Source organism: Mastigoproctus giganteus, chromosome 5 (assembly GCF_048544385.1).
Source record: "Mastigoproctus giganteus isolate SK-2022 chromosome 5, ASM4854438v1, whole genome shotgun sequence".
In the NCBI taxonomy this organism is placed as follows: Eukaryota; Metazoa; Arthropoda; class Arachnida; order Uropygi; family Thelyphonidae; genus Mastigoproctus; species Mastigoproctus giganteus.
In genome coordinates, this window is record NC_143579.1 from 132,063,149 (window position 1) to 132,135,237 (window position 72,089).

Below are 72,089 nucleotides of genomic sequence, written 5' to 3' on the forward strand. Positions count from 1 at the left end.
GAATAGCGAAGACGTGGTGTCACACTCAGACATACGTGATACTGAATATGAGGTGTATAATGTACAGAGGAAGGAGAGACAGGACAGGAGAGGTGGAGGATTATGCTCTCAGTTAAAAAGAATATTAAATCTAAGGCATTGGCATCCAATTAACTTGGGTGACGAATGAAATGTTGAGTAAGTTTGTTGTGATATAAGCACTGGCAAAACAAAATTGAGAGTAGGAGTGTGTTATAGGCCTAATGAGTATACTAAACAGCTATACAAGGAAGTAGTGTGCCAGCATATCTCAATGGGGATTTTAACTTTCCAGATACTGACTGGAATTTGTGGATTGGTCAGTCACGCACTAGCAAGACTTTTGTGGATTTCTTGAATGACTGTTTCCTAAAGCAGCATGTTAGAAAGGCAACAAGAGGAAGCGCTACGCTTGATCTGGTTATCAGCAGTGATTCTTCACGCATTAAGAATCTGCAGATAAAAGACTGACTGGGTGGCAGTGATCACAGTGTACTAGTGTGGATTTTATTTAAATACATAACTACTGTCAAGAGTAAAGGGAAGGGCTTTTGCTTTCGTAAGGGTGATTAAAGAGGTCTCAGACAGTTTTTAAATTGTGTGCAGTGGAACCAAATGATGATGTTACCAAGAGAAAATTCTAAATATGAAGAATTCAGGAAAGTAATCAAAGAAGCCACTAGGCTTTACATGAAACAAAGAAATACTATTCAAGGCATAGACCTAAATGTATGTCAGATGAACTATTGAGACACACGTGGCAGAGGAGAAAAGTGCATGGGATGCATATAAATTATCAGGTTATACAGAAGCCTATGGGAGATGCAAATTAGTCTGTAATCAAGTCACAAAGGAGGTTAGGCAAGCGAAAGCAGATTATGAGAAGTCTCTGGAAAAGACAAGGAAAAACAACAGAAACAACTATTCTATGCTTATATTAACAGTAGAAGGAAGGGGTTGAATCACATTAGGCCACTTGATGTCTATTGGTTAACTGCTGATGACCCTGCTCAGGTTGCGGACAAATTGAATAGACATTTCGTATCTACATTCATGCATGGGGAATTTTTTAGGGAAGGGGGTTGCCAGAAGTTTATCAAACTAAGCTCAATGATTGTGATAAATGAAAGGAAAGTGGAGGAGAAATTCTTGAGTAATCCGCATCTGCATGGTGGACATAAAAAAGATACCCAGGGCGGATTAAATCTATCAAATTATAATAAGGGAGGCAACAACGGAGTTAAGCAAACCGTTCGCCACAATTATGGGAGCATACTTGAATTTAGCGGAGACCTCTATGGACTGCAAATGTGCGGATATATCCCCAATTCATAAAGTGTGATCAAAAGGCGACATGAGTAATTACCTGTTGGCTTAACGTCTGTTCCAGGGGGAAAATGGAATCACTGTTTAAAGAAGTAATGCAGGACCATTCAGACAGCCATGCAATAATTCTGCAATCACAGCATGGATTTGTCAAGGGGCTGTCTTGTGTAACCAATCTGATAGGTTACTACGATGCAGTGAGCAAGGAACTAGATGCAAAAAATAATTTTGACATCATAAACTTGGATTTCGGGAAGGGTTTTGATACTGTTGTACAAACTGGAGCAATGTGGCATTAAGGGCAAATTACCGCTATGTATAACGGGACGGTAAGTGGAAGAAGATAGAGTGTGGTTATCAATGGGCACTACTGTTCGTGAACTAATGTTATTAGTGGAGTTTCCCACGGTTCAGTGTTCTGAGTCCATTGTTGTGTTGTTTTCAATATTTATCAATGATATTGATTAAGGTATATCAGGCTTAATGTCTAATTTTGCAGATGATACAAAGGTTGGCAGGGTGGTTACCGACAGTCATCAGGGTGAGCTACTGCAACAAGATCTAGTAAAATTGGGTCCATCGTCTGAGAAATGGCAGTTGAAGTTTAACATTGCATTTCTTAAAGTACTGGACACGGGTGGCAATAATCCCAGAGTAACTTATTTATCAAATGTGTGGCACTATACTCAGGATAGTAGAGAACGAAAAAGACTTCGGGTAATTATTCAGTCAGACATGAACTTCTCTGAGCAGTGCAGATATCCTGCCAGGTTATCTCATGGGGGTTTATCAATTATATTCAGAAACTTTCTACCAGTGATAAGGAGGTAATTATCCATTTGTATAAGGCTATGGTTAGGCTGCACCTTGAGTACTGTATACAGGCAGACTCACTTTAGAAGGACGTAGATCTCCTGGTGCAGATGCAGAGAACCGTAAGCAGATTGATGAAATGAACAAAAGGGTGCTATTATCTATAGAGGCTTCACTTCTGCCAAATTTGGCGTTTGGAGACTAAGCACTTGCGGGGTGATCTGATTGAGGTGCTTAAGGCATTGAATGGATTGAGTAAGCTGAATGTGAATGGTATTCTTCCACTTGCTGAGACTGTGCACATCAGCTAGCTGGTTGGAACAGGCTTCCATCTGTTGCTGTCGAAGTAGATGGGTTGAAATTTTTGGAGGGTACGGGCGAATTGTGCTTTTGTTTTTTTTTTTTTTTTTGGCTGATGCTTTATAAGCTTGCTTACTTGCATAATTTGCCGTTACTGCTATTTTAACAACATCCAAGAGAGAAAATTTGGAGTTTCATAAGAAGTTTAGTGTGCTGATCTCATTCTCTTGTACAAATCGTGGTGGGTTTAATATAATTATTCAATTACCTATCGTACAAAACGTCCGTAAGCTTCTAAGGTTAACCTATGTTTTTTACCTAAATACATTACAGATTTACTACATTTAAAATTGTGAGGCATCCTTTTTCTAATGTCATTAATGTAATTAAAAAATAAAGTGGATTTAGTTAATAGAAATGGTAGATTAGAAAAAATTATAAGGGGAAAAAATGTATTTTTTTTCCCCTTCATTCAATAAAAATCGACTACAGAATACATAAAATTTACATACAAGATTTGATATCTTTCATCGTATTTAGGAGGTTTCTAAATTTTTGGATATTTCTTCTTGTACTCATCGTTAAGGTAGCTGTAAAAGTTGAAATGAAACTATTATTTTCGTTAAATAATTGTATTTCAGCACATTATAAAATACACTGTGCTGCCAGTTTATTAGGTACACTCCTGCTGTGCACACAAATGGTTTGTCCCACAACGTTGCAGATCACATGACCACAGTTGTGGATATAAATGCAGCAGAACAATCTTTCTAGTATCGATTAAGCGTACAAACCGTAGCAAGAATGGGGAAAAGGAGTGATCTAACGGGCTTCGAACGTGGCATGGTAGTAGGTGCAAGACGTAATGGACAAAGCATCTCTGAAACGACAGTTCTGAACTTTTCACGCACCACAGTTTCAAGAGTGTATCGAGAATGGTGCAACGAACAGAAAACATCCTCTCAACGGCACTCTTGTGGAAAAAAATCGCTTGTTGATGAGAGGTCAAAGGAGAATGGCTAGAATTGTGCAAGCAAACAGACGGGCCACAATGTCGCACATCACGTCAGAATACAACCTTCGTGCGCAGAACAAATATCGCAACTGACCACTAGTCGCACTTTGTCGCGAATGGGCTACAATAGCCGACGGCCACATCGCGTACCTTTGTTATCAATGAAGAACAAGAGAGTACGCCTCCTGTGGGCGTGCAACATCAGCACTGGACTATCGAGAAATGGAAAACAGTTGCTTGGTCTGACGAGTCGAAGTTCCTGGTGTATCGTGTTGATGGAAGGCTCAGAATTTGCGAAAACAACATGAATCCATGGACACGTCATGTCTGATTACTACTGTGCAAGGTGTGGGGGTAGTGTTGTGTTATGGTATGGGGAATATTTTCTTGGCACACGTTGGGTCCATTAATACCCATAGATTCACGTCTGAATGCTACATCGTACCTAAACATCGTTGTTGACCAACTGCATCCGTTCATGTTGACAGTTTATCCTCAGTCAGTTGGTTACTTCCAGCAGAATAATGCGCCGGTGCTCAAAGCCCGTATCACTATTGAATGGTTCCAGGAACATGACAATGACATTTCTTTGCTGCAGTGGCCCGCTCAGTCCCTGGCTCTCAATACTATTGAACATCTTTGGGATGAGCTGGAAAAGGCTGTCCGTCGATTCTCAAGGAACTGCGTGGCACTCCATTCTTGCACAACGTTTTCAGCATCTTGTTCAATCCATGCCTAGGCGAGCGAATTCAGGCTGTTTTGAAATCTCAACACGCTACTAGGTAGGTGTACTAATAAAGTGGCAGCACAGTGTATAGGTAATCTATTTTTAGTATTATCTTTTAGGGTCATGAAACTCCGGAAAGCCTATGTTTTAAACTATGCTAAAATTGACTAAAATTTTAATAATAAAAATATTTATCCAATAATTCGCTTCTTTCTTTTTATTACTTGTAATCTGGTTCTAAAAGGTAAAATGACTAATCACGCGTTTTGGAAAGAATACGTGAATATTTAAGTTTAAATATTAATGAATTCAACGGAAGTCTTATAAAACGTTTGTGACCAAGTTTTCACAACAATTCTCTTAGTTCAAATGCTAGTGATATCTATGCATCGTCCCTTTAAATGTAATATTCAGAATGAAGTCGAATGATTAAAAAAATTATTATTGAAAATAACAATCGTCTGAAACTCCCTGTTTTATGAGAACATAAATTGAAACTGTAAAAAAAAAAAAAAAAAAAAAAAAAAAAAAAAAGCTTATTTCTCTTTTTCCAAATAAAATGTTTAAGCTTTCAATTTTTTAGGGTTTAAAAGCTTGTTCTTAAGGTTCTAAAAATTTATACCTACAGTTAATTTTATAACTTTAAACAGGATGATTTCATGATATTAACTGATCCATTTTGTGATCTCTTTCGTCATCTCAGCTCATGAATCACTCTGGATATTTTCCGTTGGTTCCTGTAGTTTCCTCTCCTAACGAATTTTTTTTTAATGCTTCACTACAGAAACAGGAGACGATAGTTAATATTTAGATATAATCTTACTAATATATAGCAATAATTGGCTATATTGTTATACATTAGTAAGCTTTTAAGCTTACTAATATATAGCTACACTAAAATTGTTTTGCCAAACGTGCTGACCACGATAGCGAGAGGATTTTAAAACAGTATCGTTATATAGCGTATTGTTCCTAGAGTATTTGTAAGCAGTTCTTCCAATCTACTGAGGCTTCGGTATGGCATCGATTCCCTACGCTGTATTGAAACCTCTATTTATGAACTGGCTTAGAGAATAATGCGACATAATCTACTGCTTCGCGCTAGTCCTGGAGACCTACCATAGGACATGCATCGCGACAGAGAACTTAAACAACATCTGCAGTCTTCCCCCTCACGAATCTGCAGTAGGGATTATCGGATATGATGATTCCATGATTATTCTTTTATAAGGAAGAGATTTCCAATGATTTTCGATTTCTTTAATCCACTGCAGCTGTTCACAAGTCTATTTGAAGCAATGATTCCAATTCTTACCTTCTACAGCTTATAAAATTGCTTTCTAACTCTAAAACAGCTCTATTCAGATCTTTGGTTTCGAGAATAGCACATAGGGCACGAAATATATTTGCATTACTTAACAAAAGTAAATTAGTGGATATTTATTTTAAATAATAATTATGTTTCGACTTTCATGTATGTATGTATTGAGTAAGTTTGAATGAATAGCAGGCTGCGAGTTTGGCTTGTAATAAATATGAAAACTAGCACCAACTAATAAATTAACGATTAATTACAATTTAATATTATTCCTTTTTTCAATTACATAGTTTCCCAAGCGTTAGTTTTATTTTAATATCAATTAAATATTCAATTCGTACACAACAGTAAAGTAATTAAAGGAAAAACATTGATTCAAAATAAGGAAATTTACCATTCCCAAACAGTGATGAATGCTGATTACCAATTACAGCTTTATCGAAACTGAGATCAGTTCTTGTACCTTATCGTTGGTCATATTCAAGCAGGTTAGTAGCGAGATCTGCGCATACAATTTCAATTCCACAGGAATCATTTAAGTGATGACATTTGAAAATAACCCTGTACAGAAATTACTTTTCCCAAAAGTGGGTGCAATAATATTGATATATCGGAGGCTCACGTAAATAAGACACTGATAATAGCGAGTGATAGTGTCACTAATATAGGTTTCTGTAATACTGTTCAAAGAACAAGAACGGAGGACTGCTCTAGGACATATAACAGCATGAAGAGAGTACTATATATCCTTCCATGACTGACAAGTGCATTGCAAATAGACTCGTATTTCTGCTATTGACCGATGCAGAATTAAGACCATTCAAGTTATCGTTTAAGAAAGACCAAGCGTCTACAAGTGTGATCCTGAGGTTCACAAGTTCTTTTATAAGGAAGAGATTTCCAATGATTTTCGATTTCTTTAATCCACTGCAGCTGTTCACAAGTCTATCTGAAGCAATGATTCCAATTCTTACATTCCACAGCTTATTTACATTCCAAAGTTCAAGAAGTATGAACTTTGACCGTGAATAGGAAATGCGAATTATAGTTCTTAATGAGAACTATAAGACCATTGTTCCCTCTCGTGATTAGAATTAGTTTGTTATTAATAATATCTCCCCCAAATTGCAGGTACTCATTTTTGTTCCCTATTTAAGGGAGAATTCAAATTCAGAATGGAAGTTTCAGAATCAACTGGCACAGTAGGGTCATAAACTGCAGATAGGATTTTAAATTATATCTGTATCAAATATAGGCCTAAAATATCCTTAACATTGCTATTTTTACATTTATTATTTTCTTAAAAAATACTTAAGATCACTTTATGATTATGTATGAAGCTTAAATACCCTTCCCCCCTCCCTTCAAGGGCGCCTCCTTAGCTAGGTGGGCAGGAGCAGCAGTGCGTAGCACACGCTTCTTGATTAGACCGGGGTTCGAGCCCGTGACCACCAAATACAGAGGATGAGGGAATGACCACCGCATATCCCCGGAGCAATATCGCCTTAGTTGCTAAAGCTCCTAAAAACCAAATAACAACAACCCCCTCCCTTCAGTATTGAGAATTCCGGAAAAGCGCTAATATCTTCAAGACAATCAACAAATAAATAAATATGTACAAGTAGCTTTCCTACAATAACAAGAAGTATGAACTTTGATTTTCAACTTGTGCTTAATCCAAATGGTATCAAGAACACTGGATTTTCGTCCTAAATGGTATTACAAGTTATATAATAGGTATTACCAGGAACAACAGTTACTTAAACTCACTGCATATTTTCGAATTAGCTATTAAAGCCATTGAAAATAAAATCAACATAATTTTTAATGAAAACTCCAAACACAAAAGGAATTATGTAACCTATAGTAGTTAGTATAGCGCATGAATTCGAGGTTGAGAATGATATTAGACTTATTTTCAGGAAGTACGTGTAAAGGGAGGAAGTTGAAGGAAAAAATGATGAAGATGAAAATTTAGTTCTGTGAGTTTGAAGTTTGAGTTTGGACATTAAAATGATGCCGACTGCTTACGGCATGTGTTCGGACTGGTTTAGAAGGAAAAAGAGGAAATTCTACATTCAGAAGAGTGCCTATGAAAGTATCTACAGAAAGGTCATGTAGCAGAAATAAAGTCTATGAGACAGAGTGGAGAGACTTCGTTACAGATGACTGATTAATAAAAAAGAAAGATAGAAAGGTTAGAAATATAAGGATTAGAAGCAAGTCCAATGGGACGATAGTTGGAAGGGAGGGATTTGTCACGCTTTTCAGGAACTGGCTGGGTATGGGCAAATTTCCAAGCAGAAGGGAAAATACTTTTGGAATAAGAAAGTGATAAAAGGCGACATAGAACAGGAGTATGCTCAGCAACACAGGTTTTGAAAAAAAAGTCCAAAAATAACATCAGGACCTGGAGCTTTCCAACCAACGAAAAAACAAAATAGAAAGCTGTGGTCAACCAGTTTTACATTCTTCTAATACCAAACACGAAGTGGAAAATGGCCACGAGAGAAACGTTAAATTGGAAAAAGAGACATTCTGATCTGAGGCGCCGAGGGAACCACTCACCTCGAACATGTACTTGAATGGGTTGTTCCTGAGAAAAAGATCAAGACAGTTGGCTGTGTGGTTGGTTAAGCCTGTCTGGAAATACGGTGGTGTAAGTAAACAATCTGATAGCGTTCATCTAGTAATTGCAAAAGCTTTAGCATTTCGACCAGCTGGTTCCGTATGACTAGAAAATCGAAGCCAAGCTGGAGTTGTGAACATTAAAATCACCTCACTGTTAGGAAAGTTGGAGTGGAGAAAGGTAACTTTTAAAGAAACGTCAAATAGTTCCAAATGATCAGTGGAGTTTGGAGAACGATAGTGGTAACAGATGAATTTGACAAAACAGGGTATACAGAGATTTTTTAGCAAAAGAAGATCAAAAAAAGAGGAGTTTCCAAATTACTAACTATCTGAAAAGGAATCTCAGAGTGGACATATGCTCAAATATCACCTTTCAAGCAACCTTTTTCTTGAATCAGACAGCAAATAATTAGAACAACTGATATGAGCAGTGATTGAATCAAACGATACTTGAGATTCTATTAGAAAAAAAGTAAGTGGGGCTTAGCAGACTGTAAAAGGAAATCATTCAGGTTGGAACTGAAGTCACGTGTATTTGTGAAATGAAGGAGAATGTGTATGGGAGGTTTAAACCTTTTCGTAGATAAGTTTGTTCTATTAGTTTGACTGTTCTTGATATGTTTTATTAAGTAATCTAACGTTCACACGGCAAGAATATATCCAGCTCCCTGACATAATGTGGTGGCGACAATGCTCCCACATTCTCGGATTTCCTCCATTCACTATCTGGCAGAATAGAAATAGCCAGAATATAAAATAGCTGATCCTGATGCTTCCTAGAGTGTTATCGATACATTCGGTCGGGTAGATTATCAAGAAGCCAACCTGCGAACACCGATTTTGAGCTGTGCCTTTGAATACGATGACCATCACATCCTCAAAAAACTCTTGCTACCCCCTGTCTTCCACAATTGGTGTCTTTTGAACTCATATTTAAGATGGTAAATATGGGTTTCACCATTTCAAGTCTTTAGTAAGCAAAGTGGTGCTACTGCACCGGTTGATCAGTGTCATATACTATCGTAGTATTACCTGGTAACGAGGGACGGCATTCTTCTGTGTGGTGTAGACGCCACGCCTCGATCACTGTTTTCATTAGTTAATACCTAGGTGATCACCACCACTACACCAAGTACCATATTTCAGGATCTTTCCATGGGGGTTATACACATTGTTACTAATAGACCAGCCATCATGAAGTTGCAAACAGAGGTTTTGGTTGTCACAGAACGACCGGACTTCGCCAAAATTCGGTCGATTTGACACAAGTATCACCTGAATATGAGGTCCAATAGCGTTTTAGACTCCTGGTTAGCAAACCCAGCTTGTCATATCTGAGAGCATGCATGTGGATCAAGTGTGAAGAATTAATGAATACATTTTAATATCTATGAAAAGAAAAGTAAGTAAAATGGTGTTCATTGATCAAAGTATTTAATATTTATCAATTTATTTGCCGACTATATTAATATTTAATACACTTGCACTGCCTCCAGTGACTGTAGGTAACTGTCGTTGTTTTCGGAGCATTAGTGACTAAGGCCATACTGCTCCGTGTATATTGTCTGTAAATTGCATGTATTCTGAGGTAGATTTTCTGTTTACTGGACGAAAAACCAGAGTTTTCAGGAGAAAAAACCATGCTAACCGCACCTGAATCCACTGACTCAGCTACGTTGTGAAAAAGGCCCGAAAAATTCCTCACGTCATCGACGGGCAATGTCCGAACTCAGGTCTTTTCCACCCATTGTACGGAGGACGGCGATCCCACCAAGTGTGCCACCCACGAGAGCACTGGAGCTGGTGCAGGTTTAGCAACACAAAGAAATTTAAGAAGACGATCATTTATCTACAGTAAATTAGCACCAACACCTTGGATTAATCCAGTTCCCTTACATAATGTGGTGGCGACAATGCTCCCACATACTCGGATTTCCTCCATTCACTTTTCAAGCCACCTTTTTTCTTGAATCAGACAGCAAATAATTAGAACAACTGATATGAGCAGTGGTCAAATCAAACGATACTTGAGATTCTATCAGAAAAAAGTAAGTGGGGTTTAGCAGACTGTAAAAGGAAATCTGTACTTCAAATATTTCAGAAAAGGTATATTACAAAAAGATTCGATATATTTAGTATAATATATCAATAATCATGTAATAAATACGGTGGCTCTATTGTGTGATACGCCATTCCCTGCAAATAAATAATCGAAGGTACTGTGTCAGTGTGAAGGCATGTGTCAGTGTCGGATATCTTACATTTGTTTACGGTACATTTGGACAAAAATAGGGTGAGCGAGTAATGGTGTCACTTAAACCAGTTACAATAGCATTTCCACTAACATTCGATCAAGTATTTATCATTTATGTCATTGCTATGAATATTCAGTACAACCAACGTGGTCGACAACTGGAAATCACCAGCTGTGTAAAACAAAAAAGGTAGTCAAGGACTGTGTGGATTCTCAGATAAGCAACGCTATTGCAAATAACATCTTTTTACAACTTCGCAAACAGTTATTATGAAGCTCATTCGTCAGACATTGCCCGTTCCAAGACAAAACAGCAAAAGACTGCGGCATAATACTTGAGAACAGACTCACCGACCCATGTGTGTTATGTCGTTAAATTGCATGTGCTTTCTAGTCGATTTGACTTTTCCTGAACGAAAGATTTCCGGACTCTGCATTGAATAAAGCAAAATTTTTTCAGTGGTCCAGCACTAACCTAAATGACCACAAGACCAGCATGAAGTAAGCATTGTATTAAGATTATTACGATAGTTAAATATAACTCATATACCACGTAGAATTAATAACACAGAGGGTGATTCGAAAGTCATTTTTTTATGTTTTTAGGTACCCTTCTAAAATGCCTTTGTCTCATTCTCATGGTCGGATCAGGAAGCTGTCTCAAGGTTGCAATGGAATTATCAGGAGACATGGCGCGCACATCACACACGACACGATTGTCAAACTTATTGAGAAGTTCAGAAAGACTACAAGTGTTACTGCGCAACCAAGAGAAGTGGTCGTTCACCAATGAAGACATAACCGACATGGTGCTGGCAGCTTTCGCAAAGCGTCCCCAAAAAAGCACACGACGGTTGTCTGACAATCGAGTATCGTCCGCATGATGAAAAAGCACAAATGACATCAATATAAAATGCAAATGTTGCAGCATCTTAGTGAAGACGACCCGGATAGGTGGATGGAATTTTGCGAATTGACAGTAAACTTCTCATCTAGGATCTTGTTTACTGATGAAACCAATTTTTACGTTAATGGCGATGGTAATCGTCAAAACCTACGTTATTAAGAGCGATGTCAACCTGCAAGGGATGAGTCCCTGAAAGATGCAAGGAGCAGGAAAACTGGTGGTGTTGTGCGGGACCTGTTTTCTTTGACACACTTCTGAATTCTGAAATGTACCTAAACATGCTGCAAGACACGATCATGCCGTCCCTGCTAAACGAGGGTGCAGAATTTCCGGCGTATTTTTCCGGCGATCAGCAGTTTGCGGGTTCCCGGATTAGTCGCAGTGGTTCCGTGGAGTGGCCTCCGATGTCCTCAGATCTCAGCCGGCTAGATTTTTTTCTTGTGGGGACACTTGAAGGCCATGGTGTACCAGAAAAAAGATACGAAACATCAATCACCTAAAGGAACGTATTCGAAAAGCAATAATGCGCACAACACCAGATGTGATAACGGGAGTTCACCATAAGTGAAAGAGACGCATCCGTATGTGTTTTCAAAGGAATAACAACCATGTAGATCATGTTTTCTGAATAAAGCGATCATTTTTCTTATGTATGGAGACGTTCGAATCACCCGGTAATTGATTAAGCAAGCACCTAAAGCCTCATACATTAAGGCGGCGTTTTAGGCATCTTGCCGATACTCATCATTACAGCATGCTGCTGAAAGGCTTCTACTTGCCGATGCTGGCAAATATTTCATGTGCATCCAGTATTGGCAAGACGCCTGAAACGTCACCTTAATGTAAGCGGTTTAGGCAATTGCGTAATAAACTATATTATTAATTTCATCACATGGTTTATGAGTGGTATTAAATATAGTAATAGTCTTAATGGAAAATAACCACGTAACGTCCTTCCCTAACTATATTAAAACCATTGCAGGTAGCTGAGTGAAGCATAACCCAAGGCATGTTTGCTAAGGGTATATTGGAACAGATATCCTTGGGTGTATCCATGCACTGTACCAACGTTGAATTATAAATGGGAAGCTGTCAGGGACTTAATTTTGGAGGCTACTAGGCTTTTCATTCCAACTAAGAAATACTGTTCAAGGTTTAGGCCTAAATGGACGTCAGCTGAATTAATGAGGCTCGTAGCACAGAAGAATGTATGGGATGCATATAAAGTATCAGGTGACACAGAAGCCTATGGCAGGTATAAACTAGTCTGTAATCAAGTCACAAAGGAAGTTAGGCAGGCGAAGGCAGATTATGAGAAATCTTTGGCAAGGGATGCAAAGAAAAACAGCAAAGAGTTCTTTACTTATGTAAATTCTAGAAGGAAAGGGATGAATCAGATTGGACCATTTAACATAGATCGGTTGACTATTGATGATAATGCTCAGGTAGCTGATAAACTGAATGAGTATTTTGCATCTATATTCACACATGAGGAGTCATTCATGAGGGAAGTTCCAGAAGTTTATCAAACGCTAACAGGGAGCTAAGTGATTTTGTAATAACTGAGAGCAAAGTGGAGGAGAATATGTTGAAGTTGAACATAAGGAAGGCACCTGGGATGGACGGGATCTATCCAGTTATATTAAAGAAGGCAGCAAAGGAAGTAAGCAAACCCTCGGCCATAATTATGAGAGCTTTCTTGGACTCAGGGGAGGTCCCCATAGACTGGAGGTGTGGAAATAAATCACCAATTCACAAAGGGGGTTCAAAAGGTGACAAGTAATTACAGACCTGTTAGTTTAACTTGTGTTGCAGGTAAAATAATGGGATCACTGGTTAAAGAAGCATTGTAAGATCATCTAGACAAGACTACAGTAATAGTTAAGTCACAGCATGGGTTTGTTAACGGGAGGTCTTGTCTGACCAATTTGATTGGATACTATGATGTGGTCACAAAGGAACTGAATGCCAAAAATAATTTTGATATCACATACTTGGAATTCAGGAAAGCTTTTGATACTGTTGCATATGGCAGACTGCTTTACAGATTGGAGAGGTATGGCATTAAGGGTCAGTTGCTACAATGGATAAAGGGATGGTTGAGTGAGAGACGACAGACAGTGGTAATTAATGGACACTGCTCTTCGTGGACAAATGTTATTAATGGAGTTTCTCAGGGTTCGGTGCTGGGCCCATTATTGTTTTGTATATTTATCAATGATATTTATGAAGGTATATCAGGCTTAAATGTCCAAGTTTGCAGATGATACAAAGGTTGGCAGGGTTGTTACCGACAGCAAAGACAGTATGCTGCTCGAAGTGGATCTAGATAAGTTGGAAAATGGGCTGAGAAGTGGCAACGGAAGTTTAACATTGACAAATGCAAAGTACTGCATATGGGTAGCAATAACCGAAGAGAAACGTATCAGCTGTGTGGAACTACACTCAGGGAAGTGGAAAAGACCTGGGGATAATTGTGCAATCAAATATGAAGTTCGCTGAGTAGTGCAGACGGGTTGCCAGGGCAGGTCGTGGAGTCTTGTCAATGATATATAGGAATTTTGCTAGCAGGAACACAGAGGTGATTATCCCGTTATAAAAAGCAGTGGTCAGGCCTGAAGGCCTCATTTTAAGAAGGATGTAGAGATTCTAGAACGAATACAAAGAAGGGCAACAAGATTGGTGAGGGGGAACAAAGGGGTGCTCTTACGAAGAAAGGCTTAAGTTCTGCAATTTGTAGCGCTTGGAGAGTAGGCACTTGCGAGGTGATCGGATTGAGGTGTGTAAGGCCTTGAATGGGTTGAGCAAGCTGAATGCTGATCGGATTCTTTCTCTTACTCAGATTAAGAACCTGAGAGGGCAGAGTTTCAAATTGAGGAAAGACAGTTGTAAAATAGAGGTGCGGAAATTTGACTTTAGCCAGAGGGTAGTTGAATCGTGGAACAGGCTTCCATCTTTTGTTGTGGAATAGCCTAAATAAATTTAAAGCTGAGCTAGATAGGCATTTGGAACGAATGGAGGAGTGAAATGGGAGGGGGTTTTTTTCCGCTGATGCTGCATAAGTTTGCTTTATTGCATCGTATGCCTCTACTAATGCTAATTTGAGAAACACTGTCCAGTATACAGGGGGGGAAAGGACACCGCCGTCTTGGGCTAGCCCATGCCTAGATAAATCAAGGTCCAACCAACAAACTAGGATGATATTCCATTATTTTCTCGCCGAGTAGAAGATTTAAGTAAGGCGCATTTAGAAAAAAGTCTTCGAAATTTATCTGCGATATTTTAATGAATTTTCTGGAGAAAAACTCGCGTTTCGTGCTTTCCTGTGCCCAAAGTGAAAAACGTGCTGTATACGCTAAATTTTATTTTATAAATAACAAGATACACGACAGGTAACCATTAACAGTGTATCTGAGAGCAGAACAATGAACACAACTTATAACAAAAATATGAAATACAACAGGAAGATTAACATTGATATAGATTTAAAATCATACAAAAGAGGATTGCATTAAGTTAAATTACCGGTAAAACAAATAATAAATTAATTAGTCAGAAAATAGAAAAATAATAAAACAAATAATAAACTACAATGATTAGATGAGAGATAATCACTTTGCAGTTTAAGAGAAGAGGCAAAATTGTGGATGGAGTTCGTCAGTGATTGTGAGTTGTCAAAGAAGTCAATGAGAGAGAGAGTCATATGCTGATTTGCAGATTCTGTTCAGTGGACTGAACTTCATAAAGTCCGTGGTGGCAGAGTCAAGACGAAACGGTATAAGGTTCCTGACTTGTCTACAAGGAGCACTGAAGTTGATTTTATTGAGGATATCAGATGCTTCGTAAGTTCCAGTGATTACTTTGGCTATAAGGGTGATGTCAGCAGTAACTCTTCTAGTGTACAGAGGCCTCAGAAGAAAGTAATCAAACAGCGATTCATAGTACACCGTGTGATAAAACAGAGGATTACGGAACGTAAGGTAACGGGCAAATTTTTTTTAGACTGCTTCAATTTTGTTAGATTCCAGATTGGTGAGCTGAATTCCAGAATTGGGAGAACTATAGTTTTATATAGGATGATAGCATATCTGTAGTTTTTGAACTTGTAGGTGTTCCGTTTGATAAATCCCAGTGAGCCGACCGGGCTAGCCGAGTGGGTAAAGTACCTGCCTGGCAACCCAAAGGTCGCGGGTTCGATTCCCGCCTAGGGCTTGGATCAAAGTACTGCAAAAACCTTGGGAGGTGCAATATGGCCACAGAAGCCGATGCGCCAACAACTACCAAATCAAAAAAAAAAAAAAAAAAAAATCCCAGTGTTTTGAATGAATTGCTGGTGATTTTAAGGGCATGGGCATCAAATTTAGCACTGCGGGAGAAGAGAATCCCCAAGTCGTTAACTTGGTCACGCCTTTTGATGATTTTTTTTTTTTTATTTGGTAGTTGTTGGCGCATCGGCTTCTGTGGCCATAATGCACCTCCCAAGGTTTTTGCAGTACTTTGATCCAAGCCCGAGGCGGGATTCGAACCCGCGACCTTTGGGTTGCTAGGCAGGCACTTTACCCACCCGGCTTTCGATGATCACAGAGTTAGTGTACTCCGTATTTATTAGTTGTGGAGATCTGCAAGATGAGAAAGAGATTACTTTGCGTTTCGAGGGGTTAGCAGACAATCCATTCAGAGATAGCCACAGAGAGAATTTATTGAGGGCGCATTGAAGCTGTTGAGAATCGGTAATCTCCTTCACTGCTGAGTAGATCTTAAGATTATCTGCATAGAGAGCAACTTGAATATTGGAGGTGCATATGAAAGAAGGAAGATCATTTATGAAAACAATGAAAAGAAGAGGACCTAGGGGAGAGCCTTGAGGTACTCTCCTTAGTGGTATAAAACGGTCTGAGTTCACTTGATTGATGATAACGCTCAAGGAACGATGCGTAATATAGCTGCGTAGCCATGAGAGCAAAGGGTCACGGATACCATATTGCTTAAGTTTTTCGTGCGGGACTTTATCAAATGCCTTAGATATATCTGTGTAGACTGCGTCAACTTGAAGGTGATTATCAAGCACTTCAGAGGTATATTGCCAGAATGGAAGCAAATTTGTGACTACAGACTTGCCACTGCAGAAACCATGTTGGTTCTGATCAATGAAAGGCCTGAAGAATTCGAAGAGATGTTTGTGTACTGCTGTGTCGAAGAGTTTAGCCAGACTGTTTTGCAAAGATATGGGTCTGTAATCAGTTACATCATTTTTATCACCTTTCTTGAAAATTGTAACTATATTGACCTGCTTAAAGTGCTTAGGATACTTCACCTGCCTGAAAGACAAGTTGAATATCCGCAGTATGAGGGGTTTTAAGGAAGCGACAGTCATTTTCCAAAATAATCTGTACCTCTAATATAGTCATTTCTCGTGCATTTTAATGCTGAATTTAAATCTTCATCTGTGATAAAGATGTTGATGAGAATATCGTCTTTAACAGGTGTGAAGTTAGGAAATGAGGCAGGTCTCAATTTATAGTTTGTTTGGATTCTGGAAAAATGTTTGGCAAACTCCTGAGAAATACTGAATTCGTACGATAAGGGAATTCCATCTGCGTTATGGAGTTGTAATTTTCTAATGGTTATATTCTTATTCTTCATGAAATTCCAGAATGGTTTAATATCTCTGTGAGTAAGTAGACTATCCGGAATTGATTCTGTATACATATTGTAAGATTTTAATATGAGGGTTTTCACTTCTTTGCAGAATTGGCTGAATATACCGTAGTATCGACTGTCACCTGATTGCTTATACTTGTTTCTATAGAATTCTTTGGATTTAATTTTATGTATTAATTCGCTGTTATACCAGTGCAGGTAGGTAGAACGTGCCGTCAAATGGGATAGAGGAAGAATGTCAGATATAACTGAGTGGACACATTTGATCAGATTATTGGTGAGCACATCGATGTCATCAACAGCATCAAAGAGCTGCTTGTCCATATTGCTCAGAGCTAGGTTGAGCAGAGGCCAGTCAGCCATTCTGAAATTGAATCGTGGAGAACGAGGGCTGCATTTGAAGTTATGAGAGGTCACAGTGATGTCAAAAGTAATTGGCAAATGATCCGAGCGGAATATAGGATTGTCTTTGCGAACCTCAATATCAGTAGAGGAGAATATTAGGTTAAGATATGCATTTTCTCTGGTTGGAAAATTACAAACTTGTTCAAGACCATAGCTGTGAAGCATATTAAAGAGAGCTTTAGTCTGCAGTGATGGAGAGGAAGATCCTAAATTGGCCAGTTGACAGTTAAAGTCACCCAAAACCATTGCTATGTCAGTAATATAAAATAATATGTCCGTAAACTGCATGTGTTCTGTGGTCTATTTGCTGTTTGTTGGACAAAAATCCAAATTTTCGCGAGAAAAAAAAAACACATCCTTGCCTGAGACTGGCTTACTCAGCTACGTTGTGAAAAAGAACCATAAAAATTCCTCGCGTCAGTGACGTGATTCAAACTCGGGTGTTTTTCACCGTTTGTGGAAGCCGGTGATAATCTCAACTGTGCTACACGCGAGGGCTTATCTAGAAGTGTTTAGTTATTATAACTAATAGTATATAAATAAGTTAAATAATACCTTAAATATGAGCATCTTCGAATTATTTTAAATAAATACTCGCCATATTTATTATAAATTACATTTCAGGCGTTAAGCAATATATTCATAATCCATGTTTAATTAGCTTGACGACGAAGAAATGTTTAGCGTGAAAGAAAATACAAAAAATAAATAAATAAAATAATAAACTTCACAACTTTTGCAATTAATAGCTCGATTTCGTGCATTAATTGCAAAAAACAGTATATTAAGTAATACAGCTGGGCGCTTTCGATATTTTGCTGCTTAACATGAATTGATCTACTGCTCTTTTTCTCCCGACAATAAAAAACTAAAAAGAATGAGGAAAACTGAAACAACCGAACGTGGTCTCCAGAGGAATACAGACTGAAAAATTAAAATGCATACAACCCTCCACACTTAAAATTAGCAATTAAGTTATGTAAATTTAGCAACTGATCCAAAATTAGTTATTTTTAATAAAGTGATGTAAATGTAGTTCAATTCGAACCACATTCGCATTCTACGTCTAAAAAGATCGACGTTGATCTACACTTTGATTTTGAACTGTTCTAACCTCAGAAAACCAACTTACTGCATATACTGATTCGAAATTTAAATAGAGAACGTGATCATTTACATGCCGCAATAACTTCTGGAAATGAATTCGACATGATTAAATGCGTTTTAAATTTATCGAACGTGGTGCTCTTTCAGACTTCGTCTAAAATTAAGACTGTTTCATGAATTGCGAATAACGCAGATTTAGAACAAAACGAGTATGAAAATAATTAAATAGCAATCGTATCCCCATAACTGTGTCGAAATGCTGTTTGTGCTCACTGAAATATTATTTATGGTTATGCAATTAATATTAGAAGGTACATTCGCTTGCTAAGTTTCACCTCGCTCTACATTTAGCATCAAGGGGTAGAAATCTGTCCACATAGTGTGGATACTGCTAATTATGTTAACTGTATTCAAGTGGTTTTGCTGTCCCAAGCTAATTAAATATTTAATGCGAGATCAAATTTGCTCATCATTACTCAAGGTTTCGTACTTGGAAAATGCCATGATATGTCATCATTTATTCATTCATTCATTCATAATACACTGAGCTTTCATTATCAATAACTTAAGTTTCGCAAGTGACCTTTTGTTAGATATTTATAATCCGACATCACTTAATGTTAAGAAGCACTCATCATTACCATTTTATTCCAAATTATTAGATAACTATCAAGGATTCCTGAATAGTGAAATACTTCAACACGTTCAGCAATACTAATAATTGGTTTCAAACAACACTGAAAGAGTAGGGCTCCAGGTGCGTTTAAATACGGAATTTCTGCAAAAACCTTACCTAAAACTAAAATCGATAACCTTTAATAATATCTTGTCGTACCTTCGATATTCTTCATTTATTTTTACCCATAAAGGTTTGAAATTTGCACGTTTTTATGACAGGAAATAAAAGGAAAATCATTGTATTATTATTATAATTACTACTACTGTTTGGGGAAATTTTTTCGATTCTGTCACTGGTACTGGGCGATCGTTATGCCTGGCTATAAGTTTTTATTAGTCGAGGAACTGACAATCCTGCATGTGTTGAAGACTGCAACTTTTTGGAGTTCCTTGTAGATGTTCTCTGGAAAGCTTATTGTACTAGATTCTTGTACAGAATTTTAGCGCTATGGCGATAGTTGACATAGTAATAGGGTTGGTCGTTACTTGTTCCCTATGCCACCTCTTTTACCTCCTGTATGTATTTGTATTTCTTGATCTTTTCCTCGTAGGTTTTCTGGAGGTTTCCAGTGTTGAACATGCATAGCTATATCGGTCAGATAAGTAGTCTTTCCCTTCTTGTTGAAGAGGGTTATGTCCAGTATGTTGTGCGGGATCGTCTTATCCGTTGTTATGACGCGTTCCAGGTACAGCTTGTGGATTGTAATCTCTAGTACAGACTGGGGTTCATACTTGTAATGCTGTACACTTTTTTTTAATCAACTGATATTTCGCTGTCTTCTGATGTATTGTATTTGTTCATTGTCTTAGTAGTAAGGTTTTAGGAGCATCAGCGACCAAGGCTATATTGCTTCGTGTATATTGTCTGTACACTGCACGTGTTCTGAGATCGATTTTCTGTTTGATGTAAGAAAAATCCGAGTTTAACGAGAGAAAAAAAAAACCATGCTAACCTCGCCTGAAACCGACCAAGTCATTCGCGTTGTGAAAAAGGCCCGTAAAAATTCCTCCTCATCGACGGGACTCGAACTCAGGTCTTTTTCACTTGGTGTGGGAAAGATGGCGAGCATGCCAACTTTGCTACCCATGAGGGCGACCTGTTCTTGCTTATGATGCACGGCAATCACCGTCTGGGTGATTACCGTGCATCATGCGGTGAAGTGCTGGATCGTTTTTGAGGCCAGGTTGCATCATCGACGTGTGTCATCTGTCACTCCGTGTTCGTTAGCGATGTATTTGTTGTACTTACGTGTTCTTGGATAGCGAGAATGAATCCTTCAGTGTCAGGTAAGAGGGTCTCGCACGTGAACCATGCTTTGGAAGCCTCCTTATCTATGTGGTCTTTATGGATGTCCTTCCTTGCCTATTTTTTTTATCTTCGTTTCCTTCGTCTGGGAGAGAAGGATCTCCGCGCTTAGCAGTAGTGTATGCTGCTTGTCTATCTTCCGCATGAGCTAATAGAGTGGTGTCGTGTTTTTTGTGAAACCAATCCTTCTGGTTCTCAACAGCTTTCTTCTGTTGTTCGATGAAATCGTTCAATCCCCTTCCTTCTTCGGGCTGCAGACAAACTCTCCACGGCCAACTTTAGGTGGTGTTGGCAGCTCTTGGTCATCATTGTTCTTCCCTATATCATGATCTCCTCTAGCTTGGTGTTCATTCATTCTATAATTCTGAAAGAGTATGTTAGCAGTGGGACTGCATAGGTACTTATGGCTTTAATTGTGTTTCCTCTGTTTAGCTTTGCCTTAAGCAGGATCTCCTTGTACAATAACTGCTGAGGCTACACCATCCTCAGGTCTCTTCCCTGTCATGGCTCGTTGCCAGTTTGCAGCTGGTAGTTTCGGTTTGATTAATTTCCCCTAATGCAATTCATGGGGCTTGCATTTACCCAGTTCAAATAACATCCTGATATCACTGCTAAATTCTTCGGTGATCCTGAGTAGTTGCTGGAGTTCCTTTTCGGTTGCCAAGTAGAGATTGATGTTATCCATGTACATCAGGTGGGAGAGGATGTGTACAGGTTGTTCCTTGCTCTTTGTATATCCGTACTTGCTGTTGTTGAGCATGGCGGATAGTGGTTTGACTTCAAGTGAAAAGTACTGTTGGCTCAAGGGTAACTCCCTAAAATTTTCATATCCTGATGAGGATCTAGTTATGTTTTTGCTGGGTCAGTTGTATGTCCGAGACAGGTCCTCAAGGACCTGTCTCGGACATACAACTGACCCAGCAAATAACCGCACCGCTGAAAAGAAGAGACTCTACGCTCACCTGCTGCAGGTGTGGCAAGAGAGATGGACAAACTCCCATACAGGGGAGATAACCAGAAAGTTTATACCTGACGTCGGCAGGGTCTACCCTAAGTTCCCAACGTGGTTCTCACCTGGAGTCCATGCAGCATACCTTCTCACCGGACATGGCGCTATCAATGCCATACTTTGCCTTTTGGGAATTGAAGAGGACCCTACCTGTGTTTGTGGTGGTCTAGAGAGCTTGCAACATCTAATGTATGATTGCCAGCTTTATGACGACCTCCGCAACATCTTAATAACAAAGATCCTATATTGTCCTAGAGGACAGGAACACAACATACTGGAAACAAAACAGAGTACCTGGCTTTCTCCTGCTACGCCCAAGAGCTCTTCGCAAGAAGACGAGTGCTCGCTGCAATGGAGCAGAACTTAACCCTATACATGACAACCAGGAATAACAACTGAACCTACTTAATAAAGGACAAGAACTGACTTGACTAAACTGGATGGGACCTTGTCCCATGAGTGATATCCCAAATGGGAACACCAATGCCACTGAAGACCAACTGCAGCTTGCTGCTCGCCATCTTGGCTCTCAAACCATGCTCCCTTGCATGGTCCTATCTTTGCCTCTCTCCCCCGGCAGGGGGAGGGGACGGTATCTTCCGTCCCCTCACCTCCTTGCCACTCTCCTCTTCGCCTGGTGGGGCATGGGCCTGCCCCGCCGATTATCTGGGGTCGCCTTCTCTATCGTCCCCGTATTTCTGTCTTTTTCCCCCCAGCCTTCAGTCTCCCCCCACCTCTACCTAATACGCAAGTGTAAAATTTAATAATGACTAAATTTAATTGCGTACACACTGAACTCATTTGGCCTTTCTACACAATTTTCTTAACCCCCACTGAGCGAAAATTTCATTTTATTATATATATATATATATATATATATATATTTTTTTTTTTTTTTTTTTTAAGGTCCTAGCCACTGAAATCTCAGGAAATTAGGTGGCAGGACCTGCCAAGGTAAATATTTCAATACTAGTGTACCTGGTCTGCCTCCACGAGGCATAGTGTGGACAACGTTGGGCCCCAGCAGGGGACTAGCGGCTAAATGGCCAGAAGAACAACAATACACAACACTACACTCATACAATATCCATACACTTTTAAATCTCTGGCCTTTACAGTGAACTGTTACACCCACAATGAAAGCAACGCGGAGATGAGGGAAACCCCTGGTGCCGTTAGACACGAACACACTATGTTTTCGATTCCATTTCGCCATGGTTGCTTCTAGGAAGTTTGTCATTGTCAGGTTGACAATGCAGATCTTTAGCATCTGTTAGCCAGCAATGAAGCACGGAGTGGAAGGCCCTGCATTAGTCGATGTAGGCCGTGTACAGGTTACTGTGCTTCTTGTAGGCGTGCTCCATAATTATCTTATCGATGGTCAATTGCTCCTTGTATCCTTTGCTCATCTGCTTAGATCTTTTCTGCTGCTCGGCCATGATGTTCTGTTTTTACAATGGTCTTCTTGGTTATGAAGTTGGTCAAAACCTTGTACATTTTTGGTGGAAAGAGATGATAGGCCTGTATTTCACCAGGTTTTTTGTATCTACATCTTTTGCCTTCTGATTGAAACTCTGGGATTGTCCCTGTGTGACTTAACTGGGTGAACTGCTCCATAGATGCTTTTTTGTTTTCAAGTGAACTTGTTGTACTAGTAATTGTGGATGTTATCTGTAGTTCGCCAGTAGCGAGAGTTCTTGATCGCCTGTTCTCCTTCCTCATGAAAATCACTCTGTTATTCTTGCTGTTGTTGTTATTATTATAATAATACTATTATTATTCAAATTAGCTTATTGACCGGTAAAATACGGTATTTATCCCTTTCACGGTCATTAAGCCAGTAATGCGATTGTCTTACAGTAAATTATGTCTTATTATGGAATCAGGGTTTTACATACAGTAAATCAAGCTCAATTGACAAGGACAGAATGGAATCTCGAAATTTTCCGCTAGTTGGATGCCTTGTGTTCTTTTCCCTGGATAACGGATCTCTCAGTTACATTAATCTTTCCGTTATTACTTTCTTAAGCTGCATGAACTTGAAAGTTTCCTACAGTTTCTCCGGTCTATACGATTTTAATTCACTAAATTGTCTACGTCAATTGTTAATCTGTTGAATATTCGATTCTGTTGATGGAAGGTACTGTTATTGTATCACAATGAGCGCTGTTATTGTATCTTAAATTATACTGGATGCGATATCACCATACGCTTTTCGGTATTATTATTTCTTGCTAGTGAACAGAATAAAATAGAAAAATTTCAATAAATAAGCTGAACTTTTTAAATCTAAGGAATTACAGTAGAATTACACTCCATGTATATTTTTATTATGCTCACCGGACTACTTTGATGCTTTGTGACAAGTGGTTTGCAACTGGAACGGAAAGCAGTCAGGCAGACTAGGAAGATTATACACAAATTTTATGAGGCATTTTCGATGCACTCTGGAACACACACACACAAAATATATTTTTTATACATATATATAAATAAATAAGGTTTTTCAAAAATGATGGTCAATAATTTAAAGGTGAAAAGTACAAACTAAAATAAGCAAATAAAATCAGTGAACATCGGGCCGCAAATGAACCGTTTTCGAGATAATGCACATTTTCTGTTAAGATCCGCAACTGACTATGGGAGCACTAGTTTAACAAAAAGCTGTGAATCCTTTGCTAAGGGTGGTTTTATTAAACATAAGATAATACATTTTTAATTTTTGGTTTCAACACCAAAGGACTTCACAGATGTTACAAAAGGTGTTCAAAATGCTGTTCTAGCAACTGTACGCAGCTTTGTAGTGCATTGAGTTGCGAATCCTCTCGGACATTCCCGGGTTATTTCTGATTTTCTGAAAGTCTCCTTCAACCCAACGCTGCAATTCCTCAACTGTGTCAATGTCAGAAGTGTACACCAAGCTTTTTACATGACCCCCAGATACAAAAATCCATAGGATTTAAGTCTGGTGATCTGGGAGCCCACATTATAGGCCCAGCTCTATCTATCCACCGTTGACAATATCTCCTAACAGTCCTGCCCAGACATTCAAAGAGAAACGTTGCTAATGTCGTGACTCGTGAATTGCATTAGGATTTTTGTCGGATCAAACGTGACAGTTATGAAAATTAAAAATACCATCACGAGTAAACCCAGCTTCGTAAGTGAAAAAAATGTTTAAAATTTGGGGGTTCAGGACACACTGTTATTGCATCCACTGGCAGAAGTTCTCTGGGAGGGAAGTCTGTATTGCTGAGACCTTGTACACGCTGGATATGGTAGGAGTACATTAATAGGCGATGTAAATTTCGCCACACACTGCTATGACTCAGTACACGCTCTTGCAGAGCAACCCTCATTGTCGAAATTCCTAGATTTTGTTCTATTCTTCTCCCTCCAACACCGCCGATGTGCAAACGATTGACTTTACGATGATCTCTCCATCTTAGTACATGGTAACTCCAGGTCCCAAATGAAACAACGAACTAACTCTGTTATCGATAACTTTCTGGATTGGACTCTGATAAATAAATTAAGAGTGTCACCATCTAAACCCAAGATGATGATATGTCACGGAAAACTAGACCATAACAGATCTCCGGTTGTCAAGTTTAATGGAGTATCTCTGCCACCTGTTACCACTCATAAGCACCTTGGTATTATTTTTGATGAAAAAGTGTCATTCTTACCACACTTCCAGAATCTTTCCAAAAAAGTGAAAACTTTTACGGCCATGTTATTCAAAATCTCTCGGCAGGACTGGGGTTTAAAAAAGGGAACCCTCAGAATTCTATACTACAGTGTTTATTCCAATCGTTACATATGCAGCCAACATATGGTTTCACAGAACCAAAAACTTATTACAGTTCAAACCAAACTAGACCGTGTTCAACGAAACTCTTTGCTAGCTCTCCTGAGAACTTTTAGAACAGCTCGAACAGCATCTTTGCAATCCATCGCAGGCTTGTTACCTCTGGATCTGTATCTTACGTATAAAGGCTTTGTTTACTACATTCGTAAAGGACATCCTCTAACTTTTTTCCGATTTGACCTATGATCCCACTGCAGATCCAAAGAATGAAAAAGCGAAATGTTGGATCGAGCTTCATTAAAAAAGATGGCAAGTAGATGGAATTTCTCGACCAAAGGAGCAGTGACAAGATGTTTTATACTTGATATTAAATTCACTGCCTCAAAAGAAATAATCAGTTTTGGTTTTACCCAAGCCTAGTTACATCATACGTTCTAACTGGTCACGGTTCTTTGAACGCTCATCTTCTTCAATTCAATATATTTACGACAGATACATGTTTCTGCGGCGCCTTTGAAGACTAGAGTCATGTCTTATTCTTCTGCCCAGTTTGCCAAGATTTAAGACAAAACGTTATCTAGTACAGTCCATAATTTCTCTCCTGGAAATGAAACATATCTTACTGAAAATCAAAATGCCTTCTCAGCTTTATAGGAATTTGCCATAGGTTTTCAACAGACGTGGATTGCTGAGTTGACTTCTATACTCAACAAAGCTACTTTTTTTTTTAAATAATTATTATTTTAACATTTTATCTAATTTATTATTTTTTTTCTTTATTTTATTTCTTTATTTGTAGAAACAATATTTTGTCCATTATTCTTTTTTTTTTTTTTTTTTTTTTTTTTTGCTAGCCCCTTAGGGGTCAGGATTCGGTGGTTTCCAGTTTATTAGAGACAGGATTTTAAACTGCTTGTACCCAGATTTGGGCTTCCTAGATACGGGAATTGCTGGCATCCATTGCTATTACACTTTCTGCAGAGGATGCGGGATTCTTTGTGATATTCACCACCGTACATGTTATAGGAAACTGCTGCACCCATATGACTTGCGCTTATTCGTATTGGTGCTTGAAATATTACATTTAGTTTAGTACGTGTATAGTTGGGTCCGCCTCCTCGTGACGTGGACGGGTACTGGGAAGCAGCCTTCCTGGTAGCAAAGCGGCCAGAAAAAGCTAAACAACATAACACACACACATAGTACGCAAACTTAACAGTACACTCATTTCTGGCAATTGTACAGAGTCTTGTATATCATCACCGAGAACCATGGCGGAGATAAACCAACGTTTAGGGGCAGCCTTGCGTAAGACAACACATGTCCACATATTCTTTCTAACATTTCACTCAGTGGCTGAGTTAGTCGGTCTCAGGCGTATATAGCAAGGTTTTTTCACCAAAAACTGAGGTTTTTCGTCCAGCAAACAGACAACTCGACCATACAACATACGCAATTAACAGACATAAGTCACAGCACGACAGATGAATTTAATTATTCGGATGGCCTAAATATAATAGTGTTTTTTTTTTTTTTTTCGGTGCCATGCACTGAAAGTAACATTTGTTATCTACCTCTGCATTCGCTAAAAAAAAAAAAAAAGTCTACATTCTCTAACAAGTCAAGCCAAGTTTAACTATCGGAAAACTTTTCTCTAACATTAAACTAATTCCAGTTATTAGTAACTTGAACAAATGTTATTCAATATGTCACCAAGGGATTTTCCAAATTGCGAATGCTATACTGCGTTTATTAAAAGCAATAAAATTTACATTATTATCAATGAATTTTTTCCAGAAAAATTTCGAAATTGTTTCGGTATTTAAATATTTTGTTCCTCTGCTATCTAGGCAAATATTATTTTTTATCATTCCTTCCGGGATTAATATAATTCCAAGAAATCTGATTTTCATTCTTCATTATTATACGCTAAGCTGAATAAATGCACTGCGAAATAAGTTTTAAATTTCCAATTCGATGGTCGCAGAGAACATTCAAAGTAACGGTTACCGTTGTCTAAATTTTATTTATATTCTTTGTGATAAACATTGTTTTGCTTGTTTAAATTAATGATGTCCTCTAAACTAAGAATACCGAACTAATCCTTATACAGCATTTGGTTTCGAACGAACATAGAGACAAACTGTTTAAGCATTAAACACATTTTTCAGAAATGTATTAGAGATGCTAGGAGCATATAAAACTATACTTTTAGACATTTTATGTTCCAGTGTTGTTATTATATTACTCCAAACAAATTGAATAGAATCTAAACTGCATAACTATTGATAATTTTATTACTAACTGCACGTGAAAAATGATCCCAGCGCTATTTATGAACTACCCTCTTATGGAGATTAGCTAAAAGAGTCTAAATAAACTCAGCGACGAGTTTCCTCATATTAATTGACATCTGAGTTCTAGGCAAGATAATTAATCTATTTACAATTTTCGAAGGATGTGTACTGAATCTGCCAAACTGACGAACGCTGTAATGATAACTAAACACCCTAGAGGGTACGTGACAACTAAATTGAGTATACTTTATTTATACACTGCATAAAATAATGCATAGTTACCTTATAGATAAATAACTCATTATTTTAACGCGGTTAGTTTTAAGAAACAGTCTTGTTTATAATCTCATTAGGAAAATTTCGAAATTCTGCCTTCATGTCATATTATACGAAGAACAGAAACCCTTGGAGATCTACATTTTCTAAAAATATTTCTTGCGACAACTGAAATATCAAGTAATCATGCCTTTTCTATGCTCGTTAAAAAATAAGCTAGTTTAGAAATATTCAAGTCCTGCACTACCCTTCTGCAATTCTGATAATAAACAGAATCCTAATATTGTTATTAATAAAGGATTGTGCATGTACTGAAATCTTTTTTTTAATAACACATTATTCAACCATAACTGGATTACACTGAAGTCTTTATTTGTTTATTAATTATAGTACTTTTAATGAAAAAGCATTCATTTATCATTTATCTTTTGTTCATATCATATATTTTTAATCAAAAAACCCAAAGTTTGCTTAGAATCGGTAATGGCGTTTGACGTTCTCATCCATCAACTGAAGCAGCCAGGAAACAAGTCTTTGAGCATTTACAAACAGTTCTATATAGTCTTTGAGCATTCCCCAAAGCGAAAAAAATTCAGGGAACGTTAAAGCTGGGTATATAAAATCATCACCTCTTGAGATTATGCGATTTTAGAATTACTCGTGCTACCTGATATAACTACAGCGATTTACTTTGAAATATTTGTTGCTTAAACGAGTATTGATAAAAAAAAAAAAAAAAAAAACCCTCTTAATTTTGCTTTACTTTATTGTAAATGGAAAATTTTTATTAAAATAAGCATTTTCATTCTAGATTTTATTCGGGAACACGCGCATAGTGCGCTAAGTTTAATATATGTTGCTGTTGTAGTGTATGCTCTGTTATGTATACGCTATAGCAGCATAGTATTTAGGTTCAGACGCCACCGGTGCTTTCCCACATCTGGCCATATGTACTCTGTGATGAAATGCAGAACTACTGCACAGCCAGAAAAAAAGTGTAATGTCTGGTTAATGTAGTATTGTGCTTTGTTCTGTTGTTGAATCTGGCTGTTTGGCCGCGGGGCCCCTACCCGGACGCTCCGTTGCCCGCCACAACCACTGGGTGGTGAGCCAGGCTGCCCATTATACTTTAGCTGCATCTGCCAGGGTTGCCTGAGCTTCCTGACAAAGGCCATAAAAAAAATTTAAAAGAAAAAAAAAAAAGTTGAGCCGGTTTTTTTCCCCCCTTTCTGAAGAGAGCTTGTTTGTTATTTGGTTTGTAGGAGCATTAGCAACTAATACCATATTGCTCCGGGATATGCGGTGGTCATTCCCTGACCTTTCCGCTCCTCCGTATTTGGTGGTGACGGGCTCGAACCCCGGTCTAATCAAGAAGCGTGTGCTATGCACTGCTGCTCCTTCCCCCCTGGCTACGGAGGCGCCTTCTGAAGAGAGCATATGGGGGAGTAAGAGAAGAAGAGGTCAAAATGTGGGGGACAATTGGAGTGGGCCAAACGGGAAGGCAGTCCACTCTAAGGTAGAGGATGGAGAAGGGAGTGAAAATCAGAGTAGCAGGTGCTCCTGTGTGTATCCTGCACCCAGGGTGAATTGAATTATCCTACCTCAGTCCGGGGATCGCAGGGGTGGCACGTTATTCTGTTCTGCCCTGAGTTCCGCAAGTCTTGCTCTTCTAGAATTGAAAACAGCCTGGGCGTAGCGTGTTAAGGCTAGGTATGTGGCCTCTTCTTGAAGTAAAGTTGACTCCTGATTGCGAGGGAGGGGGGTTTCCTTGAATCTGTAGAAATCTTTATTGCAATAATAATAATACAATGGATACATTGCAATAAGCTCTTCACGGCCACGAGGCCAGGGGTTAACAGTAATATTACAATATGTAAGAAAAAGAAATTAATAAAGTAAATACAGCTCAACACTCAAAGTATAATACAATTAAAAACATCACAATGTACAAAGAATATATAGATGGAAAACTGCAAGGTTGGTTGGTAAGCCATCTTCATGTCGCATTGCTGGATTGCGGCGTTAAGGCGAGGTTCAAGGAGAAGAATCAGGGACAGGGAAGAACAATTTAAGGATGCGGCGTCTGTACTCCCTATCACAAGAAAACTTATTAAACTCAACATCCAAAGACTGGGCACATGAAAGTAGCTGATATGGCCGAAACCTATCGGATAGGTGGGACGGCTGAGATGTGGAGTCGCTCTGAGGGACTCTCCAAGAGCACAGGTCCCAGAATGATGGTGCTGAGATCTTTCCTGTGATAATTTTTACAGTTGTGGTAAGGCATTTCACAATAATCAGCGTGGAAGGCCTGTGAATTTTTATCAAACTGGCCATTTCAGTTGTCCTTAACTGTGGAGGAAGTTTGTTTGTTTATGGCCCATTTTAAGAGCCAAAACTCAGTAGAAAAGAGTGGTCGAATTGTGCTAGGGGCAGCGGATGCCCACACTTCTGCAGCATATAGAAGCGGAGAGTATAAAGTGCTTTTTATATATCTTCTGGTGGTCGTTACTTCATTAATATAATGCAAATGCTGTTTGGCCATCCATCTCTGTGAGGAATTGAAGTCTGGCGTTGTCGTATGTGAGAAACTCATACATAAGGTGTTCTTCACCACAGTGGCAATATGGGTTATTTTCTGTTGCCATGGCTGTTAATTTTTGCTAGAACAGTCCATGGCCTGTAAGCAGGAAGGTGACTTGCAATCCAGGCAAGTACCACGGAGGAGGCTTTGGGGGAAGTCCGACTTATTGTGGGAATAAACCTTTTGGTGATTGCTCCTTTCGGCGTTGTGTCCCATGTTTCTTGCCAGAGGTTTTGTAGGTGGTCTGTGGACATGTGTTTATGTAAGGGGCGGCTCCTAGAACGTCAGTTCAACTCCGCCTTCTATCTCTGTGAAGAACAGTATCACTACAAATGGGACAGATATGTGCGTCACGGGAAGGTGGGCCAGTTCCAGCAGATGGGACACCTATGGTCTCAGAGTATGAGACAACAAAAAAAAAAAAAAAAAAAAAAAAAATTTCCTTCTATGGGGCCCACTCACTCCAGAGGGAAAAAAAAAAGAAAAAAATAAATATAATTAACTAAGATAACAAAAAAAAATAAAATAAATAATAAAATAAATAATAAAAAATATATAAATAAATAATAAAATATAAATAGATAAATAAAAAATAATAATAAAATAAAAAAATAAATAAATGTACCTATATATATATAGGTTTTTAGCATATATACGCAAACACACATATATCTATATACCAAAAGGTGAAATGGGAAAAACCAAGGAGGGGAAGAGAGACACAGAGAGAGAGAGAGAGAGAGATAAAGAAAAAAGAGTAGATCTTCCAGTTGTACAACCAGAAAGAACGGCATCATAAAAACACTTCGGTGCCTCCAGCCAGATGGCTTTGATCAACCTCGTATCGCTAGGATCATTCTTTTCCTTAGTTCAAATACTTCTTTAGCAAATACCTGGAGCATCTGAAACTTACTAGTCTCTTAAAAATATAACTTCTTCTCCTGGAGCTATACTCTCAAGAATTTAGGTGTTCGGCAATTTTTTTTTCTTAGGGTCATTTGCATGGTTCAACTGGAGATTTAAGAATTGCGTTGGTATTCCTTTCTTCAGGCGCTAGAAGAGACCCCTCTTGACAACTTCCAGATAGAGAGGTAAGTAACCTGCAATGACTTGTAATGCAGGGGTGCTGACAGTACAGCACGCCCTGGTAACCGATAGTAACATAAATCTTGGAATGGAATCAAGCTTGCGCTTGTTTCTTTCCAGGATTGCCTTTTCACACCAGATGGAGCCTCCACAGCACACAATCGGGACATATACTGCCTTATATATTAATGATAGAGCTTTATTCTTTAGGCCCCAATCCACTCTACTAATCCGCCTTATCATTGCAGTGTATTTTCGGATTTTAGTTGACAGGTATTTTAAGTGGGGGTGGAAGGATAAGTTGGCGTCTAGATACAGGCCCAGATACTTGATTTCTGTGTAGAGACGGATCAGGGTGTTGTTAATTTTCATCACTGGTGGCCGTCGGATTTGGAGCTTTCCTTTTAGTAGGATTGACTTTGTTTTTTCACTGGAGATTGTTAATTTGTGCATGGCAGCCCAGTCTTTAAGTTTTCCCAGTGCAAAGTTGGCTTGAACTTCCATTGTGGCTCTTGTACCAGAATGAACAACCAGTACGAGATCATCAGCAAAGGCCAGGGGCTTGACCTCGCCGAGATCCATCCCCAGGAACTCGTCCAAGACAATGGACCAAAGAAATGGCCCAAGAATAGAGCCCTGAGGACAGCCTTGCAGTATATTCCTGGTGACTGTTTGGCATTTGTTGGTTAACTGCACTGTTCTATTGCTGATGTAGGACTTTATACTGTTATATAGACTGCTAGACGTCTTGGCCTGCCCAAGTCTTTGAAGTATGCTTGGCCACCATAGTCGATCGAAGGCCCCTGCAAAGTCCACCATTATGGCTAGAGAGTATTTAGATTCTGTCTGGGTAGCTAGAGAGATTAATCTGTGGATTGCATCCTCTGTACTGCAGCCTGTTTTAAAACCAAATTGATGTGGATATGGTAATTATTGCTTTGTGTAGTAGTTGGTGAGACGGGAGAGCAAAAGACGTTCTTGGAGTTTGGCCAAAACAGAAAGCAGGGCTATTGGTCTGTAAGAAGTCGATACTTGAGGTGGTGGTTTTTTCGGGTGTTTTAGGATTAACTTGAGTGTTGAAATTTTCCAGAAGTCGCTATAGTTCAACAAAATGCAAAAAAAAGAAGAGACTTTTCAGCAGTGTTATTATCTCAGAAGCTGTACGTAAAGTTGCGCCATCCTGTTGAATGAATTGATCGGACAGTTGTAGATTTGTGGTGTTATGTTCTTTGGAACTGTTCAATAAATTACGTCACATGTATATCCTAATATTGCTCTTGATTTATAGTTATGTTTTACTGTTTTTTTTTTAATATTTTTAGGTGCATCAGTAATTTTTGCCATACAACGTCATTGTGTATGATGGCTGCACAAGTATATTCAGAAGAACGTCCTCTGCGCTTTAGATCTGCTAAATACAGATCATAGAAGAGGCCTTAAATTCTTCCAGTCTATGAAGGGACTCTAATCCATACCACTCCAAACGGGTGATAACTGGAGAAACCACGATATACTGTCACAGAAGACTTGTTTTATCAGCAAAATCTTCGTAATTCTCGTTAAGTTAAAGCTCTACCAAGATTAAAAAGTTTCAGTTATTTTTGTAAAAAGAACCCCTGAAAACTCATTTGAAAAGATAACATTATTTGTCAGTTATTTCTAGAATTCCAGTATGAATTGAAGTATAGAATAAATAACCTCTATTATAATATTCCCCCTGTAATCAGCGTCATATGTTCTCTGCTACATAACAGCCAGAACTCAATCGGACCTCCATCCTTTCAGCCAGCGATACCCATCAGTACTGGCGGATCCAGAAAAAAATGATAGGAAGGTGGGCACCATTTTCTGCCTTGTTTGTGTACAAAAAAGGTACAAAATAATTCACAGAACAAAACAAATACGACACTCAAACGTAATATGACGGGCGGTCATAGGCGCACAGCTAAATTCTAAATTACTTTGAAGTAAACATTACGCACGACGTGACGCCTCGAATTAGAATGGCGATCACATCAGCATCAGTGTTGACGATTGTGCAAAAACAGCCAAGACAGTGCAAAATAGCTATAATCCTATATTAACAATGAAAAAACTTTTTTAGTTAAAGAGAATTTAAACGATTGTTGTATATTTTTCAAAAAAACGAAATGGGAGGGCACATGCCGTGGCGACCGTACCCTGAATCTGCCTGTGCCCATCAACATCTTCCAAATCAACTGACGTTTCACTTTTCCTCCTCCTCTCGTATGATGGTATCTTGCCCATCACCTTGACTTTAGTTACAGCATTTAATTCACTCTCCCCTTAGTACATGAGTACTCCGAATTTTATTTTTTTCTTATTGCCTTAATCATATTTCTATTTCTCTCCCCAATACTTCTTTAATTTTAACCTTACCCGCCATTTCACAGTTTCAAACCTCCTCCTCCTCCACAAGCACATCTCGAAAGATTTGATTTTTCTGATATCCTCCTACCATATTGCACATCACATTTCTCAGCCCCATAAAGCGTGACACTCTAAACAGAACATTTAATTAATATTTTCATTAACTCCCTATCCATTTTACTGTATATGTCTGCGTCCACTTTGCAAATACTGTCTTCGTGGTGGTACAGTTGGTATAACCGCCGTCCTTCCCTACCAGGTGGAAAAGATCGGAGTTCGAATCCAGTCAATGATGGGAGGAATTTATTACTTTTTCACGAAGTGGCTGATTTAGTCGGTGGAAGGCGAGAGTAGCGTTGTTTTTTTCTTGCGGAAACTAGGGGTTTCCGTCCAGAAAATAAACCAGAACACAAGCAATTTACAGACATTATATACGGCGCAATATGGCCTTTGCTGATGCACTTGAAACCCTACTACAGTCAACCTTCTCAAATGCTGTCTTACCCATTAAAATTCTAATTCAATTTTCTGACTATTTCTCTCTTAACTTGTTAGTAAACGAAACCCTCATTATAATCTCTATGAACGTCATTCAACTGTTCACTAACAGCACGCTATACGAAGCAGGTGCGTCCAACACGATGCATATACAGTGCTGCTCACATTCGGTATATTGTGTTGTGTGGAACTCGTATTACCATTATTATCAGGACTAACTAGCAGACACCCTACGTCTATTCAACTGTTACTCGGAAATTTTCTAGAGAAAAGTTTCAATCTGTTATACCATTGTTAAGCATCTCTTGAATATATCTGTATAAACGATCTAGCGGTAAAGTTTTACATCTAAAATTATCATTCGAATGGTATTTGACGAGGAATCCAGTTAATTATATTAACATAAATTAATTTTAAATTACGAAAATACCGGTCTGAATGATCGCATTCTTTCCCAAGTTGAATGTGGTTGTTCACTATTCATGAGGCTTTTGTATTATTGTGGATTCAATAAAGTTATTCTTGAATTTCACTGTTAGGAAAGTGGGATTGGAGAAACTCAAGCTTCAAAGAGAGGAAGTCAAAGAGTTTCAAGTGATTAATGGAGCTGGGACAACGAGAGGCAACAGTTGAATTTGATAGAGAGATTTTAAGCCACAGAAGGTAGAAAAGGAAAGATTGCAAATTACTAATTCTCTGAGAGGGAATATTCGAATGCACAAGCACCACCTTCGAAATGAAAGGAATCATATAGGGAATAATTCGGACAACTGAGATGAGCAGTGGTTGAATAAAGCGATAATTGGGATACTGTCAGAAAATTGCATCCGGTTTGGCAGATTGTAAGTGGAAATGGACATAATTGAGATTAGCATTAGTAAAGGAATATGATGCAAGAATGCAAGCTTATGCAGCATCAGCCAACAACAACAAAAAAAAAAAAAAAACCTCTCATTTCACCCATTCACTCGTTCCAAATGTTTGTCTAGTTCTGCCTTGAATCTATTTAGGATATAAACTTCTATGACAGATGGAAGTTTGTTACAGCAATCAACCACCAGCTGGCTAAAGGCACACTTCCATCCTACAACTCTCTTTCCTCAATTTGAATTTATGCCCCCTCAAGCGATTATTCTGAGCAAGAGGAAGAATCCCATCAGCATTGAGCATGATCACGCCATTCAAGGCCTTATACACCTCAATCAGATTACCTCGCAGCTGCCTAGTCTCCAGACACTGTAATTTGCAAAATTTAATCCTTTCTTCTTAAGAGCAATCCTTTGTAACATTCACTAATGTTGTTGCCCATCTTTGTACTCTTTCCAGCAGCCCTACATCCTTCTTAAAATGGTGCCTCCAGACCTATATACAAGGTGTGGCCTGACATTGCCTTATGCAAGGGACAATCGCCTCCTTATCCCTGCTAGAAAAAGTCCTGTATATCATTGACAAGACACTATGCGCTACAATTACAGACCGTCTGCACTGCTCAGAAAACTTCATATCTGACTGCACAAATTACCCTGAGGTTATTTTCATTCTCCACTACCGTCAGTGTAGTACCACATCGTTGATACTTTATTCTAGGGTAACTGCTTCACATATGCAGTACTTTACATTTGTCAATGTTTAACCTCAGTTACCACCTCTCAGCCCATCTGCTCAACTTTTCTAGATCCTGTTGCAGTAGCGTAATGTCATTAGTGCCATTAACAACCCTCCTAACCTTCGTATTGTCTGAAAACTTAGACATTAAGCCTATATACCATTATCAACAAATACAGAAAACAACAATGGACCCAACACTGAACGATGTGGGACTAATAACATTAGTCCACGAAGAGCAGTGTCTCTTGATTACCACTCGGTCTTCTTCAACTCAGCCATCCCTTTATCCATAGCAGCAATTTGCCTCCAATGCTACACTGCTCCAATTTGTGCAGCAGTATTTCATGCGCAACAGTATCAAAAGGCTTTCTAAGATCCAAATATATGATATCAAAATTATTCTTTGCATCCAGTTCCTTTGCGAGCACATCATAGTATCAAATCGAATTGGTGAGACAAGACTTCCTCTTAAAACACCCATGCTGTGTCTGAGCTATAACTGAAGTGTTGTCTAGATGACACTGCAGTGCTTCTTTAACCAGTGCCTCCATTAATTTTACTGAAACAGAAGTTAAACTAACAAGTCTGTAATTACTTGTATCACTCTGTGAATACTTTGATACTCTGTGAATTGGGGTCACATTTGCATATCTCCAGTGCATGGGTGCCTCTCCTGAATCCAAGAAAGCTCTCATAATTATGGCTAAGGGTTTGCTTAATTCCTTTGCTGCCTCCTTTAATATAACTGGATAGATCCTATCTACCCCAGGTGTCTTTCTTATGTTTATCTTCAACAATTTCTCCTCCACTTTGCTCTCAGTTATTACAAAATCATCTAGTTCACTGCGAGAGTTTTAATACACCTCTGGCATTCCCCTCCCTAAATAACTCTTCATGTATTAATGTCGATGCAAAATATTCATTCAGTTTGTTAGCTACCTGAGCAGGACCATCAACAGTAGAACCATTGATATCAAATCGACTAATCTGATTCATCCCTTTCCTTCTAGAGTTTACATAAGTAAAGAACTTTGGTGTTTCTCTTTGCCAAAGATTTCTCATAATCTGCCCTTGCTTGACTAACCTCCTTTGTGACTTGGTTACAGACCAGCTTATATCTGTCATAGGCTTCCGTGTCACCTGTTAATTTGTCTCATTAGTTCATCTGACATCCATTTAGGCCTAAACCTTGAACAATGTTTCTTAGTTGTATGAACAGCCTAGTAGCTTCCAGGATTAATTATTTGAATGCTTCCCATTTTGAATTTGCTCTTGGTAAAATAATAATTTGGTTACACCTTATAAAATTCCTTTATGAAAGCAGAAACACTTCCCTTTACCCCTGATGGTAGTTACCACTTTGAGTAAATCCCACTTCAGAACATTGATCACTGCCACCTAGTGATTCCTTTATCTGCAGATTCGTAATGCAAGAATTACTACAGATAATCAGATCAAGAGTATTACTCCCTATAGTTGCCTCCCGAACATATGCTGATATAGAAAACAATCATCCAATAAAGCCACAGAAGCCTTGCTAGTGTGTAAATGACCAACCCACAAATTCCAGTCAGTATCTGGGAAATTAAAAATCACCCCATTATAAGACGATTTGATTTACTGGCCCACTATTTCTCTGTACAGTTGTTTATTACACTCAGAGTCATTAGGCCTATAACACACTCCTACTCATTACTTTCCCAGTGCTTATGTCACAGCAAACTGACTCGATACTGCACTGTCCAGCCATGTCGACTGGCTGTACTTCGTTGGATTTTATGTGTTCCTTAACTAATAGCATAACCCCTCCTCCCTTCCTACAATGTCTGTCCTTCCTGTACACATTGTACTCCCCAAATTCCATTTCTGCATTCCTTATATCTGTGTGATACCACGTATCTGATATCCCAACGATATCTGCCTTTGATGTTTTGACCAACACCTCAAATTCATAAAATTTATTTACCATACTCTTAGCATTGGTGTACGTAAGTATACATGCATCTGTACCTATTCTTAGCTGTCCTAATAGAGCCCATGTATTTACTTGTTCTGTGATGACTTCCAACAGTCTCTGAAATCCCATGCACCTTGTTTTCCAGGCTCATTCCAATAGAAGCAGTGCAAAAATCACTTTCACATCTGCCAGCGGCTACTGTTAGTCCGTGTATTCCCCCAAGCTAGCAGTTTTCCGGCCCACTTAAGACTGCCTCCATAGCAATAGCAAACATTCTTGCCCCCTTTCTATTTATGTGTATCCCATCCCTGTAGAAGCAGTCTCCCCTGTTAACAAGTACAGACCAAGTTGAGGAAAATTCTGCTCCTTCAGCCTTGCACAATCTCTCTAGGGCCGAATTGATCGATAAGGTTCTCATCATATACTCCCTCCTATCGCGTCTGGGTAGAATTGCAGACGCTGCTGTGGTCGAATTTCTGTTTTCTAGACGAAAATCCTGAGTTTCGGGGAGAAAAATCCATGCTACCCTCACCTCAGACCGACTGAGCCACGTTGTTAAAAAGGACCTTTAAAATTCCACACATCATCGACGGGACACGAACATAGTATTTTCTATATAGCACTGGTCAGACTGCGATTCTACAAACTGTGCGAACGAGGAAGTATGTGGGAAGTTTAGATCTTTTCGCAGCTAAGTTTGTTCTATTAGTTTGAGTACTCATGGTGCATTCAGAAGTAAGAAAAGGTGTGGAGAACGTGCTACATGAAGTAATTCGATTTTTTCATATATCGTACACATGTCCAGAATATACCCAGCTCCTTGACAAAGTGGCCTCGATAATGACCCCGCATACACACTATTCTGATTTCTTCCAGTTACTATCTGGCAGAGCAGACCCAGTGAGATTATACACAAGCTGATCCGGAAGATTCCCAATAGGTTCAGTCTGGTGGACTATCTAGCGGCCGACTTGCAAACACCGTTTTAGAGCTGTACCCTCGAAATGTAAGGAAGATTGGAACTTCCCGTGTTGTCATCATAACCTCAAAATATATTAATCATATATCACGATGGAAGATATGGGGGGTACTTGCCCAACCTTTGCTCTGAAGACTAATCATGGATTCCACCACTCCAAGCCTCCAATAAGCAAAGTGATGGTATTGCACTGGTTGATGAGCGTCATCTACCACACCAATTAGTATTGCCTGGTAACGCATAGGTGTGGCATTTCTCCGTGTTGTGTGAGCGCCATACCCAGATCCCTGCTTATCTTGATTCGCACCTGAGTGGTTACCTCCGTCATGCTAAGTGCCGGAATTCAAGTCTTGCACATGGGGGGGGGGGAGTTATACCTAGGGTTATTAGCATTCCCACCACCATGAAGGTGCAAAAGCATTTGACTATCACAGACCGACTGGACTCCATCGAAATTAAGTCCTCCTGACATGGGTGTCACCCGAATATCAGTTCCATCAGCGTTTTGGACTCCCAGGTAGAAAGTCCAGCTTGAAATACCAGAATGCCTGTGACAGCTTCAAGGACAGGTATAGCTACCGGTAAAATCGATATAATCTACCGTCGTATCTCTCCTGAACACCGTGTATTCATTTCAATAAACTTCTTAATCACTTATCTCGGAATTCTAGCAAGTCTGTCAACCTAAAATATCAGCTCTAGTTACCCTGACCAGAAACATTTATTCATATTGTTTACTACTCTCCCGGAATTAATATACTGGAAACAAAATAACAACCTATACAGCTTCAAACTTATTGTCACTAAGAAATAATTATATCAGAATTTGAATTACATCGCATTTTAGGGCAAAAGCCTCAAGTTGCGTAGTGAGTCAAATGCATCAGATCTGCTCGCGATTCAAATTACTACAAACCATCAGGCGTCTCTCATATTGTGGAGTAATACTTCGCAACGGCATTGCAATCACTGCAACACCGGGTGTCTGTCCACCCACAGAAAAGGAGCCAATCAGCTCCGAAACTGTGCCGTCTGGGGGACCTGATCGCCACAGAGTTTCCGAGAATAGGTAACAACGATCTTCTCTACTGGGGAAGCGTTGCCTATTCGAGGAATTTGAGTTGTGCGAGTTTGAGGAGTAACTGTCCCTTTCTTCCTTCGACGGCATTTCTTCCTGTTCTACTATCATCTTCCTAATCTTTTTTGCTTTCCTAAATTTAATAGGGATAGTATGAGAATGAGGATAACAGAGATATTTATCCGATACCATATTTCAAACGGTGCCGTCTGGGTGGTGGCATCCGCTGAGAATAAGTAACAATAGTCTTCTCCTATGGTGCAGAGTTACTTATTCGAGGTAGTGCAATGTCATGGCAACGCGTTATGAAAGTATTCACAATATGAGATATACATAATGATGCCAATCTTATAACTGTTTAGTAGTTAGCTGCGAGCAGATCTGATGCATTTGCACTAACTTATAAGCATGTTATATCGCAATGCAATTTGTTATGGCGCCTCCGTAGCCAGGTGGGCAAGAGCAGCAAGTGCGTAGCACACCTTTCTTGATTAGATCGGGGTTTGAGCCAGTGACCACCAAATACGGAGGATGCCAAAAAGTCAGAGAATGACGACCGCATATCCACGGAGCAATATGGCCTTAGTTGCTAATGCTCCTAAAAACCAAATAACAACAACAATTTGTTATAGAGCATTTGTTACGACTTCATATCTTTAATATTCAATATGGATTTATATTGTAATGGGAAAATTACTGGGACCATACAATAATTGTTTTCAGGAAATTAACATCTACTAGGGACGAAGGTGAAGAACCTCTGGCAATGGGTGGTACGTGCGCATTATCCTTTATGAATCCTCAAAAACGAAGTTCAGTTGAGCACAGAGGTAGCAACCAAAATCTATTCTTCGTCCCGAAAATATCTGGTTCAGATACTGTATCATATTCCTGTGATAACAGGAGGAGACTTGTTCTTGAGAAATCATATTGTTTACATCCAACTGTAGAACAATGAAGTGCGCTAGCATATTGGGGTGCACATATAAATATTCATTTATTGCAAATACAACAAGCCCGTCACAACCCTTGGCCAGATAATACTACGGTACAAAGGAAATAAAATACAATAATCGAGTACATAGCAGATTTCATATGAACATTAAAAATGAATATGAATTATACTTATGAATGAATAAAAAAAAACTGTAGAAAAGTTTTTGGCCTTCAGTTGCAGTTACTGGAGTGAATGCAGGCTACTGATTTTTTTTCTCTTAATTTTATCGGATATCTGACTCCTGTAAGCTTCACAGTCGAGTAACCTTTTGCAATCAGTGTTGTGATAAGGTGAAAGAATGCATTGGGGAACATTCTGACCAATTGTTTAAGTCTGGAGAGGTTGGATTTTAATTGTTGGTTTCTTGAATTTTCTCTGTTGAGAGCAGTTATTATATTGGCTACGTTTGGTGAATTGCATGCAGAAGTAATTAACTTTGCAAGAAGCATGATTCTAGATTTGTTGATCATCTGTTGCAGAGGCTTTGTTTTTAAGTTTTCCTCAAGCTGTTGCTTGGATATTGTATAGGGAAAACGAAGCTTACTATTAAGCCATCTAAGAACCCAATATTCTAGGGAAAGGAATTTCTTAACGGTTACTTGAGGAGAACCAGACCAGATTTCCGAAGCATAAGACAGAATGGAAAGATGCATCTTTAAACATGTTCAATGGCTGTTTTTTTTTTGGTCTTGAATCGTTGCTGTTTCTTGTTTGAATAACCATTTTGCTCTTTGAATTTTTTTTTAAATAGTGGGCATTGAAGGAATGATTTCTATCAAAAACAACTTAAAGGTGAGAATAGACATTTGGGATTGGGTCGTCTGCAATTTTAATTCTATGTGGTTGGGTTGTTTCTGAAGGGAATGAGTAATTTCAGCAGATTTCATTGTATTTATAGTCAGATTGAGCTCTTTTAGCTACTTTATGATTCCACAAATCTGTAAATTCGCGTCATCGATAACTTTTCGAATATCATCACTAGCTTTTTAGATTATAAATAACTTTAAATCATCGGCATATGCCAGTAGATTTGGAATTTCTTGTAGAAGTGGTTGAAGAGATGATGAAAATATAGTACTGGAGAGAACACCTCCTTGAGGTTGTGACGAGAATATTGTCAGTACTAGTGGAGAACAGGAGAAATCTGCGATTTAGGCTGTACTTAGGATAGGAAATGATGATTGTGTGAACGAGAAAATGATTTTTGTGCAGCATATTGCATTGGGATATTTTTTTATTCGTTTGATCCAGAGATCAGAATAGACACAGTGACGTCATTTGGGTTTCTCATGCGCATCAGCAATATTATGTACCGTGTTAACTATTCTCTGCATTAGGCGCACTATAGCCATAGCAGCTGATGCGCCAATAAACACCCATACCACATACATATTCTCTGCACGTATCATTATCTTTTTTGAAGTTTCTTCAGCAGATTGGTCTCGTTTGGTTACAATAAATTTGAAAAGTTGTATACATTGTTATGTTACGCCCTGCATACGAGTTAAATTTTATAACATTACGTTTTACTACTCATTGATTGAAACAATGTTTTTTTTTTCTCTTATCGGCTGGTGACCTTAGGGCCGGTTCCATTGCATCTTTAATCATATAGTAAATTGACGCTGCACCCAAGTACTCTCGAGGAAAGTGTATGGGTTACCTTAGTCCATTCCACTAACCTTTATCTTTCCAATAATTCTTCTAAACCCACCAACAGCATTTTCTTCTGAACCTTTTAAGGCTAAACCTTTGAAAACATATCAAATTAATTCTATCTTTACTAAGCAAATTCCTTCCGACAACTAGGGAAAGAATTGTTGAAAAGATACCCCCCACAAACATTACAGAATCCTCCATATCCAAAGTTAATTGACAAGGCTGTCTCTAGTCATTAATGAACTGTCATTTTCACTTATCTCATGGAATTTTTCCATTAGTATCTATATTTTGCAAACAGCATCGTGTTTTTCTTTTTTGCTTTATGTCCTTGTTTCCAATAAGAATAACCAGTGCCTTCTAAGAATTGATAAGTGGAGACAGTTATAGCAGATTATATTATGGAACACATTTATACGAGACTAGGATATTTTTTTTATTCATTCTACTAAAAATAATAGTTAGAAGCATATTTTTGTACCTGTGTTAGTAACATCTGGTGAGCAAAATCATATATATTATAGAATACATTTATAGGAGAATAAGATAATTTTCCTACGGTATGGCAGTTAGTAACATCTTTTGCACCTGAGCTAGTAACACCTAGTTAGTAACATTAAGTTTTGCCTTAGGAAACATTCCCTTCTTGATTACATCTCACTTTATTACTGAAAATATTCCCAGTTTCCCTGCCATTTCAATTCCCCACAAAGATTACCTCTTTTGGAACCAAATCAGTCAACAAGGATCCGTCCCAAGGACGAAACCATGAATCACAAGCGGCAGTCATCCCTTTCATCACTCCACCCTGAGTTATGCTGTTACTTACCATTTTTAGTAAAAACCGCATTTACTGCTAGATAAAATTAAACTGAAATTACAAAACTATCATGTAATACATGCATTCAATAGAACTAATTGTGACATTGTTAAATACTCTTAAAATATCGTACACTACAGTTTTTAAATAAACACAGTACCGTGCGCTAATTAAAAGTTATCAACTTGGTTAAATATAACCACATCCACCTGTAATACACGAGAAAGACTTTTAACTACTTTTTTTGACTTATCTAGCTAAAATATTATTGTCAAAAATCTATAGCTCCCACGTTCCATATTGATCTGAATTATTTATAAAAAAGTTATGTTGAATTTATAACTGCAATTTCATCAACATTTACTTATAGGGAAAAGCATTTTTGGGGTTATTCCATAGTCCTTATAGAATTTTTGTTGCAGTCGACATTACCACTACTGAATCGGAATGGTCTGAGTTATTTGGGTGCATTCAATGATCATGTTTAAGAAACCATTTTTCTGTCGATAAAAATGAGAAAAGATTAAAAAAATGAAAAAAAAAAAAACTTCAAAATTTACATAAACGCAGACCATCGTTTTAATGAAGACAAACTAAGTGCTTTATATGCCGACATTATCTCAGAAAAAGTGACTCGAAACAACGTAGCCCAGAGGTACTAAGAATGATTTAATTCGAAAAGTAGCCAATAAAGAGCCAGAACATTAAAAATCACTCTTTAACAGATGAATAGTCTGTAGTTAATAGTTATGTTGTTTCAGCCTAATTCACCTCAATGGTACTGTTTATTAAGAAGTGTCCTAGACTTCCCAGTTGAGGTGAAGTTAGGCAAAAAAAAAAAAACACCCTAAAAGAAATGAATTAATAATATCGATACGAACCAGAATATCCAAAAGTAGAAAGAAAGAAATTTCCGTTTATTCTGAAGACAGCTGACGCAGAAGAGTTTATAAATTCATTGTGATCGTATACATACTGAATAAATTATTAGAGGCAGCCAGATTTTCTGGCGCCACAACTCGCAATGGGCAATGCATTCTTCGCGGCAGCATTCGGGCTCGAATCGCAACTTGCTTTCTTATAGCTGAGCAAGCTAACCACTGGAACACAGCTGACCTAAAGTAGTTTTAGTTACTTTTTTGCGTAACTTCAATTTTTAAAAAAACAATGAGTATTTTGACTAACTTCAGTTTAGTTAAATAAGGGATGTCTAAATAGGAGGTATCTTGAATGTGGCGTCATTTGCACCTTCCTTGCGATGTCAGTAAATTAATCTGCGTATTACGATGACCCTGTGCGATTTCTTTTCTGTGTTGATAGCGTCTGAGAAAGAGGGAGCATAGTTCTACTATGCTCCCAATCTGCAATGAATCGTCTGTAGGTGACATTTGTTCAGTGGAGCTGGTTGATCATTTAGTAGAAGAGAAACCGTTCGACAAGCTTCAGTTCAGGAACTGGCTATAAGGATCAAGAGCTCTGGAGGAATAAGAAAGAGTAATATTTTCAGTATGTTTTAGTAGCGTTTAACAATGGTTGCCTAAAAAGACAATCAGCTTACTCTGTCACTGAAACATGTCAATATCACACAAACTAATCATGTGCCTTTTAGCAGATGGCATTAGATTTAATAGCACATAGTTATGAAATCATGCCAAGTAAACTACCGCTGTGAGGAGTTCCTCTTGGTGGAGTGGTGTCCAAAACTGACTTAGATAAAAGTAAACTTATTTCACCTGTAAATTGCAACAGGACAATAAATTAAAGCCTCCCTCTAGCACAATGATGTTAGGCTCCGTGGAGAATTAAGTGTCGACAGGTAAATAGAGGTATTGACGTAGAAGAGACTTCATTACGCCTTAATTTTGGAGAAGAAATTCACAGATCATTCACCATTAAAGATAAGTGGTAGGGCATCCACACATCTCTTCACAACAAACAAAAATTGTCAAGAAGAAATAATAATTAATATGAACATAAATATACTTCAAAAACATACTTTAAAACAGACACTTACATTCGTCTTTTCAGTGAGGAAAGGCATCAGCTTTGCAACAAATTACAATCGAAAGAACCTTGATGCGGTGGAAAACTAGAAGGAAAATGAAAACAACAAAGGGAATCTGAACCTGTGAGAATTACTGCCTTATACGATGGCATCTTGGCGTAGGGATCCAAGTTGTGTAGAGTCAATGGCGCGCTTTGCAGAAATTATTAGTAATAGGATTCACTTCAAAGTATCAGCATAAAAAAAACTAAACAGATAAAATAAGAGTCAAGAATACGGCAAATAACATTTTTTGCGAAATACCAAATTTAGCGTATATCTAATGTATAACACACAATTTAGCGATGGCAAATACCTACATTTATAAGAGAAAGTAAATATACTTTAACCTGAGAACATGACGCTGAAACATTCTGGTTGGGGGAGGTTTGAATTAACTAAATGTACGGAAAATAGTCCTCATGTATTTGGTGTTTACAAGACTTTCTAAACCATGTACAAACCTCATTACTAACACATTTACAATAAAAAATTAAACGCGCTTAGAACAGCTGAAGGAACTAAAGTGCTATTACTAATTCGAACTAAAATATGGAAACATGTTAATCCTCATGAACTTAGAAAAATATGCAAACTATTTGTCTGAACGATTCGTCCATCCTACCCCACCCCCATATGCAATAGAAATATTCAAATTTTGCCCAGCCACAGCACACAAGAATTATGAATGGAATAAAGAGTATATCGTTATTATTTTTTAATCTTCTCTCTGGTCTCGCTCTCCAGAACAGTTGAGTTACTTCACTCTGTTCTCGTGCCTGTACTTCAGTATAGGTATCAATATTATGGCAAACCACATGAGACCCAAAGCAATCTCTGCCAGCAAGCTAAACAAAAATGACAAAAACACTTCTCGACAAAATTAACAGAGCATGTTGAACACGCGTGTAACTAGTGCAGCTTGCGATGAAGCGGGACAAAATTTAGTATGTTTATATATATATAATCTTTATTGTATACAAACATGGTATATACAATAGACCCTTCACAGCAGCAATGCCAGGGGTTTTACATTGGCTGGTGGACAATAGCCTTGGGAAAACGGAGCCCACATCGAAGTTCGGGCTCATCCCCCAGAGCCAACAATAAAATAGAATCAGTGTCAGATTATTTACAGGATATATGCGTTTGACAGTATTTACAATGAAATGATAAAGATATTCATATTTACATTATGTTATATTAATATTTATATTCATAAAGACATCGTGCTTTGAACATTATTTACACTATATTGGGCATTATTATGCTGCCCTTATCAATGTGCACTTTGCCTGGCCAAGGTCAGGCTCTTAAGGATCTGTCTTCGGTACCTCCGATCCTTCACAAACCTACAGAGGTCGCCGTCAATTGAAAGGATTGTGGAGAGCATCTCCCTGGGGAGAAAGCGGTCACTGAGCGCTAGTATGTTATACTGAGCTGTGAGCGTGGGAGCTAACCTCAGTCCGGGTAGAGGGATCCTCCAGCCGCACAGTTCCCAGATGCATGGCTCTGAGACCACATCCGGTTGTCATCTTGACAATGAGAACAAGGCGTTTTTCAAATACAAGATCTGGAAGTCGGGCAAAATGAAGTGACATCGCCATCGCAGTTGTCCTTTGCTGGGGTGGACGACGATGTTTTTGCGTGATCCAACGAAGGAGCCAGTATTCGGCGGAGTACACGCGCTTGATGTTGGTAGGGGCCGCGAACCCCAAATTTCCGAGGCATACAGTACGACGGAGTATACTGAGGTGTATACGTATCGACGAGTCACATCCAGATCCCTAACGTGGAGCAGTTGTTTTGTGATCCAGCGCATTTGACAGAATTTTGCTGTGAGCTTGTCAATGTGGAGGTTGAAACTCAGTTTATAGTCGAAGACGACTCCCAAGTCTGTATGCATCTTGACCACTGGGAAGGGAATGCCGTCTAGAGAAGCTTGGATTTCAGTGGGTTGGCGCTTCAGAGAAAAGACAGTTTGGGCTGATTTGGCAGGGTTAATGAGGAGGCCAAATTGATGGAGATAGGATCCTAAGTTATGTAACTTTTCACAGATCTTTTTATTGATGTTTGAGAGATGTTCGCCGGGGTTAATCTGACTATATATCTTATGGTTGTGTACCATATAATAACCATGAAATGAAGAGACAGAAGAAATTTCTGACAGGTGTGAGGGACATTTACAGTGGTTGTACAAGAATTACCAAAAATGTGATATTACAGACGTCGGTACAAGATGCTCGCAAATAATTTTGTTCCGCGAGCTGCACTAGTTACACCATGTGTTCTACATGCTCTGTTATTGCAGTCACATGATATCAATACGGCATATGACATTTCCAACGGCTAAATAGACTTGACAACTGCGAACTGTACTTGATATATAAGGGTGTCTATAAGATTCTATAGCAGCAAAACTCATTCTTCCACCAGCGCAGCCTTTCTTTCACCAAGTGACAGAGGAGTTGGTTGTCGGCGTGCAATGCGACGCCCAAGGACATTCCACACATGTTTGATCCGATTTAAATCTGGTGATCATCCTAGCCACAACCGTCGTTGGATTTCTTCAGTTTCAAGATATTCCTCCGCCACTTTAACTCTATGTGCAGTGACGTTGTCGTGCATGAAAAGAAATTCTGGGCCAACCGCGCCACTAAAATGTCGCACATAGGGTTCAAGGATCTGTTCCCGGTACATCTGTGCATTTATCGTATTCCTATCAAAAACATAAAGAGGGATGTGGCTGTTGATCATTATTTCCCCTCCCCCCACACGAGAACACTGCCTCTATTATGTGTCCACCATTTCTCTGATGTTGGAGGGATGGTACTACGTTTCTCGTTGTCTCCAGATGAAATAACGTCTAAAACTTGTTTGTAGGCTAAAACGGAACTCATCCGAGAATATAACTGTACTCCATTTATCAGGTCTTCAGGTGAAATGTTCATGGCACCAGCTTCGATGAGCTCTGCAGAAGTTTGTGGTTAATATAATACAAACAACTGGCTTCCTCGCTTAGAGTCCACTTGAATTGAGAATTCTTAACACAGTCCGGTTGGAAATGTTTTCACCTGTGGCAGCAGCAACCTCAAGAAACAGTCCATGGCAGGACATCGTAGATTTCCGTTATGCTGTTAGATTGAGATAGCAGCGTTCTGGTTGAAATAGCCCTCGGCCAGCTCTTCTTAGGATCACCCGGAAAGTTATTTCATCTACCCCTGTGTATTGTGTTTGTAAATTGCGTACTCTCTAGCTGATTTGCCTGTTTTCCTTTATCCGAGTATTCCGAGCATATTAAAAATCCGAGCTTCCAGGAGGGAGGAGGGGGGGGGGGCTTGCTTTCTATGCCTGAGACCAAGATTTGAAAAAAGCCGACAAAAGTTCTTGGCGTCATCAACGGGATTCGAACCCAGGCTTTTTCCGCCCAGTGCAAGTAGGACGGTGACGATACCACTGTGTCACCGGCGCAGACCAACTGCTTCCATAGGTACAGGTATGTCGAGGGTCAGACGGCTCCGGGGATTTCTCCCATCTCCGCGTATGTTCTATGTATCGAGTGATAGTACCCTGTCTATGCCAGATGTTTAAAAATAATCTGTGGGTCATGTGGTATGTAGTTTGTTGTGCCCATTGTTCATCCGGCATGTTGGCCGCCGGACCACTAGTGAGAACGGGCGTTAACCGACGGGGACGCCAGCCGTGTGTATCAAGAGACTAATTATACTTACTTTCCTGCGATTTTGGTGGCTAGGACCTAAAATAAAGGTTGAAGAGAAACCGTTCGACAAGCTTTAGTTCAACAACTGGCTATAAGGGTCAAGAGCTCTGGAGGGATAGGAAAGAAATAATATTTTCAGTATGTTTTAGTAGCGTTTAACAATAAAAAGTTAAAAGGTTGCCTAAAAAGATATAAAATGATTTAGGTAAAATTGCATTTAGAAAGCGCTGTGTGGGGTTTTATGCTGAAAGAACTATTTCTAGAGAGCCTAAAAGGTCGAGCAAATTTGATGTGATTTATATTTGGACATGTTGGACAGTTGATGTACAAGAGAAAGTGTTGAGAGGGGAGGGTGATGACTGGGAGTAAAATAGGAAGTAGAGGGATCGGATAAGAAAGTGACTCCCATTTTCAGTGGGACATGCCCATGCCCCACCAGAATAAAAATATGGGGAAGAGGGAGGAAAAACTCTCCTCCCCCCCACGAAATAGAAAAAAAAAAAAAACACAGGTCCATACAAGGGAGTGCGGTTTTTGGGTCGCCAATAGGCCATATCACCTCCGCTGTAGTCCAAATGGTGTTGCTACCACTGACTCAACGAAGAAGGTCTTTGTAATGGCAATCCGGGGTCTGTGGTTCTGTAATTTTTATTATCAGGCCTTTGTCGTGCAGTGAATTGGAGTTTTCTTCTGTTTACTTTCAGGAGTGGGAATTTTGGATTGGTATTCAAACTGGGTGTCGCAGAGGGGTGCTGCGGAATAGCTTCATACATTATGGTAAGTTTTATTTGTGTGTCACGTTCTTGTTTTACCTCCTGCAGTCCTTCTAGTCAGGCTGCCTTTAGTGTATTGCTATCATTATTTTCCTTCTGGAAAATAGATCATGGGCCTATTGACTGAGTGCCTTGAAATCCTCTTGAGTCTAACAGTTTTGGTTCTTGGTTGTTTGGTATATATTGGATTGCCGTTATTAGGCGTAGTTGTAGGCCGTCATACAGATCTTAGTCAAACATGAAGTGTCTCCAGGACTTCATGTTGGTCTGCTTCCAATAGTGCCCAGACGACACTGAGTGACTCATTCAGTCAACATAGCACCTCTGCCTGAGACTAACCGGCTTCAGGTCATCCAACGGCTCGCCATTTCAAAGAATCATCTAAACGATGATGACCTGCCATCCTGAGTACTGGAGATGTGGCTATCCAATTGAGCAAGCTAAAAAATGGGAATGAAGTGATGTGGTTGCAACCCGTGTGTTTTTATAGGAATGAACAGTTTACATAATGCGCGGCTTTGCAAGGTTGTAGATCTATTTTTATCGGATAATCGGAATTTGCATGCCAGGATGCTTATTATATCAAATCTCGACTCTGTTCCAATAAAATATTCATGACAAACATTTTGTTCGGTTAATTTGTCGAGCTGTTGATAATTCCGAATGTCATTACACGCTAACAGCGACATGTGCCCTTGGAAGCTCCTCGTCGAGGAAAATTATCATCGCTCTATCGAAATAACTGACTAGAAGAGTTGAAGTTCCTAATGTATAAGAAATTGGTACAGGTCCCTCATCCCGTCACTGAAGCACACAGAATTCTCATTTTCCCTTAATGATGAAAGTTAATAACCTTACCTGCCTTAACCGTATGTTTCCAGTAAACACCATAAATTATTTTAATGAATTCGAAATTTACCGAGAGAGAGAGAGATAATCTTTAATGCCCTTCACGGCCAAAAAGCCAGGGGTTTACATTTTTACAACCTCCCGAAACTTCCGGGAAAATAGAACAATTAATTTACAAAAACAGGTAATTTTACAAAAGAAAACATATTTTATACAAAGGAGAGAACTCCTTACGAGAGTTAGGTCTGATTGAGCTGACTTAACATCGAGATAAGAGCACCAGCTCAATCAGACAGGAACAGATGCAAGGTACACATGTCAATGCCGATTAGTCCTACTAGACATAATTTTTTTCCTGTAAGTCCGGTCAACAGCGAATTTGTTCAGGTCGGCGTCAAGTGCCTGGGTTTGCTTGAACATCTGCTGAGGGAGGAACCTGTCCGAGAGATGGAGTCGCGCTGAATGCGAGTAGAGCTCGGGATTGGCCCTAAGGGCAGCAGGGGGGATCCTCCAGCCACAGGTATCCCAGAATGAAGGTGTTGCGATTATGCCTGTTATCATCTTGACTGTTGCTAGGAGGCGTTGGTCTTCGACTAAGGTGGGAAGCCGTGGAATCCCGAGAGAGTTGGCGAGCTGCGTGGTATGAATCAGAGCTGGAAGGTTGTGCTTCCTGTTGGCCCACTTTAGGAGCCAGAATTCTGTGGCAAAGAGTGGTTTCTTTATTGATGGTGCCGCTGACGCCCAAATTTCAGCAGCATAGAGTAAAGGTGGAAAGATGATTGCTCTTATGTACCTCACGGTTGTCTTTTTATCTCTGATATGAAGGAGATGCTGTTTTGCTATCCACCGGAGTCTTGAAGCACGTGTGAGGAGCATGTCTATGTGGGCGTTGAATCGAAGTTTGGAGTCGAATACAACGCCCAGATCACGATGGCTGGATGCAATTGGGATGAGGGTGTTGCCGACCGAAGGCTGGAGAGAAGAAGGAGTTTGCTTCAATGAATACACCATGAATTCGGACTTAGCAGGATTGATCTTGAGCCCGAACTGGCAGAGGTAAGATGTGACTGCAGTGAGAGTGTTGTTAATTTCCGTTTTTACCAGATCAAGGTCTTGACCAGGGATGATGGGAGTAAGTATCTTGATATCATCTGCATAGCTCAGTAGAAATCGAGAATGTGCAACCAGTGGGAAGATAATAGATGAGAACAGAAGGCCGGAAAGGACCCCTCCTTGTGGGACTCCTGCAGTGACGGATCTAGTAAGGGTGCGATCTCCTGTCTGAAGCTTTATAACTCTGTTATTCAGAAGAGAGGAGAGAAAGCATAATATGTTCCCTGTGATCTGGAAGTGGCATTCCAGGAGAGTGAGTAGTTGGTTTACTTGGACGGCATCAAATGCAGCCTCAATGTCTAAGTAAGTAACAGCTAGTTCGTGCCTTTTCTCGAATGCTGACAAGATAGTATTCGTTGTGGCTAGCAGATTTGTGATCGTTGATCTGTTTGGAAGGGAATAGTGAATTTGGGCTGGATTACTGGGCATGATCTGCTTGGTGAGGATCGGGAGTAAGGTCTTCTCCAGGAGCTTCAGCAGGCTGGAGGAGTTGGAGATGGGTCGGAAATGTTTAGGTTTCGATGGCGACTGAACTTTGGCTAAAGGTTTGATAAGATAGTTTTCCCATTGCTGTGGGAAAATCTGGTTCGAGAGTAACTGGTTGAAGATAATTAAAAGTGGCTGAATAATGTACGGACTTAGGCATTTGAGCATGAATTGGGGAACTCCATCATCACCAGTGGTTGACGAGGCAGGTAGAGAATTGATGGCGACGATCAGCTGTTGTTTTGTGATCTGAATGGTGTTCAACACTTCCTGCTGGGTGGGCTCTGTTAGTAGAGCCAGATCTGAGTTTGGCATAGGATTACGATTAAATCTTGTGACGAAATCGAGCCACAATTCAGGATCAAGTTGGCGAGGAAAATGATGGTTCACTTTCTTGTATGGAATTTTTCCTTTAGCCAGATCTCGGTTAACGTATAATTTGATTGCCTCAGATTTCATGCGATTAAATTGAGCCCGTGCCCTAGAATAAACGATGCGATCATTGACATTTTGCGACTGTTTCCATGTGCGATGGAGCTGTTGCTTCAGCTGGAAACTCATTTTGAGTTCTGAATTCCACCAAAGTCTTGTATATGGACTGATTGTGATTTTTTTAGAGGCGGCATATTTGGCAACCGTGTTGATCCAGTTTGTGAGAATGTTCACAGCTAGTTCTGGGTCACAAGTCTCTAAGGCCACCCAGGGAATGAGAGAGGCGGCTCTGATGCACTTATCTACGTCAAGTAAGTTGGGGCTAGTGATGTCAACCTTTTTTGTTGTCCTTCTGGTTTCTAATTTGGGGGCTGGCAGATATGCAGTCACATGTATTGGGACATGATCAGAGTCGAATGACGTTTCTGCAATGTAATCAAGGGTGCAAGGGATAGAGGCTAGAACTAGATCTAAGAGGTTATTCCCCCTGGTTGGAGCTTCATTAATAAGTTGTAGATCAGCACATCTCAAGTGTGCCAGAAGATCCTTTTTCATATTAGATAGCTGAGGAGGTAAATTGAAATCACCACAAACTACGTGAGAAGCTGTGGGATGCAGCTGATTGATTATCCAGTTGGAAACTTCAAGGATGATTTGCGGGGAAGGCGTTGGAGGTATGTACACCACACAGAGGTCAAACGTCACGAAGTTGTATCTTAACGTAACGAGGATTGCTTCATAGTTAGGGGAGTTACTGGATTTATTATCCAATAGCTTGAAAGTGGATTTCTTGTAAAATATTGCGACGCCTCCACCCTTGCGTGCAATCCGAGATGTGAATACGACCCCATAATCAGCTGGGGCAGCTGCTGCTAGGAATTCTTCATCGTCATTGAGCCAGGTTTCGGTGATGGCGAGCAGGTCAAAATATCCGGGGAGCAGAATTTGCTCCATAGTGTCAAGCTTGTTCCTAAGACTACGCACATTTTGATAAAATATGGTGCAGGCAGGTACTGTAGGTACTTTGATACGGACGGGTGGTCTCTGACATAGCACGACTCGATTCAGCGGGGTGTGTCTAGGACTGATGAGCACAGGGATCGGCATATTGGTGTTCCGTGTCTGTGGTGCTAGTTGCGGTAACGAGATCTGGGATTGCTATGAATCAGGGTACCATTGGTGGGAGTCCTTTCCATTACTTCTATATCGCTGCCCTTTATGCCCGAGATATGGCATAACAAGAGCTCCAGCAGGCCAGATTTCAGGATTGAAGAGTGCTTCAAAATCTGCATCAGCTACATCGATCTTAAAGGAGGCGTAGGTGGGATATTTTGTGGATAGCTTGGTGACTCTACCATTCATTTTGAAAGCAGCAAGAAGGTGTTCCACATCATCAGCTGTGGTAGCAGGGGAGAGCCTACTAATGAAGACATTACGGAATCGCTTGCTCATCATTCCAGTGTTCGCAATTTGCATCTTGCTGAAGTGCAAATTGGTTCCAATAACTTTAAGATTGGGGCTCAGTTCCTTAAGAGTTGGATTGCGGGTCAGTGTTTGTTCTTTTGTTCGTTGGCTTGCAATCATTGCATACGTTGTAGTGTCTCTATGGGTCTTTACTTTAGATGCAATCGTAGTCCCTGCATAATGGTTACTTCTCACGTTGTTTGAGGCGGAACTACAATTGCGATGTACTTCAGCAGCCAAAGCATTATCCGGTTTTGAGCGAGCGAACCCCATATGTGAGTTTTGTGATCGCGAATAGGTGCGATTTGGCAGATTCTGCTCCTGATGAATTCTTTGGGTCTTCTGTGAGGCAGTATTTCCTGAGTATCCGTTGGCATCTGCTGTGATTTCAATATATACAGGTCTAGTGCTATGTTCAGGGCACACAACTTCAGACTCACACGTTGTAAGAATGGGGGCTGGAGAGGGGTCATGTGGTAATAAAGATGGGGTGGTTTGGGTAGGAGCTCTCGGTTTCGCGTGAAAGTGTTCGTCCGGAGGCTGCTGCTCATGATGGTTAGTTTGAACAGCAAGATCACAAACCGATTGCTTCAGGTCCTCAAAATTTTTCCGCAAGACCTCCAATGTTTTGTGTATGCATTCATTGTGTTCTCGTAGTCGTTTGTTTTCCAGCAGTAGGTCTGCGAGGATATTATGAATTGGCGACAGCTTTATACATAGAGTTGTCTCAATATTTGTGAGGAGCGAGACCAGGAGTGGACTGTGTTCGAGTGATGTTTGATTAATTATTGCGGAGATCTCTGTTGATAGGGTGTTATCCTGTTGGGAGCTACTAGAGTTTTGCATGATGAGATCTGAATGGTCATTTTGTTCTTCCTGTAATGAGTCGGGTGTCAATTCCACATGTGCATCTGGCGATGTCAATTTTTCCGTGTCTACCTCAGGTTCGGGTTGGGTCCTGTGCTCAGGTGAATCCGAAATTTGGTTAACGTCGTTAAAAGTTTCACCAGTTGTTCCGAGTGAATGCATATAATTTTCTCCCTTACAGGGGGGACACTGCCAAACTTTCCGTCGCTGCTTTCCGAGCCTCTTTAGGTCCAACGCGAGACATTCGCTTCCGTATGTCTTGAGACAGGAAGTACATTTTATAGCTACGTCCGGAACAATTCCACAAATTACACAGCTTTCATTATTTGGGTGATCTTGCTTTAAAGGCATTTTCTGATTTTAGGCGCAGATAAAAGGATTACGAGTGGGCTGGAAAAGAGTTTACAATTGTGTTTAGTAGTTGCCTTAACTACGTATCGTATTCCAAGTGATACGTTTACCGATCAGATACAAAATAAGTCAAAAATTACGGCTTATTTTAGTTGGCTAGACTTGTTACTGTTGGATGTGGAAATCCGCTTGTACGAGGCGTGGATAATTGCTAGGAGGCAGTAAATTACCCTTATAAATACCGAAAATAAGGCACACAAAAGCAATCCAGGAGAACCTGTATAGCAGCCTTGCTTTAGCGATGACTAAACTCTTATGGGGACGCTGTGTAAAGAACTGTGTTAACACGAGAAAGCATTGACGTTCACTTTGTATAACTGCTTAGTAGTGAGCTTAGTAATCCATCGTCAACTTACCACGTTTCTAGAATTCTATCTAAAGTCCCAACTATCCGATTCTATCTGTATTTTAACTTACTTATATTTATGTAAATAGCAAATAACAATTGTAGATGAAAACTATCATTGTATTATTGTAACTATATTTTGTAAGTACCCGTTTTGCATCCTTCCAGCTTGCAAGCTGTTCAGTGGGTGATTGCAGAGAAGCAATAAACTGACTAATAACACAATTTATTCATAAAAATATTGATAATAATAATAACCCTAACAACGTATTATAATAATAATAATAATAATAAGGAAAATATAAGGGGGGGGGGGGGGCGATTAGCCACTAGACATATTTTTCCCCTGCAGAAATATTACTATATTAAATATGTAACAAGGCTCCGATCCATTTCAAAATTTTATTCCTAATTAGAATATTTTAGGAATCTTTGTAACGAATTTTTATGTAATTTGTTGACTTATTTTGTTATCAATCATGCATTTTTTGCTATTAGCTAACGCGCCTGAATTAAAACGCACTGCGTACTTTAAACAGCTTGTTATTGATTAGGATTCACCTGTATTCGTGCTGGTCTTCTTTAGGCTGTGTTACAGGTTCTCCTGGATTGTAGACTTCAGGGATGGTAAGAAAAATGGCAGCTATGCTTTAATCCAGCAAAGTGTAAGGTATTGCACCTGTGGAAAAGTAACCCAAAATAACTTATACACTTGGCGAAGTTGAACTAAAGCTTTGGATGTTACGATACGGTCAGAATTCTCTGAGCACTGTAGACAGGTTGCAAGGAAGGCCCATGGTGTCCTATCGATGATGTATCGAACAATTGCTAGTAGAGATAAGGACGTCATAATCCCATTGTATAAGGATACTGTTAGACCACACTTAGAATGCTGTGTTCAGGTATGGAGACTGCACCTAAAGAGATATTGTGCTTCTTGAAAGGGTCCAGAGACTGGTAACTCGCCTGGTCAGATCGGCAAAAGGGCGTCCATATGAGGAAAGACTTCGAATATGTGGGTTGCAGAGCTTGGAAACTAGGCGCCTTAGAGGAGAATTGGTTGAGGTGTTTAAGGCTCTGAGAGGCGACATATGCAAAATGAATAAGGACGAAATTTTCACGGTTAAAAATAATTCTAGAACTAGGGGCCATAATTTTAAGTTACGGGGGGGGGATGTTTAGACTGGATTGCAGGAAGTTTTATTTTAGCCAGCGAGTTATAAATTACTGGAATAAGTTACCTACATGGGTGGTAGAGGCTGATAGTTTGGAGAAATTCAAAGGTCAGCTGGATATGAGGGCAACGCTTAGGTTGTCCATTTCCTTTTCTCTTATTTATTAATTATTGTTATTATTTTTTGTTATGTTATTATTACTGTTATTTATTTATTATTATTATTTAATTAATTTATTTATTTTATTATTATTTATTTTTTTATTATTATTTAATTAATTTATTTATTTTATTATTTAATTAATTTATTTATTTTATTATTTTATTTATTTATCTTTTATTTTTTTTTGGCTGGTGCAGCATAAGCTTCCTTGCACCAAGTGGCCATTGCTAATGCTAAATACTTAAAAAAAATAAGAAACTTTTCTAACGCTATAAACTTACTATTTCTCCTATCAAGACTAAGCTCCTTTATCTTAAGGGGAACCTTAACATTTTCAGACCTCCGACTGTTAAACGTTTTGGTCGTTCTCTCTCTATGGTTGACTCACATAAATTTTTGGGTATTATTCTAGATCGTAAGTTAAACTTCCAGAAACATACCTTGCACCTTCATGATAAAATAGCCAAGTAAACATTTATGCTTGCCCGTCTTTCGCACCAATCGTGGAGTATAACCATCGTACCGTTTGTATTTTGTACAGAGTGGTGTTTGTTCCGATTTGTACCTATGGCGTTGGTGCGTGGTTTTGGTATACTAAGAATGTTGCCACCAAGTGAAACTCTCCTCTATCCAAAGACGTATGCTCTTAATGACGAGTCGTATCTGTCGGACTGTCTCGACAGCTGCGCTCCAGGTTTTAAACGATCGTCTACCTCTGGACCTCCAAATCGCTTATCGAGGTTTTTGCTATTACCTTAGACATGCCATTCCAGTTGAATTTTTAGATTTAACTGTTAATATCCTGTGTGATCCTAAAACCGAAAACCCCGTTGCTGGAACCATCTGGTTCAACTCTGGCAAGATCGGTGGTGTTCTTCTTCCAAAGGTATGGTCACAAGAAAATTTATTCCATCCGTGTCCTTTGCCTTACAACAGTCTGTTCTAAAATGGTTCAGTCCGAGTCCCCGCACTCGTTTTCTTCTAACTGGCCATGGTTCGCTTCGTGCTAAGCTTGCTGTGTGTAATCTCTCTGATTGTCCCCTCTGTAACTGTGGCAGCCCAGAAGACTGGAAGAATGTTCTTTTCACCTCTCCATATTACTTGGATCTTCGTCTGCCTCTGTCTGCTGTGTGTCAACCATTTTCTCCAGTCGTCTCTCTTGGGCTCCAAAGAAAAATTTAATCTTCTGCAAGATTTTGCGCAAAGCCTTTGCCAGACGTGGACAACTCATTAGTAAAGTGTAAAGTGTGTTTAGGGTCAAGCGGCACCAGCGGTTTCCCCATCAAAAAAAAAAAAAAATCGCGTACGCGTCGCGGGAAGCGCTAGAAGTCCAAAATGTTGGGCGCAAAATTAATTTAGATTAGTGATTTTAGATTGTGTGGGGCGTGTTCACGTTGCTGTCAGATAGAGTGGGGTGAAGGCTGGGGGGGGGTAAATAGGCAGAAATATGGAGCCGAAAGGGAAGGCAACTCAAGTTTACAGTGGGGCATGCCCATGCTCCACCAGAGGGAAGAAATAGGGTGGCAGGAGACAGCAAACTGGCCCCTTCCCACCCTTCCAGGAAGAGGTGAGACAGTGAGCCAGACAAGGGAGCTGGCTCAGGTTACCAATGCGGCCTGTGTGCATAGGTGGGAGCAAACCAGACTGCAGGGTCATGTCCGCACCATCCAGAAAAATTTGAGGCCCAGCAGAGGCGATCCAATGTTGGTTTGGCTGAATAGGTTGTGCAAAATGTCATAGTTGGGAGTCATTCATGGGACTGTTGTCCCATCCGGTAGTCAATGTTCTGGGAAGTGGAGTTTTGTCACTTCTCAGAAGAGTTACAGTTTTGTCCGGCATGAAGGATCAAGCAGTCAAACCTGACATCTGGTTGGGAGTCTCTGAGATGCTTTGTTTGACACGTCTATTCGAAATTTGCAGGCAGAGGAATGGTCAATCGTCTGGCCTACAGGTTCTGGGCAAAGTTGGTGAATGCTATATATGAGGCTTCATCTTCCAGTAAGTAGTGTTCCCAGTTTTTCGGATAAGGCGCACATAAATGATTAATTCAACACGAAGATCTTCATAAAGTTCGAACTCATTAGTATAGTGTATAGTGTGTTTAGGGTCTAACGGCACCAGGGTTTCCCCCATCTCCGCGTAATATACATTGTAGTGTGATACAGAACACTGTAGAGGCCAGAGGTTTAAAAGCGTATGGATATTGTGGTGTGTAATGTTCTGTACCGTTGTTCATCTGGTCTTTTAGCCGTTGGGTCTCAAATGAGACCCGCCGTTGCCCACACTGTGGAGGCAGACCAGGTACATCAGTATTTTAGAAATTTACTCTGGCAAGTCCTGCCACTTAATTTCCTGAGATTTCAGTGGCTAGGATCTTAAAAAAAGGGGGGGGCCAAACGCTAGAAATTGGGTCAGGCCGAAAGAGATATAAGTTATGTGGGGTAGAGTTAATTTTCCCTTTTCCTTTTTTTTTTTTTTCTTTAGTGTGGGGCTTGTGTAGTTTTGACAGGGGTCAAACGCTAGTCGCAAGATAGCTAGAGAGGGAAGGGAGACTGAAGACTTCCCCTCCCCCTCATGGGGGAGGGGAAGAAAGACAGAAATATGGGGTCAATAGTGAAGATAACCCCAAAAGTCGGTGGGGCAGGCCTATGCCTCACCAGGTGCAGATAGGGGATGGCAGGGGGGAGGGGGAAAGGTACAGAGTAACCATCCCCCTGCCAAGGGAAGGGAAGGAAAGTGAACCGAGTGAGGGTACCCGGTTCAGATCGCCTAATGATGATAAGTTATTAGTGCCCCAATTTCAGGAACTACTCTTATTCCAGCTGTACCTCCAGTCCAGACTAGCATCTCCATCGTCGCCATCTCGTGATACGACCACCACCACCACCACCATCATCATTACCACCATTTTTTTTAGAAGGTGGTAGTGAAGTTCCATCTTCACTACCGCCTTCGACTTATACAGTTGGTAATCATACTTGTACGACGCCGAATGATATCACTGTGTCTTCTTGACTTCTATCTCCTGCTGGCCTCAGGCTGATCTTGAGGTGGGATCATCTGCTGGCACCACCTTGCACTGGTGCCGGATTTTTATTCATTTTATTAACTTATTTTTATTTTATCTTTAAGTTTTCTGATTATTTATTTATTTTTTTAAATTTTTTATTTCTTTAACTTTTAATTCCTTTTATTTTTATAATTTTTATTAATTTACTGTTTTATTTTATTGTATTTGCTCATATTTTGAATGGTTTGGACATTCAGTACGTGACACTCGAGGTTTGCTGCGGTTCGCACTCAGTTGTGGCCCGCCTCCTCGCGGCGTAGGCGGGTATCAGGACGCACCTCTCTCTCTGGTGCTTGTTACTTCCAGATAGCAAAACGGCCGGAAACAACTAAACTGCATAACAAACACACACGCACAAACATAGCATTACACACATTTCTGGCCTTTCTGGAGACTAACATCCCAGTGTACCACGGCGGAGTTGAACTAGCGTTTGGGAGCCGCCTTATATAACATACATGTCTAACGCTATGGTTTTATAAATCTCGTTTTCAGATGATAAAACGAACACTGAAATACTCATTTTGACGTACCGATGCACTGTATTTAAACCTATTGTTTTGAGTCTAGTTCAAAACATTTATATTTCATGGCAGCCAAAACTTCTGGCTGCCAATTAACAAGAAAGGACCACTAATGGTGGAAAGAATGGAGATCAGGAAGTGCAACTAACAAAGAAAGCACAAATATTCATCAGAAACAATAAGATAAATTTGGCATGGCGCTGTAATGGCAAAATTGGTATGCGAAGGCCGAAATAATTTTCACAGGAAGCAATGGATTCACAGAGATTTCTCGTCTGATTAAAACTTTTTTTATCTCAATAATAGTGTTTCAGCGCGTTTGTGAGTTGTGATATCTACTTGGATCAAAAGGGCCGTAACTAGCCATTTATAGTTTAAGTAGCGACAAGAAAGCCATCCATTTTTAAAACCTAGTTACCTCTAGAAAATCCCTAGAGGAAGGACTACAAGTCATAAAACCATTTATTGTTTTTATAGCTCTGCATCTTCGTCTATGTGATATTGTGTAGTCCATAAACCTAGGCCTATTTTTGAATGGAAAACCCGAATTATAAACGTATACGTATTTCAGTATAAATAGAAATTTTAACGTAATAAGCTTTATATTAATATATTTTGTTATTCTTCAAGAGCAGATGTAAACATCAATCCGAAAGTTATCACTGTTTGGTTATTATGTTTCTAATCAGAGTTCATTGGCGAAAAGGAGGAACCGACGTATACCACGGTCGATGCAATTCCTCTCTGTAATTTCCTAGGTTGTAATCACATAGAAGGATAGGGCGTAAATAAGTGAGACATCATTCGACAATAGGTTACCTCGGGCAGCTTTAAAGATTACTGTGATTTCGAGTCTCGCCCTACGAAGTTGCGTGATCGAAGTGTGAACATTTGTAATCTAGTTTAGCTGTTTACAAATAGTGTGCTAATTAACCGGAAAGTTATCTTTCGGTACCGTTTCATCTACATAAGTTTGTTAGCGGCCAAACCAAAGGATACAGTATGCAGTTCTCTGTCCATCTCAGAAAAAGATACTAAAATTAATATTTACCACATATAATAAAGACAAATACAAGGATACTACAGTTATCACTATTTTCGAATGATTAATAATCGATTACAGTATTTCATTTATCGAAATAATCGATTATATGCAAATTAATCAATTATGAAATCTACTATAATCAGTTATGCCATTTTAGTAATCGATTATATGCAAATCAGTTGATTAGGAAATCGATAACAGTGATCGAACGGAACTATTCTCCTGAACACGTACGCACACACTTTCTCTCTCTCTCTCTCTCCATTATTGCACATTTTCTTGTAAAGATGAAGATGTCATAATCCCACTGTATAAGGAAAATTTAAGATAACAACAGAAATATTGTGTTCAGCTATGGAAGCAACAGCTAAAAGAAAAATATTAAGTTTGAAGAATTGCACTACTTTTTTTGGGTATAACCTTTACTAGCATTAGGGAAAAACTAGGAAAAACAATTCTGTACCAGATACATAATGTGTCCTGCCGCTAGCATATTTAACGTGTTTTACGTTTAAAAGTCATCGGCAGGCGTTAAAAACGTTTTAATTTTCAGATATTAATAAAATTCATGGATAAATAAGATAACGATGCTTTTATTTTATTAATAATAATTACATATCGGTTACTGAAAGTCTGTGATGACTAATGTAGGATATATAATTTTACATTAAAGAGATTTTAGTTCACGAATAAATACACCATCTATAGTTGTTCCATTACGTGTAGTATTTATCGAAAGATCTGATGACATGTCCAAGTTGAAGAATGTTTTCATAAATGTGCAGAACTTTTTTCCCGCCTCAGAATTTAATTGTAAAGAAAAAACTTACATTCAATTTGAAAACAGCAGGTCACTTGAAACCAGAGAAGTTTTCTGATTAAAGCATTTCCCAGTTTCCGAAAGTGTTTTTGTACCTTAAAACCTTAATGTTTCTGTTTTTAAATTCCTCAGCTTTCCAATGATATTCTATACGTCCACATTATCCCGTTTATTACGTGAGGAAGGAAATTTCTTTTTTTTTTTTCTGAAAAAACTACTGAAATTTTCAGACGTTTCAATGTTTTTCCTCTAGTATAGAGATAAGATGAAGCTCCGTGCAAACTTACATTAAATTTTGTCCAGTACAAGATAAATTATTGTTGCCATCATATAAGTATGATTGCAACAAAACAAGTTACAATAATTCGCTTCTGGCGGAAGATGAAGATGACGTCACTTCCGCAACGCTTTTTGCATGACGGTTTTTCGTTACAGATTTTTTGGAATAACGCCATACAAACGTAAAAAGAGGTTTTCAGCAATAAGACAAATCAATAAAAATCATTTTGCAAAAACCGAATGTTTTACCAGCATGCAACACGTCACGTGTGGATGCCATATTATACAAACATGGTCCTCCATGACAGTATAGTGGTTTCACAACTTGTCCCTCGTTTGAAGAGATCTTGGTTCGAATCTTGTCGACGAATATAATTTCTAAAGTCCTTTTCAAAGGAAGTTGCAGTTATTTATCTCAGAAGTGAGTAATTCCGGGTTTTTCAGCCCACGCCATATTGCAAATCGGCCCGTAAATACACTACGGATCCGGGTAACGTTCGTTAACAAAATTATAATTATTTATCAACATTCAAACACGTGAAAACGATACGCCTTGCGTCGTAAAATGGTTTTAGTTCACTCTTTCTTTTCCTTTTTTCTTCTCTTTTCTGTTTCCCCTTCCATTCTCATAATTTTAAAAATTTTCCTTCACCTTTCCCCCTTCTTTAATACTTCTTCCTCCTCACCTTTCCCCCTTATTCTAATTCTTCTCTCTTCTATTCGCCGTATACTTTCGTGCTCCTACTTTGTTAGCCGACATGCAACATCTTATACGTTGCATGTTGGTTAAAACTTTTGTTGTTTAGAAAACATTGTGTGCTGTACATCTCAAGCTGATAAAGAGGCTGTTCAACTTGAAAGCTTCATACTTCTGCTAATTTCAGACTTTATTTATTTTTAATAAAAACCCGTTATTAACTAGTTTTAACTATTTTCTGATTTCATAATTTATATGTATATTATTCTCCGTTCTTTTAGCAAAGTTTGGTTTAATATTTATGCTGAATCAGTTGTTGCAAGAATGAGTCATACCATAAAATCTATTCTGTCCTACTTTACACTTGCTACGTTTTTATCTGGTATAGTGTTCTCAGATAATTAGCTTTCATTTTAATTTTCACCAAAAAACGATTTGTCTGCTTCTATATGTGGAGACGTGTATTCCCTTCTTTCAGCGAAAACTATTCGCTGAGGATAATAAATGGCCTTCTTCCATTATTAGGTGATTGAGTCATAGTCTTCTTCTGTACATCCGTCAAGTTTGGTGACAGGGTTACAATTATGGGTGACAGCCTTCGATAAGAAAAAGAGAACCCAATATTCTTCAAGAAATAAAGCCACCTCGCTTCTCACTATGCTATAGTGCAAGAACATCAAGAAACAGATGGAGAGGTCACCCATTTTTATATCTTTAACAGAGTCAGGATGTGACGTAATGAGTGGAATCTTTTGAGAGGAAGGACAAATATAACTGAACAAGCGCTGTTATGTTTGTCCTTCATTATACCGTTCCTGAATCATAAATACCCTTGACTTGCTTGTAACAGGATAGTTCGATAGAGCTATCCTCTAATAAATAACATTTGAGAGGAGAACTCTTGCGGGCTTGAACCACGATCACTCAAAGGGAGGCCACTTTTGTACGACCCCCCAACTTGACCACTCCGCTATATTACTCAGTCGATTTTAATTTCCTAGCAAACGGATTAGGCCCTACTGCTGTGAAATTCACTTCATAATTCATTCTATACCAATTGATTTGATGGTTCCTGTTGATCGGAAGAATGAAGCAGTATTGAACGAAATCAATGCCTCAGTATTTCCAATAATAATCGTTATCGAAAGCTGTCAAAATAAATGACAGTAGCAAATATTAAAATTACTGAGAAAATTAATTGGACAGAGAGAAATCTGCTGTATATGTAGTAGGAGTTGATTGCTCATGATTAAAAAAAAAAAAAAAAACGGAATAGCAAAGATGATGAAAACTGATTAAGATCGTCCGGTGACAATTCATGCAATTACTGTTCATATACAATTCATATTATCTACTGATTCTTAAATTATATGCAAAACTCTTGCAAAGCACGTGAAATTAACAAAATTGTTAGACATAGTTAAATCTACTTAAGTGTGTCGTACTGCAGAATCTCACATCTCAGGTCAGCTTAGGTCTTCACAATGCTTACTTGCCCACCTATGAGACTCCAATTAGGCTGGCACCATCTTAGGTGCAGGGATTTCTGACACTCCTCGGAGTGGGGGATTCGCAAAGATAACCCATTATGGGTAGGATTTTGTGCTGGCACCATCCTTGGTGTGGGACTGGTGACACTCCTTAGAGTGCGGGATTGGCAAAGTTCAGGCTAACCCAACATGGGTAGGATCACTGCCAACTTTCCTCGGAGTGCGGGATTTGTAAAGCTCAGGGCCAATGGCGCTTACACACAGTTGCATCTGCTCCTGTGACTTTACAACCCTCACCCTAATTCCTCGTCTCGCCTAAACTTGGGTGGATCAACTCTTATCTGTCTATTCAACTACACTCTTTCCCCTTTAATCCCTTCTTCTTTTATACTTTTATACCCCATCCTTCATGCTCTTCTGGTTTTTTTTTTTTTTTTTTATTTTTATGGCCTCTGTCAGGAAGCTCAAGCGACCCTGGCTGAGACCAGCCAGAGAACTCGGGATTGCCTGGCTTACCACCTAGTGGTGGTGGTGGCGGGCAACGTAGAGTCCCATCAGGGGCTGTGCGGCCAAACGCCAGAAGAACAACAGAACCCAACACTAACACAAAACAATATATTACACCCACTTCATTCATTTACAGAATTCTGTATATTTCACACCTGATCGATGGTGCACTTGTGAGAAACCGCCGGTTGTACCCCAAACACTATGCCCTAGCATTTCGTCCAGAAAACACCATCTCTCTCTCTCTCTCTCTCTCTCTCTCTCTCTCTCTCTCTCTCTCTCTCTCTCTCTCTCTCTCTCTCTCTCTCTCTCTCTCTCTCTCTCACACACACGATGTATGGAAATAAAACTTATTACAATTCCTACAGTTCGCTGAAATCGACAAATACTTCTCGTTGGAAAGGAAGAAACGCTTTTCTTCTTTTCCCTCCTCAAAATAGGCAAACTGTAGAAAACACGCAGTTTACAGACACTATATGCAAATGCCTGACCATCTTAGTTGCCTCGGCTCGTATTCTAATCAGCTCAATAAACAACTCAGTAATCAATATTCCTTCTTCTATGGCAATTACCTGTTTTTTTTTTTTTTTTTTTTGGCTGATGTATATAAGCGTGCTTTCTTGCATAATTTGCCACTAACTACTATTACTGCTGGACAATTATTCCAGATGGAAATCTCGCAGATGTTTAGAAGATTTGGAATCTGAACTATATTTGAATGTTCACAGTTAATACCTATAAAATTTAAATTCGCTTATTTCAGGCAGTACATTCATTATAAAAGATTTCATTGTCTAAGACAGCTTCTATAGCTTAATTTATATAATTGTGCTATTACACTGATCTCCATAACGTTTGCATAAAATGTGCTTGTTCCTTAAAATCCTAATAATTCTAGTAAGATAGCGTGTGGTAAAACGTACTGAAATCATGACTAGAAAAGACCGGTATTAAATATACTAGAAAATATTAAAACTATTTTTATGAATATTGCCTTAATGCCCTCCGCCCAAGCGTGTGCTCATAACGGTAAATGTGTTATGTCTGCTTAAGTGTGTGTTCACGGCTCGAATTGCATTTGTTTGGGATGAACAACCGCGGGAAAACCGTACCCCTCCCTTTGATGTTGGCTGACTGCAACCTCGAATGAAGAGGACTTTGGAAATGCCTCTATTCATCGACGGAAATGGAACCTAGGAGACCTTCCCAAACGAGTGACAGATGACGGTATATATCACGTTGACCAGGCTGCCACAGATTGCTAAAACGGAAGGTAATTTTACAGAAGATATAGCAAGTAATCAAGACTGCATGGACATAAATTATAGGACTGGGCAAAAATCTTTCACGATATCTAACATTGAGAAAAGGTATGGAAGACACATTTGGAATGATTTTTTGATATGAAGAGCAATATACAGAATGGAGGCAGGAAAAAAAGACTAGCTGAAGTGGTTAAGCAGCTGAAGATGATTCAGCATTAAAAGCCGACCAAGAAACCATTCTCAAAATATGTCTCTCGAAGACCTGTACGAGACCTGTGCCTTTGTGACCTACAAGCAAGATGGCTGTTATCCGGCAAACACTCATGGACTTCAGCATGGCAGCTCGCTTCAGAGCTTGTTGGATCTTCACCAAGGTTTGAATTCAAGCATATCGTCTTTCGAAGGCTTCACTATGGGGAAGGGGACAGTATCTTTATGTACTGCAGCAAGCTGTCTGTGTTTCCTTGATCCCTACACACAACGAATCCGTTTGAATTGGCGTGGCCTGTACCATGAAGCAATTGTAAATGATAGTCTCCACAGATGTGCAAGATATAATCTTCCGTGAAATTGCCAACGTCTAGCGGAAACTAAATGGAGGCGAGACGTAAATTGCATCTCACTAACTTCACAGAAAAGACACGTTTGGAGAGAGAGAAGTTTAAGTGCGAATTAGGATCACTGTCAACGGCCGTACTGACTTCCATATATTACTGCAAGTAACTTTCACGACTGTGAGATACCAAGTTGATAATGAATGATAACGTACGTTGTCCTAACCAGTACAGCCCTTTTAGAATGGTCTTCCAGTTCATGTCTTCAATCCCACAAAGCATGCTCGGGATGATATATGAATAGATGTGATGCAAGTCAATGGCCTCTTTCCAGAAACATCACTAATCGTACAGCCGTTATTCAACAAGGGAAAGTAATACATTTAACACTCAAATTTCGTTTTCAATATAAGGAACCAAAATCAGGCGTATTAGGTATGTTTACAAAACTCGGATTAGGGTATGCTTCCATGCATTAGTGACGGGCTTGTTTTGGGCATTCATTAAACTCGTTTGCATAATTTTAAATTCCGATCAAAGTTTAAAGAGATTAACTGCAGGCACGAAAAATACACACTAAAGTAATAAACGATTTTATGAATTTATTTAAGTTTTTCTCTATGCTTCATATCTTTCCAACAAGTGTGTGTTAGGAGTCAGCCTTCTCATGTTAATAAATATAAGCCAGTGCCACAAAGTATGCAATTATTATAATGAGTATTTTAGCTGATTAGCCTTAGCTTGCCCGGCTAAAATATTTACCATAATTCCGTAGCCTTTCACTTACGTCAGTCTGAAGTATGTGTGTTGAACATAAAAGTTAATATTATTCAAAAACATCGCATGCTGATTTATGAGGGAAACTCACAAAACGGGAATAAAAGAATTTTTGTTATTGCGTTAAATTATTATTTTGGTGGAAGAATGTTTCCCATAAATCACGCTAGAGTAACGTTAGGAGGCTGTAGTCTCCCTCCCTACTGATGCTATTTGAAGTTCATTATTACTTGCTCTTCGAGGGCAGACAATGCTTCTTGTCCGCTCTTATGTGAAGTTATTATTATTATTGTGCTTTCTCTTGTATTATTTCTCCCTGGTTGGGGATTCCACCCCTTAATGAGTACTGCTACCAAGTACACAGGATAGTTGGTCGTTATATCTGGTGTTATTGTTGGTCAAGGAACTCTCTGTTTGTCCTACAGGTGTTCAAGGATTGCGACTTTCTCGAGTTCCTTCTGGGTGTTCTCTGGGAGGAGACCTATTGCTGTTAGGCTGTTATGTAGGGTCTTTGGCACCATACCAGTGGTTGATACGATGATTAGGACGGCCGTTACCTGTTACGTATGCCACCTCTCTTTGATCTCCTGTCTTAGGTTCGTGTACTTTCTGATCTTGTCCTCACGGATTTTCTGGAGGTTACCAGTGTTGGCACAGTTAAGTCAATCATATAGGTAGCTTTTTCCTTCTTGTTGACAAGGGCTATGTCCGATCTGTTATGAGGGATTGTCTTGTCCGTTATTATGGCGCGATCCCAGTAAAACTTGTGGGTTTCTAGTACTGCCTGGGGGTTCATACTTGTAATACGGCACACTTTCTTTGATCAGCTGGTATTTTTTCGCTAGCTTCTGATGTATTATCCTGTCTACCTGGCGTGTCCACGAGGTACTCCATCAAGCACATCCTCGGTGATGTGTGTCGGATCGTTTCTGAGGCCAGGTGGCATCATCTACATGTGTCATCTGAAACTCCAGACTCCATGGCGATGATTTTCTAAGTTTTTGTGTGTTGATTACCTGGACTTGAATGGCAAGTATGAATACCTCAGTTTCGGGGAAGAGCGTCCCGTTCGTGAGCCATGCATTGGTAGCCATTTAATCTATGTGATCTTGATAGAAGTAATTGTACTGTCTACCATGGAGTGTCTTCTTTGCCTATCTTTTAAGTTTCGTTTGTGCCCTCTCGGAGGGAGGGGACTCCTCGTTTAGGTTGAGTGGGTATGAAGCTTTTCTATCTTTCTTATGTCCTGGTAGAGTGTGTTTCTGGAAGTAATCCTTCAGATTAGCTATCACTGTTTTCTGTTGCTCGATGAGGTCCACCAGTCCCCTTCTTTTCTCTTTCCGAGCTATTATTATTCTCCACGACTAACTTCAGGCGGTGTTGAAGGCTCTTGGTCATCATTTTCCTTGTCCTTCTCGTGATATTCCCCTGTTTGGTGTTAGTAAAATCTATGTTTCCGAAGGAATATGCCAGCACTGGGACTGAATAGGTGTTTATGGATTTAACTGTGTTCCCTCCATTCAACAGGCTCCTAAGTCTCTGATGGTACTTTTCGGTGAGACAGGCCTTGATTGCCTTGTGCTGCAACTGCTGAGCCTGCATCATCCCCAGGTATTTGTATATCTCTCCTTCTGTCATGGCTTCGATTTCTTTACCAGTCTGCAGCTTGTAATTTTTGGCAGACTAATTTCTTTTGATGCAATCCGTGGGTCTTGCATATGTCTAGACCAAATTCCTTGCTGATATACACTGGTGTTCAAAGAAAGTGCATCATCCCTTAAAATTGTAATTGTCGTCCAAATAACGTATGTATATGGCAATATTTCTTTTAGATTGCATCAGATAAGATTGGCACAGGTAGGTGATGACGTATTAGCGCATCAGATGTTACTTTCAGCTATATAAGCAAGCTCTGCAAGAGTTGCAGCCATTCCTTGCTTGTGTCAGGATGGCGAATTAGGTGCAGTTGATGCCACGAAGAAAGAGTGCTATTGTTGCTTTACGTGAGAAAGAGTGTTCTTAAGGCATATTGCTTATAGAGTGTCTTGTAATCAGTCGACAGTGAGTAGATTTCTTTCCAAAATCAAGAATACTGGTTCCTTTTTTCTCTACACCAAAACAGGACCCCGTTCTGAAGCGCTTGTGCCTTAAAATCGTAAAGCTTCTTCGTCTGAGCTGAAAAGAGAATGGAAAGAACATACAGGAGTGGTAGCAAGTGCAGCAACAGTCAGAAGACGTCTCTTCAAAAATGGATTTATAGCCCGTCGTCCTAAGAAGAAGCCCCTCCTCACACAAAAAAAAATGAAAAAGGCCCGATTAGTTTTGTGTAAGGAGCATGTCAAATGGACCCCCGAGCAGAGGAAGTCAGTTATTTTCTCGGATGAGAAGAAATTCAACCTGCATGGCTCTCTGATGGGAAACAAACGATTCGCCGTAGACATTGTGAAGAATACCTTCCCTACCAGTCAAATGAAAAGGGAGGGTGCATTTCTTATATAAAAAAGTTTCCACACATGCCAATGGATACCTGGCTATATTGGAAGGCAAATTGCTGCCAATCATTAGAGACCATTTCAACCTGAAAAGTAACTGCATCTTTAAGGACGACTCTGGTCCTTGTCATCGGAAGAAAAGTGTAAGTAGGCACTTCTGTAGTTACTTTAGCTTCATTTCTGCATTAGAGGTTCGACAGTAATGTGTTTACATTTGTTACAGTTGAAAAAAATGGTTGGAAGATCGGTCCATTAAAACTCTTAGCTGGCCAGGAAACAGCACGGACCTGAATCCCATATAGAACTGTTGGCATGCGTCGTGTGGAATCTACACTTTTCAGTAAGAAACCAAAGACCCTTCGTGAACTTCAGGAGGAAGCCATAATTCGTGTTTGGAACCATGAACTATCACTTGATTATCTTCAATAATTGATCTTGTCAATGCCTCGTCGGAGTGCTGCTGTCATCAGTGTCAGAGGCGATTCAACTAAATATTAGTTTGCACTTGGTGAACTTTTCATTTTGTTTTCCATTTAAAATGATAAACTGAAGCAAATCGAGGGCTTCTGATAACATTTCAGCCGTAATTGTCGTGTTTACCAAAACTGTTGTATTAAGGTTGCAAATGCTCACTTTGGAATATTTTGAGAAATATTCCAAAATGTGCTAAGTAATATTCCAAATATTACTTAGCATGGCCTTAACTATTAATAAATATCTATTTGTGATGCTTGTCATTAATGTAACATATCATAGCAAAAAAGGGTTACAAATGTGAAATTCCAAGATGATTCAATTTCTTTGAACATCAGTATAATAATAATAATAATCAGGATGTACACGAACCTAAGACAGGAGTTGAAAGAGATGTGGTATATGGAACAATAACGACCATCCCGATCATCGTATCAACCACCGGTATGGTGCCAAAGACCCTACATAACAGCATATCAACAATAGGTATCCCAGCAAACACCTACAAGGAACTCCAGAAAGTCGTAATCCTGAACACTGTAGGACTGTCAAAGAATTCCTCGACCAACCCATGTACCTGATAACAATACCCGTCGCGAGGTGGAACCCCTAATCAGGGAGAAATAATATAAGAGCAATACTAATAAACGTTGATCAGTTATATACGGATCCATAAAATACGGATCAATAAACGGATAATATTATTATCCGTTTATTCATTAAACGCTGTAACTAA